Here is a 69,564-nt window from a genome sequence, read left to right on the forward strand (position 1 = left end):
TGATCCAGACGGACTGGCCCAAATTCCCAGGGTTTTGGCACTGCCATTACCATCCTCATCACTCTGGGAAGGGGCAGGAAGGCTCACACATCCAGCATGGCCATGGCAGAGCATCCGCTGCTCTGCAGGCTGTGCCAGCCCCATCTCGAGGGGTCTGTGGGTCCCACTGGAGGGATTTCCATCCACTTGGATTCCACGCTGCCGATGCTGACGCGTTTGGAAAAGCGGCAAATAAAGCAGAAAGGTTTCTTCTCGCTCTGCAAGCTGCCAAATTGCAACAAGCCCTGTCTTCTTTTAGCTGCTGTCAGGCCTGGCCAGGGCTGCGGCGGCACAGTGAATCGCCAGCTCCCTGGCGGCGGCCCGGGGAGGTCTCTCCTGTGACACTTTGTTGGCAGGGGATAAATAATAAGACGCAGGACTCTGACAATGCAGTAGGGAAAGAGAAAGGTCCCTTGTGGAGGCTCCTTAGCTCTGTGCAAGGGAGCAAGGGCTTCTCCGTGGCCTCCAGCACTGCATGTGCAGCCCCTCTGGGCTCTCCTCCTGCTGCCAGTCTGGTGGGAAATGCCTGACCCCCTCAGAAACCGGCCCAAGGCCACGCTGTCACATGTGACACAGAGCCAAGGGTGGGCAAGGAGGGCAGCTTCGTTCCCAGCCTCAGTGCGAAGTGTGGGGAGGGAGGCGGCTGGAGAGAGCTGCAGGCACCGCTCGGTGCTGGATCCACTCTTCCCCCATCATGAGGGGCACTGCTGGAGCAGCCGGGGCGGGGAGGGGAAGGAGGGAGCAAGCCTCAGTCCAGCATTGCGTCCAGCTGGTCAGCCAGGTCGTCGAACATGTTGCTGATGTCTTCCAAGATGTTCTTGGCCGAGTGCACGGTTCCAGGGTGGCTGGGGAGGAGAGGGAGAGAGTCAAAGCACTGCTCAAAGGCTGCAGGTGCTCATGGGGAAGGTTTGGCCAGGCTGGATCTGACACAGCAGCAGGAGCTCAGCACAGAGCTGGGCTTGAGCATGTGTGACCTGTGTGGTGCAGGTATGACATCCCCATGCACAGTCTTTCTCCTGCCCTCCCTGGGACCTTTCCAACCCCACCTCGAGAGGCCCAGCCCCAGCATTTCCCTCACCTCTCTGCCTCCTCCACTGTGATCTTCTTCTCGGCCGCCTGCAGCGTGGCAGCCAGGCTGGAGTTGGTCTGCTCCAGCCGCTGCTGGGCCAGGGTGGCCCCCGGGGCAGCTGCCAAAGGCTTGGCTGATACCTTGCTGCCTGTTTCCATTGTCAGTGAGCCAGGACCGGGCAGGGCCCCGATCACATCTGGCACCGCCTCGGTGGCCGCCCAGGGGGCAACGGTGTGGCGGGAGGGCTGCAGGACCTGCTGGTAGATGGTCTTGGGTCCAGAGAAGACGAGCTTGGTGGATGCCACGGAGGTGTGCTTGGCAGGGACATCTGCAAAGGAAGGAGACTCATGGTAGGTGGTGGCACAGGTCCTCCCACACCAACATGGGAGGAAGCCCCACCACCACGTTGGAGACAGCTCCACAAGCCCCCATACCTGGAGTGGGTGTCCTCACCACAGCTGTGCCAACCAGCTCTGTGGGGCTGGGGGCTTTGGTGGGACTTGGGGCCTTCTTCATCCCTTTCTCCAGCGACAAGATGCTTTTCTCTATCTCAGCAATCCTGAACTCCACACTGTCATCATCAAAGGCATCCCCAGCCAGCGTGGGCTGTGGTGCTGGTGCTGAGGTGGGGGGGCTCGCGATGCTCACGGCTTGGGCCTGGGCATACTGGGGTGTGGGGGTGCTCCCCGCCTCGGCCTGCCCCGCCATGCTGAACGCCTTCAGCACCGCCTGCAGCGGCTCCCGCTCCCTGAAGCGCGGCCGGCGCTTCACCGTGTCCGACTCGGTGAGGTTGAACTCCAGCACGGGCGGCTCCTTGCTGACAGCGGGGGCTGCTGGCTCCTTCCCACCGGAGCCCTGGGGCTCTGCTGGCTGGGAACCAGGCTCCATGTCCGGCACGGCCGCGTCAGCCTTGGAGTGCCCGCTGGGCTTTGGCCGCTGTTTGATGGTTAAATTGCCTTCTTCTGCAAAGGGGATGCACTCACTGGAGCTGTTCTGGGACGATGAAGAGGAGACCCCCGGCTTGGCCTCCTCCTCAGTGTCTGAGCAGGCATCTTCCTGCTCACCCTGTGCAGCCACCTCTGTCATAGGAGCGCTGGGCTCACTCACTGTCCGTCTCCGTGGCTTGCCGCTCTCAAAGGGGTCCCTGCTGCCATTGGAAAGTGTGGCACCGCTGGTGTCACTGCCATCGTGGGACCCCTCACCCACATCTGCCCGGGGGAGACAGTCCTGAGTCAGGTGCAGCGGTTTTGGGGCCAGGAGGGGCTTGGAAGGACTCACACCCGGTGTTCCCTCCAGTGCAGCCGCCAGGCTCTTCACTGTCCTGCCACGGCCAGCATCGCTAGGGGTGGCACCTGCGTCAACCGCGTCCTGAGGGGCTGTGGGCTGGCGCTCGGGGCTGGGGGGCTGCTCCCCGTCTGCCTCGGCAGCGAGGGCGCTGGACACGGAGCTGAGGCGCTTGGGCGGCGGCGGGGGAGGCCCCTTGCGCTTGGCCCGGATGGCGAAGGACTGGCTGCGGGTCACCTTGGCGTCCGCCTGCAGACAGGCCCGCGGCATCTGGCTGCGGCCCGGCCGCCGCGTCAGCGTGGCGTAGGAGCCCAGGGTGCTGCTGGGGGCCCCCTCCTCCTCCTCATGCTCCCCGTCCGACAGCGCGTAGCGGTTCAGGCTGTGCGAGCGCTTCTTGTGCTTCAGGCTTTCGCCTCCGTTGTGATGCTCCCCAGCCGTGGGGGCTGTGCTGGGTGGCTCTGTGGGGCCACACTGGCTGTGCAGGTAGGAGAAGCCTTTTTGAGCTGACGTCTGCAGGCTGCTCTTCTGTGCAGGGGAAGGAGAGATGGAGGGGAGATGTGCTAGGGCCTTGGGCTGCTCTGCTCCCAGGACGGACGGGGCCGTCGGGGATTTCAGGGAGACGTGTGGGTACATGAAGACGTACGGGGCTGTTCCCTTGCTGGGAGTCTGGGGAGGAGTACAGGGAGTGACCGCTGGAGTCCCAGCTCCTTTCTGAGCCGCAGGCCGGGTGTACTGATCCGTTCCTTCGGGCAGGTTCCTCTCCTTGAGAGGGCTGCCCCCGCCGCCACCATTGGCAAAGCCGTTCAGCCCCTCGGGGGACACGAGCTTCCCGTAGGGCTCGGGGCTGGGCCGGCCCGGCAGGCTGGCCGGGCTCTCCTTGCTGCGGGGGGGTGCACAGGACTGCCCGCTGCTGCTGCTGCTCTCGCCGCTGCCCAGGCTCTCCTGCGAGGGGCTGGAGAGGCGCCGGGACAGCACGTTGTCCTGCGAGTGCCCCGAGCCCCGCGACCGCACCCCGATGCTCTCCTGGCTCCGTGACATTCCCTGGCTGCTCTTGATGCCGAGTGTGTCGTGGCAGCTGTTGGACATGGCCGTCTGGAGCTCATAGCTGAGCTCACTGTCCTGGAAGGTTGTCATTTTGAGCGCGTGTGGGGACTGGCACTCCCCGTTTTCCAGCGACTCAATGGTGACAATGTCCAGGGAACCGGGGACTTTGCGTCTTGCCAAAGTTGCTTCTGCTTGATTGAGGCTTTTGCGGAGGTCTCTGAGCTTCTTGACAGCCAACATGATCTTCTTCTGGTGGCCTGCAGGAAGGAAAGGGACATTGGGTCAGCTCCAACCCCCAAGGCCTGTTTCCAGGCCAGGAAGAGTAGTTATGTCACACATGGGGCAAAGGCCTTGGGGTTATCTAAACCCTGCCTATGGGAGGAGACAAACTACTGCTGGCATCTACCTAGCTGGGCCCAGCTCCAGCTGGCCAAGGAGAGTTCTTAGGGACAGCCAGGAACTGCCCTTTCCAGTGCTCAGGACATGCCTGCACCTCCCAGCCTGAGGCAGAACGGGGTGTGGGGACCTGGGTGGGAAACTTGGCTGCCCTGGGCCACTCCAGCATGGCAGGAGGGACTCACCCAGCTTGTTGATGCCAATCTCTTGCAGGTCTTCCCATGTCAGGTCTGTCACGATGGTGATGGAATCGTAGCCGTTGTTCACCAGCTTTTTGTGGTACTGGGGCAACCCAATGGCACTGAGCCAGTCCATCAGGTCAGCCTGGAAAGAGCACAGAGCCACTGCCATGAGCACTGAGGAATGGGCAGCACTTTCAGTATCCCCTCCCTGCCCAGGAGACTGTTTTTAGGGTGTCTCTGATTCCTTTAACACAGTCAAAGCTATTCACTTACAGACCCCATTCTGTCCTATCCTATCCCGGGGTCAGAGCGCTCTCAAGAAGGGGGTGACCAAAGCCTCAGTGCCAGGGACTCACCGGGATGTAGTTGGGCAGCCACTCAGCAATGCTGAGCTGCCCAATTTCTGTAGAGATCTTTTTCCTGTGGCCTGGTTTGGTCACACCGATGGCTGTCAGATCCTAAGGGGAGCAGAGTGGGGCCGTGGTCAGCAGTGGAGCTGGGGGCAGGGAGTACCCACAGCTGGCAGCTCTGGGTGGGGAAGGACCTGCCTCACCTCCGGGGTCATGCGGCTGATGGTGGGGACATCGTAGCCAGCGTTGATGAAGTTGAGGGTGTACGACTCCAGCTGGAACTCACGGAGCCAGTTGTAAATGGCTTCTGCATCCTGGGGAGAGGATGGGACACAGAACAGCCCATGACTGGTGGCTGCAGGGGCTGGAAAAACCTGACTGCTCCAGGCAAGATGACAGGATCTCCCTGGGAAAGACCCACTTGTGTCCTGAAGACCCAGTTCCCCATGTCTCTGGTGCAATAAGAGCTGGGCTGAGTGCCCCAAACATGGCCCTCTCACCCAGCACACCATTCCCCAGTTGTTCCAGTTACCTTCCCCTCGAGGAGCTGCTCAGGACGCAAGAACTGGTGGGAGAAGACCCTGTCTCCAGGGGGGCAGCTGCCTGGGGTCTGGAGGCCCTGTGGCCCTGGCAGAAATGAGAGAGGAGAACTGTCACAGGGGCACTTGAACAGTGAACAGCCCCTGGGGCTGTGGGGACAGCTGTCCCCAAGGCCCCATGGAGTTGTGACAGCCCTCACCTGCTGGGGAGGTCCCATTGTGTGGCTCTGATCCCAAAAGGTGTTGCTGGAGGTTGTCACCGGTGGAGGGCAGAGGCTGAGGGAGAGGAGGAGTGAGTGGAGGAAGGACCCAACTCTGGAGACCAGCTTTGTCACACCCTCAGGAGCAGAGTGGTGGTCCCCATGCCGGGCTGCTGGTCACAGCTTCACCCTGCAACAGGCTGGCTCCCAGCAAAAGATCTGGGCAGGATTTGGCTCAGGGCCTTTTGTTATTCTCTCAGGTGACACAGCACATGATGGAGATGCTGTGTGATGCCAACCACAGCCTCCAGCTCCACTCAAAAAGGCCAGCTGTGCTTTGGGGAACAACTAGGGTGTCCCCAGGAGCATCTCCCTGCTGAGTCCTGGCAGCCAGTAGATGTTTGGTGTAGGATACTCAACTCCAGCAGTCCCTCCTTTGCTAGGAGGGGGCATGGAAGGGGATGGGGCTCTATGTCCAGCCTGAGCCAGCACAGGGAAGCAGCACAGGGGAGCAGGGGCTGTGCCTACCCTGGCATTCTCGATGAGGATGCTGGTGCTCTGCCCATTGGTGCCCTCGGTGCTCTGGCCGCTGCCGGCGCTGCGGATGCTGCCGATGCTGCCCTCGCTGCCCACGCTGTTCCTGTCTCCTGCTGCTGGGGCAAGCAGGGAGCCCATCAGCACCTCCCCAGACACAGGGCACTGTGGTGCCCAGCAAGGAGCCAGTGCCAACACACTGATGCCACTGATCTCCCAAAGATCCTCCAGCCACAGACAATGCATCAGTTCCCTCCCACCTCCCAGCATGTACAACACAGACAGGGTGACCCGGGTGGCAAGAGACACACAGAGGGCTGAGACACAGGGAGAGAAGGGGCTGCTCTAAGGGCTCCCCAAAACTCCCTTTTCCTACACCTGCTCCCTCTCATCTGGCTGCTTCCCCATGGAGAGGTGGAAGGAGAGTCTCCCCCTGTGCCCCTGGCCAGGCAGGGCTGGGAGCAGGGGAAGGTCCCCAGCCCCTCTCCCTCCCCAGGTGCTCCCCTGACCTGAGCTGTCAGGGCCTGGGGCCGTCCGGCTCAGGGTGAGGTGACCAAAGGCCGCTGGGCCGCTCGGGGCTGCCGGGTGTGGACACTCATCAGGGAGGTGCTGCAGCCCCCCAGGGGGGGCTGGCAGGGCCCCGGGGGGACCCTGGCGCTGCTGCGCGGGTGCCACGCGGGGCACAACCATGCCTGCGTGCAAAGACAAAACACACGTGGTCAGAGCTCATGCAGGAGGCAGGGACAGGGGGAGAACTGAGCACAACCCCCAGAGGAGTGTTCCAACCATGGTGACAACCCCTGAGCCTTCCCTTCCCCCCTAGCTAGGCAGGGCTGCAGGGCCTGTCTGACAGGAGGTGCTGGGAAGGCTGGGAAGGTTTTGCACAGGGGACTGTCCCCAGCGTGCTCAGGATGGCCACTGACCTGTCCTCTTGCTGATGACCTCAGCAATGGAGGGGGGGAAGTACCCGACCCGGTCGGTGCCTTTCTGAGCGTCGTGGATGTGCCCCTTCCATCGGCCATCTGGGTGCTGCTCCAGGACCTGCCATGGGACAAGAGGGATGGGGCTGGTACCCCGGGCATGGTGGGGCAGGGGGATGGGGAGCAGAGAGCAGCCTCACCGTGATGACATCTCCTGCTCGGACGTTGAGAGCAGTTGGGTCATGGAGGTTCCAAAAATCCTTCAAAGCTCGGACCTTCAGGATTCCTGATGCCTCTGAAGGCAAGGGACAGAGGAAGAAAGGAGATGCCATAGCACAGGGAGGAAAGAGAGGAGTCCAGGGAGGGCAGAAGGAGAAAGCAAGAGCAAGAAGAGGAGAGAAAAAAACATTAATATTGCAGAAAGGCCTCAATCCCCAGACACTGCTCCACACGTAGGATAGGGGCACATATGAGAGGGGGACTGGGATGCTGGCGCTGATTTAGGCTGTTCAGGAGGAGCACTGGGAGCCCAGGCAGGTCCCAGAGGGAAGAAACCCCTCTCAGTGCCATCCCCACCTCACCTCTCAACAGCTGCTTGATGTCCTTGCTGGCGTGTGAGGTGGTGAACTGGTTGACAATGTCCAGTGCTGTCTGGTTGTAGGTGTTCCTGATGTTCACATCAACTCCACCCTGCCCAGGAGAGGACACGGTCAAGGCCAGCTCCCTGTCTGCCACCAGACTCAAGGGAGGCAAGGGACTGAGGGGAAAGGGTGCTGAGTGACGCCCCCAGCCCCATCCCCACCATGCTCACCTCCAGCAGGAGCCGCACCACCTCTGTTTTGCCGTAGAGCGCGGCCTCGTGCAGGGCTGTGCCTGTCTTTGTCTGCTTGTTGATCTCAATCCCAGCCTTCAGCAGCTGCCTGGTAGGAAGGAGGGAGAGGCATGAAAGAGAGGAGTCCAGGGAGGGCAGAAGCAGAAAGCAAGAGCAAGAAGAGGACAGGACATCGGGACCAGGCACTCAGCTGCTTTACGACAGGAAATGGACAACACCTTGCACTTGCTTTGGGGATGAGGGGCTGAAGCCTGCAGGAGGAAGGTGTGTTTGGGAGGAAGTGAGACTGAAGCCATGACGGGTTTTTCCAGAATAAAGCAGGGAATTACCTGATGATCTCCTTGTGCCCGTTCTTGGCTGCCAGATGTAGCGGAGTGGTGTAGTTGGGGTCAGTGGCATCCTTGGATTGTCCCTCCAGCAGGGCGACACACAGATGGCTGTTCAGCAGCAGCTGGGCCACCTGCATGAGACACTGGTAAGCAATGGGGTGCAGGTACCCCCACCTGCAGCCTCCCACTGAGGGCTCATCCCTGGGGCCAGCCCACCACTCCCCATCCTGCCACTCCTTCCATCCACAGCCCCAGGCTTGGCTGGAGCTGGACAGTGCTTGGCATGGCCACACTGTCGTGAGGGGCTGCAAAAGGTCACAACAGCCAGAAATAGTCTTCCCATAATCAGGCTTTTCAGACCAAGCCCTAAAAACCTCCAGTCTCTCCAGCCCAGAGCGACTCTCAGCATCTCAGGGCAACCCAGAGGCACAGAGCAGTTATTTTTACTGCCCTGTTTATAGCTGCAGACATTACAGATACTCCAAAAATGGAAATATCCCCCTGGTCCCCTCCGAGTGGGGCACAGAACAGTCTGGCTGGCTGTGCTCCATCCCAAACCAATGGTGCTGGCAGGGCCAGGGTCTCACAGAGCACCGTGTGGCCCTGTCCCCAGGAACTGTGCTGGGGACCTGGAGCAGGGCTGGATGCTCAGAGCTTGCTGGGATTAGCCAGCTCAGCCTATCCATGCTTAACTGTGAGCAAAGCTGGGGTGGGTGGGGGAAGGCTGTGGAGAACCAGGAGCAACAACTCCTGGCTTCACTCCCAGTCTAACACTGTCCTGCTGTGAGGTCAGGGGCAAAACCCACAGCTCCCAGGTTCAGGATCAGGCTGTGTCTGGCCACGGGAGGAGGCTGCTGCTGTCTGCCAGGCTCTGAGTCTCATGGTGGAGGGAGAGCAGCTGTGGCCAGACCCCGTGCTTTGCTCCCAGAGGAGCCAGTGGGCTCCACAGCAGCCCCTGGAGAAGCCCTTGGTGCAGGGCAGAGCCCACAGCACTCACCTTCAGCCTCCCGAACTCGCAGGCCAAGTCCAGCGGGGTTTTCTTCGCCTTGTTGATGAGGCACGGGTTGGACTGGTGCTGGAGCAGCATCTCCGACTGCAGGGGAGCAACGCGGTGCAGGGGCTCAGCATCCCCCTGCAGCCTCCCTCCCACCCGGCACGGCGGGGTCTGCCCCCACCCAGCACCCCAGAGAGGGCACATGGTGGCTCTGCGCTCTCACTCACCACCTCGTAGTGGCCGTACTGCGCCGAGAGGTGCAGCGGGATCTGCCCGTCCAGCGAGGCCATGTTGACGGAGGCGGCGGCGCGGAGCAGCAGCCGCACGGGCTCCAGGCGGCCCTGCCACGCCGCGTAGTGCAGGGGCCGCATCCCTGTGGGCAGCGCGGCTCAGCAGGGCTGGACACGGCCCCCGGCGGGCACAGGGGGCTGGGCCGGGGGCCGTGCCCGGGGTCACCCCTTACCGTTGCTGTCCTTGATGTCCACGGTGGCCTGCGCCTCCAGCAGCAGCGAGATGAGGTCCAGGCTGCCGCCCAGGGCTGCGTGGTGCAGCGCTGAGAACCTGAGGCACAAGGAAGGGCTCAGCCCGGCCCCCAGCCCCACTGTGCTGTCCTCACAGCACCCCCTGCACGGGGACGTGGGCTGGGATTGTCACTGGCTGTTCATGGTGACATCCTCCCAGATTCGCCACTCCCAGTGCCTCAGATTCCCCATGGCAAAACATTGATGAATCCCTCCAAGCTGCCTGTGCCCCAGGGCTCAGTGAGGGATGCAGGCACACTGTGTACCTTGGGAAACCCCAGTGAGAGGAGTCCCTCACTCCAGGCCCTCTGTTGGGGGAAACAGGCAGGATGCAGAGAGATGCACCTCCCCTCTCCACGGGGCAGCCAGGCAGCCACAACGCTGCCCACAGCACCCGGCAAACAAATCGGCCTTGTGGCCACTCCTGCCCCCTCTGCCAGCTGCCCCCTCCCCATGCCAGCAGGGCTGCCAGGAGCCCATGGCAGAGCGTGGGAGGCCGCCGGTAATGAAAGAGCCCAGTGTCTTGGGGCTGTGAAAGGGGCCTGTCTGCCTGGCACTCCCCCGAGCCGTCACGTGAAGGGCCAAGGCCAAGAGAGGGGTCCCTGTGCCACCGGTGATTAGCCCGTGAGCCACTCCAAGGGACACGGGGGGCTCCTGACAGCACCAGCCTGGGGCTCCAATGGGCTCTGCAGTGCCCAAACCCAGTGCCAGGGACTCAGCTCATCCAGCATGGCTCTCCTCATGATCTGCATCCCCAGATCCCTGTGCAAGTCTCAGCATTGCAGGAGGGACACTAACCCCAGAAGAGAGGGCTGCTCCTTTCTCCAGTGCACACACCATGTCCTGAGCCACAGCAAAACCTCTGCCTCAAAGTGTGGATGTGGGGGGGGTACAAAATCCCCCTGACCCATCTCTGTGGGGTCTCACTCGCCCTGGGGTGGCTGCACAAACCCACACTTGCCTACCCCATCCTCTCCAAGCCCTGAGCAAGGTGATGCCAAGGACACCACCAGCACCTTGGCTCTCCCAGAACACACACTGCCCTCCCCATGCTCACGTCTCACCTCCCCATCATCCCCTTCCTGTGCCCCAGCGAAACCCAACACCCTGCCCGTGTCCCTCGGGCAGGGAACAGAACCTTTACCCCAGCTCCCACCATCAGCCTCCTGGAGTTGCCCAAGCACAAACCCTGTGCCCTATCAGAATCAGATCATTGCTTCTATTATTAAATTCTTTTTCTATTAAGCTCCATCTGCACAGTATTATTTTAAGACGAAGCCATCCTGCATGTTCCCAACCCCCCACTGGCCTGTTAGGACTCATCATGGACACCTCTTCCTACAGAGCCCTCCAAAAGAAAACATGTAGAAATTAGGTACAACAACAGCCCATAAAAACAATGCTAATGACTGACAGGTCAGAGTTAATTCAATAAGAATAATATGCTTATTTATTTTATGAGCCTTTGTGGTTTCTTTAACTCTCAGTACCCAGTTTATTAAGTACTTGGATTTTGGAAGTGATGAGCTACACAAATATGCTGTGGTCACTGGGCAACCTCATATTTTCTTTCTCCAACTCCCCCCAAAACAATGGGATTTTGCTTTTGGGATATTAAACAGAGGCATGAGCACGTGCAGGCACTGAGGCTGGCTGGGTGCTCCTCTGGGCTTTAACCAGGGGGACACAGGCACATGCTGCCATCCCTATCCAACCCCATCCCCACAGAGGGGCACGTAGAAGGGATTTATGAAGGGTTTTCAGGAGGGACTGAGCACTGCCCTCAGCTGAGATCCAGGCAGGCACTGGCTCTGCCTGTGTAGGGCTTCCCTGGTTCTGGGATGTTGATGTGTTCCCCAGCTCCCCTGGAAAGCTGTGATACCCTGAGCTGCAGGACTGGCTGGACAGCAGGGAGAGGAGCCCCCCGGGCTGGCAGCAGCACCCAGCACCCTCCAGGGGAGCACTCACCCGTCCGCATCCTGGTAGTTCACGTTCAGGCGCTTGGCAGATCCCAGGAGCTCTGCAGAGACAAGAGGTGAAGGTCAGGGCAGGAGGCAGAGCCTGCAGGCCCCCCCATGAACCCCATCTCACAGCACACCCACCTCCCAGCGCACAGAACAGCGCCTGGCCCATCCCGGGGGTCTCTGCTCTACTCTCCTCTGCCTCCACTTTCACCTCCACGGACCCTCAGTGGGCTGACCCAGCTCCAGCTTGGCACTTTCCTCCCTCCATCTCTCCTGCCCTATCCACGTGTGCCCCCGGGATGGGTCAGACCCCGCAGCTCCTGCCACCCTGGCTTGGCAGGACAGCGAGCGCTTCCCTCCCCTTTATAGGCACGGACACACCAAAACTGCTGAGTGGGGCCATTTTACCCCCACTCGCTCCCTGTGCCCGCCGCTGCCACTGAGGCCTGGCCCACAGACCACATGGCTGGCATTTTTATGGCCAGGGCAGAGGCCGGAGCTTTCAGCTGTGAATGCAAGGATTGTGCTACCTTGGACATCCCCATTCCCCTGGCCAGCCCTCCCTCCCCTTCAGAGACCCAAGGATTGTGCCACCTTGGCTATCCCTACCCCTCTGCCCATATCTCCTGCTCCTTCAGGGACCACTGGGCAGCAGAGGATGCTCAGTCCACCCTCAGCACAGCCTCACACGCACCCCCAGTGCACCCCCAGCTCCCTGCCCCTTCCCACAATTAATTCCAATGGATTCCTTCCTCCCACACAGAGAGGACATTTTATTCTTCACCGAGGGGCTGAGAGCGGATTAACATCTCTGGAATTCACCCGTTAAGTCAAAAGGGAAAGAAAGGGGAAGGTATGTGGGGGGCCAAGAAATACCACCACTCCTCCTCTGCCTTTCCAGGCAGCCCCAGCGCTGAGCCAGGGAGGATTAAATGCTTTGAATGATTTCTGTGCTTTTTCCCACAGAAAATCAAAGTCTGAGTGCCAGGCTCTGAGCCTGGGGTGAAACAGCTGCTCAAACCCCACTCGGCTGTGGGGGGGTCCTGGGGAAGGAGCCCCTTCCTCGCAGCCAGGTAGATCTCTGAGGCTGAAGATCCTTCTCCTTTTCCTTCCTCTCCTTCTCCTCAATTCTCTTCTCCTTCTCTCCCAAGGTCTCTGCCCACCTTGCATGGCAGATCCCTTAAGCCATACTGGGCTGTGTGATCCCTCTGCTGGAAAAGAAGAGCTGAAGGGGGGCTGGCTCATTTATCATGCAAATGGATAATTAAAGGAAAACAAGGACTGGGGTGTTCATTACTGCAATTTACAGTGTTTTGTAAACAGCCTAATTAACACAAAATGAGCTTGGAGTGGCTGCTGGTGAAGGACTCATGACTCCTCACCACAGCTGAGGGGATCAGGACAGGATCACCCTAATTACCTCTTCCAGGGACTGTTTGTCTTTGAGCCTCAGCCACCAACCCAACAGACCTTCCCAAAGGAACTGGCTCCCAAAGCCATCACTCAGCAGAGCTCCCACTTCCCCCTCCCAGCCCCAAGAGCTCAGGATCTGGGGTCTTCATCAAGGACAAGTCGCTTCCCTTGACCTCAGCAGCCAGGAAAAAAAACCATTTCACTTGTAAACTGGCCACTTCTGATCTGAGTCCTAGAGAACCGTAACCACTGGGATTGCTCCCACCATCTGCAGCTGAAAACTGCCCCTGGAAAAGGGTCGGGAAGGGGAGGAGAAAGAAGAGGGGGAAGAGGGGTCCTTACTCAGGGCAGGAGGGGCAGACTCTCAATGCAAGGCTGGGAAAAGAGACAGGCTGAATGGAGATGCCCAATGAGCACCAACACCTCCAAAAGAGGCAGAAACATCCCACAGCCCCTGGGGGCTGGTCCTGGAGTTGAGCAATGCCCACTGTTTGAAGAAGGGGAGTTCACCCAAATATCCTATCCCTAACCCCACCTTCAAGGGGACTGAGCTGGCCAGTCCACCAAGCAGGGCTGGGATGTCCCAGGACACGGTGGGTGTCCCAGACAGCTGGCCGCATCCACATCTCCCTGAGCAACATTCCTCAAATTCGTTCCCTGCTCCAGCAGCCCAGCCAGGCCAGGACACAGAGCAGGAGCACATGGACACGGTGTGGGTGGCTGAGAAAGCTGCAGGTCACCAATAGCACAGCCAGGAGCAGCATTCCCTTTGGGGGTCTTCCTAAATGCTTGGGTCCACCTTGGGCAGAGAGGGAAAGCATCCCTGGTTTGCAGGTGGGTAAATCACTGCTTGGAGAGCTGGAGGGTTTGCAGCAAGGCTGGTAGGTGAAGTGTGGGTGGGAAAGTGTCTTGACACCCCAGCATAAAGGCATGGGAAAGGAGAAAAAGAGGGATGGAGGGGAAGCAGACCACAGCCAAGCAGCTGGGACCCCTCCACCAGTGCCATCCTGCTGCACAGCCTCAAACTCCAGGGACCTGGTGACAGGAAGGCAGCTGATGGGACATTTCCCTGCATTCCCCCTCCTCATTCCATCCATGTGCTCCTTTTGACCAGTTCCCCAGGTATTCCCCATTTCTTCAGCCCCTTCTCTCCTCGTTGGTGCCCAGGCTACCCATCCTTTTCCACACAGATGTTCTAGAGCTCAGCAGAGGCTGGGCCAAGCTGTTCCCAATCCCGCAGCCCTCCCAGTCTGGCCTGGTCAGCTTTGGCAGGGGGCTGCAGAGCTGGGCTGGGAAAGGGCTGCAGGGTTAATGCAGTTACAGCATTGGGATGGCGTGGCCAGATCCTTCCCAGCCACATCATCACTGGGGCAGGGGCACTCTCAGGCCTGATCCGCAACCCCCATTCCCCACCAGAGCACACTCATAACCCGGGAGAATGAGCCCAGAACACGGATCCAGCGCTGAAATACAAGGCACCCTGAAGGGGTTATTTATTTCCAGGGAAAAAACCCAGCTTGGTGCACCCCAAGGGTTAACTCCAGCCGCGGCTTCCCCCTGCCCGGCCCTGCTCCCCAGCACGACCCCGTGAGGGGTCCCCGCCCGCTCTGCCCCGGCCCGCCGCGTCCCCGGCGCCTGCCCGGGCAGGAGGAGGCTCCGCAGCGCAGGGCCGGGCCTGAGCGAGGCCTCGAGGGAGCTGAAGAGCTTCTGTGCGGCGTCTGGCTGCCAAGCGGCAGCGGGAAGCACCTCCGGAACGCTCCGGCAAATTGCTTACAAATGTCGGGCCGGCCGCCGGCCGTGGCGAAGGCAGCGCGGCCGCCCAGCACCAAACGGGGCCGGGGCCCTCAGCCCTGGCACGGCCTGGCTCCGGCCCCTGGCCTCTGGGTCCCCACTGAGGCGCAGCCCTGCATGGCGCATTCCGAGCAGCCTCCTTCGCCTGTGCCTCGGTTTCCCCGCGGGCTGCCCTCTCATGGCGGGCATGCCAGGCTGGGCTGGGCTCCTCGCGGGGTGCGGGGGGCACCCGGGGAGCGGCCGGCCGGGGCGGGCACCTCACCCGCCGCGCTGGCAGCCGGCCCGGCACAAAGCCGTATTTACCCCCCCGAGGCACTCGCCTGGCGCCGGCTGTGCCGGCTGCGTGGAGCCAGGCGTGCCCTCGGCCGGCCCAGCACCCCTGTGCCAGCGGACCGGGCACCCTGAGTCACCCGCTGCCCTCCAACGGAGAGCTCGGTCCTGCGGGGACAGCCGTGAGCTTCACCCCGAGCTCCTGGAGACCGACACAATCCCTCCAAAGCGCTCCTTGGGAAGCCGTGACACGTGCTTGCCTGGGTTTGGCTGGGGAAGGAAATGCCCAAATATCCTGTGGAGTCCTGCCCTTTGGATGCTCCTGCCCTGGCTCTCACACAGGAGAAGGCAGGTTTTTGTGCTGTGACCCCCTGCCGGATTTGTCCAGCCAGGGCAGCCAGAGCAGAGCTCCACTACTGGAGCTTTGTTGCTGTCCAGGACAACACACAAATCCGTAACTGGAGATCCACCTTCTTGCCACACAAACAACCCTTTCTGCTGGTCCTGTGTCACAGACTCTCATCCCATCCCCTTGTCCTGGGAAATCACATCCCCACACTGCTGGCTGCAAATACCCCTGTGTCATGAGCCTCCCTGTGCTGCAGGTCTGAGCATCCCAGTGTCATGAACATCCTGTGCTGCCAGCCACAGCATCAACCCTGAGTGTCCCTGTATCATGAGCATCCCTGAACATCCAGTCCTGAGCACCCCCACACTGCCTGCTACGAGTACCCTGCATGCAGGAAAGCCCTGCAAGGGCACTGCAGGAACACCATTCTGCTTCCCTGGGCAGCGGGAGAGGGACAGTGTGCATTGAACACACCAAACACATGCACGTACCCTCTTGGGAAAATGAAATCCACCTGGGGACTGTCACCGGTAAGCCAATAAAGCAGCTGGAGGAGCTAATCAGCTGCTATCCCGCAGAGCAGCAGCCGTCTCCGATGGTGGTGGCAGCCTCTGGAGCTGGAGGCGGAGGTGGCAGGAGGTGACAGCTTCACCCAACCTGCCCTGTGATGGCCCGGGGTGGCCCTGCCTTGGCACATGATGGGTTCATGCCAGGGCTCAGGACAGACTCACCATCTTGGCCAAAATCAAGACCCAAAGAGGTGATGTCCATCCCTCTTCCGCAGGAATCACCCTTCCCTGTCACCTCTCCGTCCACAGGCACGTCTGCTGTGGCCACCCACAGCCGGCTCCTCCCGGTGCAGCCTCCCGGCAGACCGGCTGCTTCAGCCGCAGTTTCCCAATACGTTCAGAAGATTCACCCACCTTGATAGGGAAGGAGTTTAGCCACAGAGATGTTAAGAAACTCAACCAAAGCTGCCCAGTCAGCTCAGAACAGAGGCTGGGCCAGAGCCAAGGGCTCCTGACCCCAGCTCTCTACTACAGCCACCAGCTGCGCCCCAAACACAGCCCAGCGCTGTGCCCGGCTCCGCAGACAGGGGCTCCCCTAATTCCCCTGTGGTGATGGTCGGTGAATTTGGCTGCCAAGGTGCTGCTGCCTGGGAAACCTGGCTGAGCACCCATCCCTGTGCCCAAATGCCATGGCTGTCCCAATGCCACAGGTGTCCAAAGGCCAGGGGTGCCTTCCTGCCCATAAAGAGCCTGTGCCAGGTTTGAGGCTCTGCAGCATCACTGAGGATGGGCTCCCCACCAACGCTGACAAACAGGCCCCTTGCCAAGCCAGGCACTATGGGGTTGGTGTGACTGGGGCAAAGCCACTGGGTTTACTGGCAGGGATGGGGAGGCTGCAATCAAGGAGGTGGAATCCCATCAGCAGAGGGCAAATGGCATTGACATGAGAGCAGCTGGGAGCCCCTTACTGTCCCTACACCAACATCTGGTAACTCCTCAAGAGTACTTGGCATTTTCACCCCTTGAGAAACCTACCAAACCCTGGAGCAGACCAGGGCCCTGCCTGCCCTGACACTGCACAGGCTGCAGGATGGCTGTCACACCAAGCCCTGCTCCTGGTTTCAGCAGCCTGGAATAATCCCAGCAAATGCAATAACCTTCCAGGAGCTGAGCTCTGGGCAGCTTCTCACAGCATCCTGAGACTGGATACAGCACCCCTGTGCTATGAGTATCCCTGCACCTAATGCTCATTTCTAACCTCAACAAAAGTCACCATTTAGCCCTGTCTGGAGCCCCAAATCTTAGGGCTTACAGCCACACAGAGCACAAGCTGTTCCTGTCACCAACTTGTCTCTGCTGATGGCATGTTCGAGTCTCCTCTGGCAGCTTGGCCTCCTTCCTCATCTCCTTCTTTAAGCAATACTGTCCTGCAGCATGTTCAGATATGATGGTGGATGATGGTGAAGGTGGGTGATGGCAGAGGGGTTCAAGAGGTCCAGGGATCTGCCTTCCATCCTAGGCTGGGCTGGAGGCCCACCACAAACAAAGAGGGATAGGGCAACAGGACCATGGAGTCAACTGGGAGCTTTTTTCCTTCTTTAGAGAAGTCTGGGAATATTTTTTCCAGGGTAAATCAAACTTCTAAGGTTTTTTAAGAGGCTGGCAACAGATGAGACATTGGGCAGCATCCTCACACAGCACAGACATTGATCACTCACCCTCAGCCCAGCTACTCCAGGACCCCCATCCAAACCCCCAATTCCCCCCAGCTGCTTCCCCTCACAAGCAAAGCAGGAAAAAACAGGCAGTTTGTTCAAAGTGAAGGCTCCCAGAACAATGAAAGGAAAAGCAGAATCGGAAACCCTGTCTCCATCCACACAGCTGGGAAGAAGGTGCAGCTCTCAGCTCTCGACCCCAAGGTTTGATGGCCACAGGGGACAGAGGGGACAAATGCCAAGCAGGGAAAAGAGCATCACAGGAAAACTTTGGGGCTGGATTCGCCCCTTGCAAAAGCCAAATACATGCTCCTGCTCTGACTTTCAGAAGGATTTCAGATGGGATGAGATGGATGGTGCTTGCTCCCCTTCTCCACAATAATTTGTGGGTTTGTAGTGGCTGCCTATCCCAAAGTGATGCAGCTCAGCCCAGCTCTCCTGGCTGGGAGAAGTGGTAACACCCCTTCCCCACAGAGCTGAAATTGCATCCCCCAGCCCCATCCAGGATGGAAACAGCTGGGAAAGGCTTCGGGTGGGAGAAGCCAGGCGGCTCCTTCAGAGATACAGGGGCTCCTTTCCCAGCTGGCCGGGGAAACGCGTTACCGGGAGGTGAAGTCACCGTCCCTGCTGGGACCTGGCTATTCCGCTCTCCAGGATATGAACTCAGAGGAGCTGTATTTGCCCAGGGAAGAGGTGGAGCCTTTTCCATTTCCCCCATCCTTCCGAAAGGACAGGACGCCTCCTGAGCGGGAAGAGATGGGCCGATAGCGCTGGGGGACCAGGCCAAGTGCCAGCACTGCCTGAACCTGCAGCGGGCACGCCTGGGCTATGGGACATGGGACCAGCAGAGCATCAGCTCATTAACAATGCACCTTAGCTCATGTCTAGCCGGTTCCCTGTAAGCCAAGGAAGGGCTGTCCCAGATACCCTGGCAAAGGGGCTGCACCTGCAGACACTCTCAGTGTTGTCATTCATGCCATGCCCAGTAAATGGTGCATTAGCATAATCTGTGGTGGATGTGCTGCAGATTGACAAGGGCAAAAATAACACAAAAAGGACTTAAGAGAGATTAGGAGAACAAACCCAGGCAGATTCAACCTGGGAAAAATGCAGATTGCAGCATCTGGGGAGAAATAATCCAACCGGCAGCAGGTCAATGGGAGGAAGAAAGAGGGGAAGCAGGATGTGGGGGGACGGTGAGAGGAGCAGTGTGAGCGTGGGCACAGAGGAACCTGCTGGTCAGGAAAGCAACCTCGGCAGCCCTGCGTGGGGGGATGCTGCTTCCCAGGGTACCCCACTGTGTATTCTCTTGCTTTCTGGGGTACCACCGCCCAGCACATACCCAGGGCTGTGAACATGAGAGAGGCTCACAGGCAACGTGAGAGGTGAGCGACAGGAGGCAGCAGTGAAGGGCTGGCCTTGCATGGGAAGATTAGGGCAGGTCAGTAAGTCTGGATTAGCTGAGCAACAGTTAATTAGGGAGGGCGAGCAGGGACGCAGCAACCCAGCAACCCACCTACACCTGGAGGGGTTTGACGCTCCAGAGCAGCACGTACCTATTTATTTTATGGTTCTAACAATGAGCCCCAGATAAAAATTAGAGCAGCCAACAGTGGCCAGCAAAACCCTGTGGGCTCAAGGGAGCGAAACAAAGATCCAGCCCCTACACTGCTTGGAGGTTGCAGCAACCCTGCAGCTTCCAGGGGAAGCAGGGCAAGGCTGAGGCTGGAGGACTGGGCTGCCACAGCCCTATGGCACCACGTCGCCATCAGCACCAGCCCCGTGCCCGCACATGGCAGCTTGGCACCCAGGAGCTGCTCCAGCCGGTGGAGCCAGTACTCAAAGCACACAGCGATGCGGAGGCTGGAAATCCTGTGACATCCTCCTCCTTTGGCCCCGGGGAAGCTGCCGTGCACCTGGAGCAGGCGCTGCCAGGGCGGACGGAGCGGCTGTCCCCACCCTGGCTGCGCTAATCTGGGCAAGGCACACACAGGATGGGAGGGGAGGCAGCGGGAGGTGAAGCTGTTCGCTCGAGGTCACCCCGAAGGTCGATGGTTCAAGTGCCGCCACTCCTTCCCAAGGCTGCCACACGGCTGGGAACTGAATTTTACTCCAAACTCCCCCCTCTCGCCGGCAGCCCGTGGGCAATCAGCTGTCGGCAGCCCGGGACTAACCTCAGACGGCTGCTGGCGGCCAGTTTGGAGTCACACGGTTAAAAATACCTTGCGGATGCCTTTCCTCAACTCTGACCCCGCGAGCCGGTGCTGCCGCCAGCCCAGCTCAGGGACGTGCCGGCAGGGTCCCCTGGGACAGTCACAGCCTGGGCTGTGGCAGCTGCTGCCTGGGGACTGGGTTTTCCTAAGAACCAAGGATTTCCACTTCTGGGGGGTTGCTGACTATATTCTCTATGGCCAAACTGAAATAAGGGGGTCAGCTTCCTAAAGCTTCCTTCCAGCAAGTGATGCCTGCACTGTCCAGCTCCCTCTGAACTGCAGCCTGGATTTCAGTAGCTTCAGCAAAACGTCTCCTTCTCTCGGGGACAGAGCCAAAACGTGGCCTCTGGTTCCTGCCAGTCTCAAGGGATGCTGGATGGGTGACTGCTCCTGCAGATTCCATGGTGCTGCAGCCGTTTGTGGCATCTGCATTGGGAAAAAGTGTAAGGATCTCACTCAGCAGTGGCCACTCAGCTCCCAAGCCATGATGGACGGGAGGGATCCTTCTCCAAATCCCTTATGGAGAGGGCACACAGGGCACCTTGCTGTTCCCATTCCCTGTGCAAAGGTCACCTACCAAAACTCGTGAGAACTGACTGGCTGCTCCATGCTGCTGGCAAGTGGGAATGCGAGAGGGATGGGTCCATCACTAGCGGGCACAGGCCAAGCTCTCTCCAGCCTGAGAGAGACGGTCCCATTGCCACTCTCCTTTCCCTCCCAAGATGGGGAAAAGTGTTGCCCTTTCAATAGCATCCCGTGGCATGGTCCATGCCCAGAGTGAGAGCTCTTTCCCAGATGGATCAGACCCTGCAACTGCCTGCCTGCATTTCTGGCTGGACCATTCCAAAGTGGGAGAAGCCATCACCAAAATCTTGCCCACTGCCTTAGCTGGATTGGGATATTTTCATACAGCTGTGGCAGTGAAGGATTTGCCTGGGATCCTGGTCTACAACAGGGTTCCCATATGCAGTGGACAGGAGAGGGACATGACAGCTACATGACCAGGATGTCCTGCACCACCCTGCATGTCCCCACATGGAAGCAGCAATCACTTAGCAGGTAGGGACAGTCTGTGTCCTGGGGAGAGGCATCACCCTGTTCTGGAAGCAGGAACCTGCCCCAGCACCCACACCCACCTTCCCATCCCTTGGGGGCCCTTGGTGACTGCTGAGCTATTCTGGGCACTGCGTTCCTGACCCCCTCCCCTCATCCCAGCTGCTCCAGGGCCGGCAGGGAGGGCAGCAGGTTCCTCCCATTGCCAGCCCGGACGCCAGAGCCGGGCAGCAGCTGCTTGGGGACCAGCTGGGGACAAAGGCAACACAGAGCAGCCCCATCCCCCCATATACCTTGGAAGGGACAAGGGCTGAGTTAGTTACAGCAAGGTCAAAGGCATCACAATACAACTCCAGTAGAAAAGAAGGAGCTGGATCTGAGGCATCATAGAAAAGAAGGAGCTGGATCTGAAGACCTCCAGTCTGAGCTCTGGTCAGCAGCTCCCATAAAGGGATCAGGAAGGGGTTTGGGGGCAGTACATCAACACCTCCCACCCCGCAAAGAACAGGCCCACCTCAGCACCAGAGGTAAACAGAGGCAGAGGCAACATCCCTGGCTCCTTGTCAGACCAATGCTGTGCCCAGCTTCCCGCAGGGACCCCTCTGCCAGGTCAGCCCCCTCCACCCCAGCCCTGCCTGGGCGCTCCCCACACCCCATCCCGGCGGAGCGGTGGTGGGACACAAGCCAAGGCCTGCCTGCTCCCTGGACCCCTGCCGGGAACTCGATCTGTTTACGCCTTCCCAGCACGGCGGGTGCGTGTCGGGAACGGCCCCGGCAAGCCCGACTTGGCGGCGCAGGCAGGACGTGGGAGCAAGCCCTGAAACCCCACCTGCTGCCCCGCAGCATCCCGGGGCGGGCGTGGGGAGAAAGTGCAGGAGCACAGGGAAATATGGGACCCTCCTGCCTCCATCTGCTCCTTTCTGTAGAAAAGGCACCACTTCTTGCTCTGTGCTACCCCTCCTGTGGCATCCAATGCCCCCTACCCTGGCCATGAGACCATGGTGTGTTGCTCCATCCCCAGGCTTGGCAGGGAACAGTTTTCTGAGCAGTGGCAATCCTTCTGGGAAAGCACTGGGAGAGCCAACTAGCCCTGGAAGGCTCTGGAAGGCTCGTCCCTTCCTGGAAAACAAGGTACTCTTTTGGCAAACATAGCCAGCAACATGTGTGGGTGCAGGGGGCTGATGGCCACATGCTGGTTCCTGTTCCAGGGTCTGGGTTGTACCCAGCTGGGGCTGAGAAGAGGCACCCACCTGCACTGCTCCTGGGAGGAGATGTTCATCCAGGACTGCTCACCTGGTGTGAATTCAGTCTCACAAAGCCACAGGCATTCGGAGCAGGCTGCACTGGGACAGAGTCATGACTTCAGGGACATGGAGCTGGACACCTGCTCATCCACACCAGGTTTGGGTTGAAAGGAACAGAGAAGCAGCTCCAGGATATCCATGTGCTGCTAAATATAACCAGTGGGACAGATGCTCCAAGACAGGGAGTTGCCTGCACCTTAACACTGTTGAGCAGGAAACTGAGGGCTCTCCCATTGCTTAAGTAGCTCTTGAGGTTTGGAGACACAGAGCAGGGTCAGAGGCAGCACCTCATTCTGTGCAGGAGCCTCCTTCCCTCTAAGGAGTGTCTCCCTTCTTTTTAAGCCAGCAGGATTAGCAGGTACTGGTTCAGGGAAGCCAGGAGGGCTCATGAAGCCCTTCCCATCTGTGTCAGCCCCACAAAACCAAACACAAGAGCTGCTTCACACCAATCAGAGCAGCCTGGGTTGCAGCCCAAAGCAATCCCTGGACCATGGCTGTGCTGGACCCCACACTGCTGGCCAGACTGGCCATGTCTCCATGTTCCCTGTGTAGGCAATGATTAGCCACCAGGGAGGACTCTGGCCCCCTTTGGAGGCCACTGAGGCCAGTGGTTCTCACGTGGCCTTGCCATGGTAGGGACACATCCCAGGTCCCTGAGAGGCTGCACAGGCTGTGACTTGGGTGTCCTGCCCGGGGAGACAGGACACCCATGCCAGGGGAAGATCGGTGGGGCTCCCAGTCCCCAGTCTCCATACTGGTATTTGCATCCAGTTCACCTCCAGCTGGAAGCCTCCTTCAGGCTTATCCACGCCTGTCCTGGCAAAGAAACAAGGCAATGCTCCACAAGGGGCTGCTGGAGGGGGAGACTGAGGCAGGCAGCACTGGGATAGATGTTCTATGGGTGCAAGAGGCACCTGCAGAGTGGGTGGCAGAGCCTGAGCCAACCTCGCTGCTGGGGACACCTCAGTGCCAGGCACCAGATGCCCTTGCCGTGCTCGCCAATTCCTTTCCAAGCAGACAGGGCCTTACACAACCAGCCGTGCCCAGCGTTACGAAATCCCAGGAGCTTTCACCCCTCCCAGCACAGCCGCCCACCTCAGGTGGCCGAGGCAGACCCAGCTGCTGGGATGGCCCCAGGGAGGACGGGGCAGGGGTCTGGGCATGGCACCAGCGCCGGGGGCCTCGTGCTCCCTGCACAGCCTTGGCCGGGCCCGCAGGGAGCGGCGCTGGCAGCGCTTGGCGGAAGCACCGCCGGACGTGTTGCACCAGGCCTGGGATGCCCCACGCAGGCTCTCCCTGCTCCCTTATCTCACCATCACAGCCCTGCTCCCTTGCAGCTCCGGCCTTGCTCCCTGGACTTGCAAACGGCTCGGGGTGGCTGTGCACCTACCCTGGGCAGCATCCCGCAGGAGCGAGGGATGGGCCACAGTATCCAGCCCTTCCTTCCCTGGGAGGGTAGAGATCATACCAACAGAGCCATTTCCAAGCAGTTTGGGCATCTCCAGACAGGTCTGTGACTCACCATGACACCTCGGCAAGGCTTGGGTGATATTACAGCCCCAAGGTTCAAACAGATCCCTCCCTCTCCATCCCAGGCACGATTTTTTAGGGAAGGCAGGATGGGATTTAGGGGGAGCCAGAATGCTCGCAGCTCCTCCCCACCCTCTCACTTGCTAGAGCAGCCAGGAAAAAAAAAGGTGGTTTATTGTTATTTAGTTTCTTGCCCCTTTCATACTCCTTTGCCGGAGTTTTTGCCAGCGGCAGGCCCCGGGTCTGGCGGGGATCCAGGACAGCCGAGGCGCTTTTAAAAACAAAGCAGGGCGCGTGCATGCACACATACACGCACGGCATCCAACCCCGCTTTTAACTCTTGCCGGAGCAATGCTGGTGGAAGCATCCATTTCCAGCAGGAAACCATCTTACACACGGTCCATCGCCACTGGGATCCAACAATGCACCTTCCACCTTCCCAGAAAAACCTCTTTGTGGCACTGGGATCCTGACAGAGAGGTGGCAGAAGTGATGCTGGTCGTTTTTGTGGTACACCAGCTCCCTCCTGAAGCCAGCCAAGCCAGAGGATGGAATGCCAGTGCTGGCAGTGTCCTTGCCACGTCCCCTTCTCTGCAGCCCTGGGGAGCACTGTCCTGGTTACCGTGCCCGTGTGCTGCTGGCAGCCGGGCACACGGTGTCCCAGGGCGGGGGCTGCCCTCCCTGTCTGCCTTCGAGCTGCCGTCATCTGAATTATCATGTGTTTCTGGGTCAGACAGCCAAAACGGCCTCTGCAGCCCTTGGGGAGGGGCAGCTGAGCCCCCTGATCTGGGCTGAGTCACCAGGAAATGCCCAAGGGATGGAAATTCCCCTCCTGTCCCATACCTCAGCCTCCTGCCTGTGACACTGGGGATGGCTGCCAGCCTGGCTCCATCCATGACCTCTGCATTTCCAGGAGATCCCAGATTCCCCGGCATATCCCAGCAATGTCTGGCCATCTCCAAAGGATGGCAGCATGGCCTGGAGCAGGCTCAGAAGTCTCCACATTCATCCCCTTCCCCAGAAGGGTTAGCTTGGTTTTCCCCCACTCTTTTATAAAGACAAGAAAAAGTCAGCTGCAGTGGCCCAGGCTGACAGCAGGGACCACAGGCTGCCCTGCCAAAGGGCGTCCAAAGGCTGGGGACAGAAATACAGACCTGGGACAGGGGGAGATGTGGAGCTGTGAACACAGGGAAATGGGGTGCAGAGGGTCAGGGGCTGGGCCAGCTGATGTCCAGCACAGGCTCCTCCATCTCCCTGTGTGATGCTGTTTGCTTGTGCCTTATCTCCTGCACTGGCACAGCGACTCTTTCCCTGGCTCCGGGCGCTCCAGTGGCAGCCGGGCCCCTTTCCAAACACAACACCCGTTGGGGCCCAGCTTTGAAAACCAACTATCCCTTCACTCCTTCTGCTGCCTGTGCGGGGCTTTTCCTTCCCAGCTAGAGAGGTGGGAATGCCAGGATGGGAAAACCCACCCAGCAAACATCAGGCTACCAGAGGAAATGCCCCTTTCCAGGGAGGTCAGGAGCCACAGGAGGAGGAAGAAAGGATGGACCCCACCTTGCCATGGAGCTGCAGCCCCACCACCATCCAGCCTCGTGGCTGCCGCACTCTCCAGAGCCTTTGAAGGCTCTTTTCTCCCGCTCCCACCACCCACCCACCGCAGGCTGGGTCAGGAGCAGGTCTGGGCACGATGTGGGGTGGTGGGGTCCCCAGCACGAGGCCACGGCCAGCCCGGCTGCTCGGGCACGGTGCCTCGCCCCGCTGCTGGCTCAGTCCTGGAGGAAGAGGGAGTTTTGCCCGTTTCGGCAGAGTTTCTCAGCGTCTCTCCGCAGGCGTGCCCACAGCCTCTCCAAGCAGAGCGCGGCTGTGGAGCCGGTCCAGCCCGTCAGACCTACAGCGTGCGGGGAGAGGAGGGGAGGACACAGCCAAGGACGCTTTGGGAACTCGTCCTCGAAACTTGGGCTCCAGGGGATGTGGCCAGAGCCACACTTGTGCTCGGTGGCAGAGCTGGGTCCAGCCGCCCGCACTGCCCAGGGCAGGAGTGGAGCAGGAAAGGTGCCCAGGCACCCCTGCACCACTGCCACCAGGGAAAGCCATCGGGTGTAACAGAGCCTGACACGATAAGGATCCTGACACGATAAGCTTTGCTCTCCAGCCAGACCAGGAACAGCACCTGGAGTACCCAAGGGTTTGGGACAAGCCTCGCTCGGTAGCAGCAGCGAAGAGGAGGACAGTCCTCCTCTGTAAGGGGGGATGCTGCCTGGCACAAAGGCACATCCAACATTATTACAAAATAACTAACAGATTGCAAAAAAGGAGCAACTTCTCCCCCAAACAACTACAGACCTGCTGGCGTTGGGAGAAGCAGAAATCCCAGCAGGTCATAAAAGGAGAGCGGATGTTTCTGCAGAGGACAGGGACACAGAGCGCCGGTGGCAACGGCTAACAAATCACAGGAGAGATATTAAACCTCACGCTTTGAGGCTTAAGCTGATACAGCTACTAGGGATTAGGAGGAAATTCAAGGGGGAGAGAAGGAGCGATTTATCCCACATCTGCCTGCTACAGTCTCACAGCACGTGGAGCAACATCGCCCTTCTCCTGCCAAACTGGATGGTGGCAGCAGCATCTGAGGGCTGGCACAGCTCTTGAGAAAACCTTAACATGCTTTGTGCTGTTGGGGTGCAGTGGTGAGAGGCTCCAACACAGGCGTGGAGATAAAGCCAAGACCAGCTTGCATTTAACGACTAGTTAGGTCATGACCCAAACACAGCCATGTCCCATGAGCCCACCCTAGTCCTTAATATCTAAGGTCTGGAAAGCACCAACATAGCTGGTGAAATGGGGCAAGTGGCTGACCGAACCTCCTCAAGGCAGCAGCTGAACCCCAGCAGGGGCTTTGCTCCCTGTCCTTGAGAGTTTCACACCAGTTTGCTCAGCTGCTGCCCTTTCTTTGTACTTTGCATACGTTTAAACAAAAACCTTCACCACTCCCTTGAGGAAGGCAAACAGTGAGTCCAGCTCCCATCGCCTTTCACAGCTCCTCCAGCCCGCACTATCACAGGGGCTCCCCCTCTCCCAGCATCACCCCGGCATCCCCCATGCCCTGTGCCTGGATCCTGCATTCAGGGATGGGGACACCCAAACTCTGCCGGACACTGTCCAGCTCCAGAAGCCGTTGTCCCAGAGGGGCAGAGGGGCTGAGGGGCCTGGCCAGAGGGGCTCTGCCTGTCACCTCCCCCGGGAGCCCCAGCCCCTCGCTGCTGGCCCTGGTGCATTGTTGGCGAGGGCAGCCGCCCAGGGACGTGATTGATCGCGGGGGAGAGAGGCCAAAGCCGTGATGGGTCGTTTAACAATTTCAATTAAACTCTGCAACGCTCCCGAGGCAGAGGGGAGGGGAGAGGGAGAAGGAAAATAAAAAGCGGGATGTTTCCATTGCCAGGGAGCCTCAGCAAAGCGCGGCTGGCCCGGCAGGAGCAGCCTGGCTCTCCCAGACCAGAACCCCCTCCCTGGCTGCAGGAGTGACCACGGCGTCGCGCCGTCCCCTTCCCGCAGGCAGGACAGCTGCCCTCGCCTGCCCTTTCCCTCCTGGCTCCTGCCCCCAAAAATCCCGTCCCTGCCCGCCCCGGCACCTCGGAACGAGAGGTGCTGTGACCCAATTGTGCGGGGAGAGGCTGCGCACGGAGAATATTAAACGTGTCCCTGAAGTTCCCGCTGCCGGGACTGGCGCTTGGATTTTGCTTACGTGCGGTGACTTTTTTAGGCACAGGAAGCCCCAGAGGGCTGATCACAGCGATCGAGCTCCCAATCCACTGAGACAGCAGAAGGACTCTTAGAGGGATTTAAAAAAATATATAATAAAAAAAAATAAAAATCAGCATCTCAGCCTGTCATATGGAAAAGGCACTTTAATGAGCAGCAAAGGCAGCAAATGCTTGGCTCACATGGCATCGGTGAGAAGAGGGAAAGGGAACCATAAGGAACGGGGAGCAGCGGTGCCCTCCATGCCAGGGATGAGCCTCCAGCACCAGGCAAGCCCCACACCAGGTCAAGCCCCACAGAGGGCTTGCAGCAGCGGCCTTGGGGGGGTAAGGGGGTTTTGGCCCCTCCTTATAAAGGAATAAAATGAAAACAAGCCGAGGGAGCTGCTGATGCCGCTGCAGCGGGGGAGTTAAACACACATGTTCACGTGGGTGCCCCATGGCTGCAGGGAGGGGAAGACTCCAGAGAGAAAACAGACAGGATTGAACTGTGAGAGAGTTACTGGAGGGTACAGGAGAAAACAAGTGTGACTTCAGCCCTCTGGGTGTGCAGGAGGAGGAGAGCCATGAGCACCCCAGCCTGCACACACTGCCTGGCCATGGGACACCAGATATGGGCACGGAGCTGCGTCAGCCAGCAGGACACTCATGTCCCAGCATTATTTATTGCCTTGGGGGTGTCCTTCAAGCCATCCACATGGACAGACTGTTCAGCTCTTGTTCAGCTCAGGGACCCTGTACAGGCACAGTCCCTGAGCAGTAGAGGCAATGGCACCCAGTACCTTCACCCAGGGAAGGGGCATCAGATGCCCCTGTTCTGGGGAGGAGGTGGCTCCCAGCCCTTCTGAAAGCCCAGCAGTTGAGATTTGCAAAGTTCTGGCCCAGTCAAAGCTTTCCAGTAGATGACCCAGGGGAGTTGATCCCCTCCTCACGTTTATAATCCTCAGCCTAACTCGGGTTTCTTTGTGCCAGTCTCTCTGCTCTGAGCTGCTCCTAAGAAGCCTCCTCCTGCCCGAGTTTCCTCTCTCCCTCCTCCGGACAGCTTATTTCCCTTCAGCTTTCCCACGCACCCCCATGAGACCCCCCAAGATGAGCAGCAGCCTTGGCAGAGGCATCCACACTCCCCCAGCCCGGGCAGCCAGGGTGCACCTTCCCCCCGCAAGACATGGCATCGAGAGCCTTTTTATTTACTTTTCCCAGTTTCCGTCTCTTGGTCTGTCAGGAGAAATGACCAGGAGCTCAGCTCTATACACAGGCTCCGTGGCAGTGGCCAGGATCTCATCCACCTTTCCACCCTCCCCATCTCCTCCAGATGCTGTGCAGCATCTGCAGGACCCCGGTGCCCTTGGGGACCCTCCCGAGCCCTCTGCTCACTCCAAGCTCTGCTTGCTGCTGACCTTTCTGAGAGCACAGGCAAGAAAACAGCCCTGCTGAAGGGTTAAACATTACCAGACTGAAATTCAAGGCTTGACGATTGGTTCCAGTCGACTGGCTGGGATGATAATTTTTCACAAGATAAATACGGCTGGGAGCGAGCAGCAACCGCTAAAGACCCTTTGTAGCAGCGTCCCCCCAAAGCGGGTCACTTCCCCCCGCCATGGCTGCTTCCCTGCACCCATCCCTGCTCAGTGGCCCACACTGCAGGGCCCCGGGCCCAAGGGGAACCCCAGCTGAGCTGTAGGATTGCTTACAGCCCAGTCATTCATCCGCACGGGCTGTGCTTGCGCTCCCGCCTCCGGCCGCAGCATAACTCGTGTGCCGGGGGCCAGAGCCAGCACTGAGACTCACACCCCGGGACTGGCAGGAGTGCCCAGCCAGGGGGAGGGAGCCCAGGGCTCTCTGCCCAGGTACTCACTGCTCTTGGACGCCTTGATCTTGGCCACCAGCTTCTGCACTCCAGGTACGTCCCCGTTCTTCACGGCCTGGATCAGCTCCTGCTCGCGCCCCATCGCAGGCAGGTGGGAGCAGCGGCAACGTAGAAACCCTCAGATCCCAGAGGTTTATAAAGCCATGGGAATAAGCCCCTAATTCCTCAAAACACACTTTGATGAGAGATGAAATCCAGGAGGAAAGACACTTTACAATCCCACAGGGCATAAAAACCAGAAAGAAGAAGTCTTTCTGTTAAGGGCAGAAGCCCCTTTCTGCATCAGGAGCAGCAGGACCCAGATGAGGTTTGGTTGGAGAACATGCAATCAGTTAAAACAAAAATTGCTTCAGTGCTCGGGGACAGGCTCCCAGCAGCACAAGAGCTCTGTGAGACAACACCAGGCAGCTCGGGGCAGGGTGTCCAGCGCTGGCAGCATTGGGATGCCCTCAGCCTCTCACAGCACTCCTGGAGCCAGAGGTGGTGTGCTTTGCTCCCTTCAGCAGGCTCTGCTGCGTTGACGAGTCCCTAATTCATCCCAAAGGGATTACGGGCTCGTTGCCATCTGGAAGTTATAGATCCTCCCTCTCTGGTGCTCATTAGCCCCTTCGTTTCGGCACTCCTCTCGGTGACGGCACTGCAGGCACGCTGGGGAGCCCCGGCACGGCAGCCCGGGACCTGCGGAGGGAAGAGCAGAGTCAGCCCCCAAAGGCCATTTACCTCCCGGCTCCGTCGCGACAGCTTTTGTATCCGTGCTGAAGAACGAATACTTTGACTATATTTAGTCCTGGAGGGACTTGGCTCATCCTTATGTTAAACGGAGAGGGAAGAACCTGTGGAGGAAACCTCCCTGTGGAGGGAGCTGCCCCCGGAGCGGGACAGGGCACAGCTCCTTCCCGGCCCTCCCGGGGCCAGACACACACCACGGCCTCCCCGAAGGCAGCACACGGGGCTCGGGGCACACATCTCCCCCTCTCCTTTCCCGGTGGCAGCACACAGGAATGGAGCTGGGAAGGTTTAGCCAAATCTCTCTGCAGCCCATGGGAGTGGGTCAGCCTGCCTCGCACTCTTCTCCTGCGCAAAGATAAACCCTCACCCTCCAAACTTCCCGGGACATGCCCTGGGACCCAAGACACTTCTTCACCAGTTCAGGAGCTCTCTCTGGCCCCAGTGAGGAGCTGGGTGTAATTCAGCAAGACAGCTGTGCTCAGAACAGGATCAAAGCCATATCCTGGCCAGCCAGGGTACCCTGGAGAGGGCATAGGGTCCTGCAGCAGCAGTTCACATGTCCCAGCCTGTGCTCCCACAGTGCACCCGGGCTGCCCGAACTGTGTGGCAAGAAAATCCTAGTTCAGGGCCGTGCATCTGGCAGGCTGCTCCGACACCGGGGAGGAGCGTGCGTGCAGGAGAGCAGGGAGCACACACCGTGCCAGCTGCGAGGCCATCGCCAGATCACCCCACAGCTTCCCCTCTGCCCATCCAGAAGGGATCAGAACCAGCTGATGGCTCGGTGGAGTCTCCCTTCCTAGAGCGCTCGCCCTCCACAGTTTATGTAACAGCGAGTGTTGCTTCCTCCAAGCAATCGAGGTCACTGTTCAGAGCATGGAAATCACAGGCGAGACAAGGCAACAGTGACAGGTCCTGTTGGGGTGGGGGCAAAACCAGAAGGAGAATCCCATGGCACAGCATTGCCCAGCTGGGAGCTGCGGCTCCGCATAAACACGGACCCCTCACGGCTTCCCCGTGTTCCTGCACTCCCCAGGGTGCAGCAGCACAGGGCAGACGAAAAGATCATCCTCCCGTACTGCCTTGGCTTCTGGAACAAGGGGCTGTGTGATTCCCACACCAGGCTGGGGGTTCTCCCCCCACCCACACTCATTCAGCTGATGAATCCCTCGGCACCGAAGCTGGTTCCCCTCGGGGTCAGCTGCCACCTCCCCTCCTCCTGGGGCACCTGCACAACCTTATCTACCTTACAGCAAAGTTTCAGCCACTTGACTCACACTAACCTCTCGCTGCAAACAAATCCCCTCCCGAAGCCTCCTGTGTCGTCGCACCGTCTTCAGAACTATTTCGTTTAACCCTGTGCACTGCATCCAACTCTGTGCTGCTCCTCAAGAGCGCTCACAAGAAGCGAACGTGAGGCGGGGAGACACTTTGTATTTGAAAAGTCTGCCCGCTCTCTTGGAAAACGGCCCCGGTGCTGCTGCCTGGGCTCCCGGCACACGCGGGGCTCAGCGGGGAGCCCGGAGGGACCGAGAGCTCCGAATGCGGACCTGCACCGCCTCAGCCTCCCCAGAGAGGAGCAGCGAAGGTAAAATTCGAGAAACGCTCAAAGCTGGAAAAGCAACAGCAAAACATCCCTCCCACACGAGCAGAGCTGAGCCTGCAGCCCAGGAATCCACCTGGAGAACCGAAGTATCCCAAACATTCCCGCAGCCAACGGCAGCGCCGGGGGGGAAAAAGGAGGGAGAAGAGGGGGAAAAAACCCCAAACAAACCCAAACCAGTTACGTAAGTGGCGGAGGAAAGATGCAAAGGAGCTGCACGCACCCGGCCGGGTCCCGAGGGGCGGTGGGGGCAGCGCGGTTCCCCCGGGAGGCTCCGGGCCCCCCTCGGTGCCCGCCCGGCCGCGCCTCCGCCTCCCCCGCCCCGAGACCCCCGCGCGGGGCGGCTCCTTCCCCCGGGAGCTCGGGGGGGGTTTCTGCCCCCACCGAGGCCAGTTGTTCCGCGGCTCCTGGGGCGAGCTGCTCCGCCGGCCTCACTCACCTGGCGGCGCTCCCAGCCCGCCGCACCGGGGCGAACCGAACCGCGCCGGAGCGAACCGACGGCACCGCCGCGGAGCCGCCCGCGCCGTGCGGAGCCGCTCCGGAGCGCGGGGCACCGAGAAGCGCCGAGCCCGGCCCGGCCCGGCCGCAACTTCCCGAGCCGCGCGGGGCGGGAGCGGGGCCGGTACCGGAGCGCAGCCGCGGGTCCCGGCTCGCAGGCGGCGCGGCACTCGGCAAAGTCCCGCTCGGGCCGGCCCCGTCCCGGCAGGAAATCCCTCCCCGGCCCGGCCTGATTGGAAAAGCCCGGCGGGTTGTGCGGCGGGGCCGGGCCGGGGCGGCTGTCACTCACCGTGATGCGGCGTCGAGCGGGGCAGGGGCCGCGCCGCCCATCCCGCCGCACCGGCACCGCTCCGCCCCCGCTCGGGGCTGCCCCGCGCTCCCGGGCACCGGCTCGCTTTGAACGGGGTCCGGCTGGACGCGCAGCGCGGGCCGGGACCGGCGATGGGGAGCGGCACCGGCGTGGAACGCGACCGACCCTGTGCTCCGGGACCGCCGGGGTTCGGGACCGAGCTGGTGGGAGATTCCCCATTCCCGATGCAGGACCGAGCCAGTGGTTCGAGACGGGCTCCCTTGGGAATCCTCCATCCTCCTCAGTCCCGCTCCGAGCCGGTGTTCTGGGCTGGCATCGTACGGGACCGACGCAGTGCTTGATCCGGGATTGGTCCGGTGCTACAGGACGGGCCTGGGAGAGAGGTCCCCCATCGTGGATCCAGGAGCCACACGGTGCTCTGGGAACCAGCGCTCCCCCCTTTCAGCCCCTGCCCTCCCCCTCAGCCCTTTGCCCGGCCCCTTTGGCAGGGGGGCTGCATAATGCCACTGACGGCACCCATGGGGACAAAATCCACCGATCCCCAGCTGTCCAAGCCCCAAATTAATCCTACTCTCACAAAGCACTAAAACCACCAAAAATCACCCATTTCTGCCAATCTTCAGCAGAAGCAGCAGAGGCAAGTGCTCCCTCGAGCACAGTTATTTTAAAACAAGAGATTGCCTAATAAAGCTGGACAGTTTTTGTTGCATGATACCGCTGGATTATCATCAACTAATCAGATTAAAAACACACGGAGGCTTTGGTTTTATTCACTAAATGGCCAGCCCACGGCTCCCTGGGGGAGTTGCAATGATCCCACACCTCTTCAACCCAGGCCCCCGAGACGTTTCACCAACTGATGGTTTCATGAGCAACCCCAATGAGGGGGATCCTTGGCAAGGAGGGGGGACTGACGTCTCCTGACACACCCTGTCTTTTCAGCTCGGGAATAAAGAGATTATTATGCACATCTAATTATAAATGTCAACATTTTATGGCTGCTATGCTGAAGCACGAAGCCCTAAGTAGCCCTGCTAGAAAAGGCTGTGAAGTGAAAGGTCTTGTTATTCCTCCTCTGAGTTTTTCCAGAGCTTGTAAAGCGCAGTGACATTTATAATAATCCCCTGAATTTATATGGCACCTTTAGTCCTTCTAAGGATCTTAATTAAGCTTTGCAGCTCCCTGAGCAGAGTAAACGCACTTTGCAAAAGAGGAGCCCAGGTCCTGTTTGGTACAAAATGTGTGTCCCATTTCAGGCAGGGGAAGGACTTTTTCACCCCAACGAGCTTCAGCACACGCTGTTACACCACAGTGAGGGCACAGCACCCTGACATCCCCAGCCAAAGGCTGTGCTGCTGCAGCTGGGTAATTCAAACTTTAATCTCAGGCGTCGCACAAGCCTTTTCAATGGAGGGTGTCATTGGAGGGGTTTGCTAGAAATCAACAATTTCTAGTGCAGCCTTCAAACATTTGACCACATATTGGCAGTCCTGGCACTGCACCAGTGCCTTCCCTCCATGGCCCTGCCTGCAGGGAGTGCAGCTGGGAGGAGCAGGCAGCAGCCCCATTTCCCCCATGAATCCCAGTTTTCCAGCCACCCTTGAAGGTGGAACAGCTGGTTGGTGACACCAGCACAAAGAGCTGCCGGTGCCTTCAGCCGTGCCCACCTTGCAGAGCTGACAGACCCCCCATGGCATTTATTCCCCTGTGCCTGCGGGTGTGACAGCATCGACTGAGTTCTGACCGCAGAGAAAGTCCCTTAACAATTCACCCCCTTCCATGCACCGGTTCAAGATGTTTTAGAGTCTAGGGGGTTTCCAGGTGCAGGCGCGGTTGTGTGGGCAGCTCTGCCCGCAGCCTCTGCAGAAAGGTGCCCAAGGCAGCGCTGACTTGTGTTCCCCACTTGGTGTGAGGGGCTGGGGGCTCCAGCCGGGCCGGGCTGCTCAGCCCTGCGGGGCCCCGGCTCCTCTTGCAGCTCCTCAGGTCGATGTTGCCATCTAGAGGTCCCTGCTACGGCGATCGCCTCCTTGTAAGGTACTGGGAAGGAGGTTGTTGGGGTTTTTTCAAATTCAATGCAACAATTCAAAGCAGTTTTATTAGGCTAGCCCATGTCTTGGGTGGCTGCAGCTCATCCTGGCTTGTCTCACAGCCCCTGCAGCTGTGCAAACCCTTCCTCTCTATTCTGGCATTATTTTGAGATGGGGTAAAACACTCAAAGCTGTGCATTTGCTGCCTGCCGTGGAAGCAGCCACGCTGGCAGAAGCAATACACACAGTGGTGTCCACAGCAGCTTCATGGCCAGCGCTGGCTCCAGGTGAGGCTGTGATAAACACGGCTCCAAATTTTGGAGTGCAAGACTCCCAGTCCCAAATGTCACCCATGAAAACCAAACTTGGAAGTTCATGCATGGCCATTTCACCCTCTCTGCATGGGCAGGAGATCTGCAAAGGCCCATACCAGACGTCCAAAACATTTAAAGTATGTTATGAACCAGCTGGATGGAAATACACTTCTCCCCTTTCAGCAGTGGCTCAGGCTTCTCCTTCTCTTTTCCTTTTTAAAAAACCAGTGCTGGTTTTTTAAAGTGTGCCCACCTTGAGCCCAGGCCTTGCTGCAATCCCAGGGCTGCATCTCAGACAAGGAAGCAAGGGCAGTTTGGTGCCCATGGCAAGGGTCGATTCCCTGGATGGGTGTGCAGACACCACTGTCCCAACACCCCCAGTTCAGGGTCAGCACAGGGCTGGTGTCTGGCATCTGCACAAGGGCAGCACCACCATGGCCACAGAGGCTGTGTGGGACCACAGGATCTGTCCTGCAGGGAGCAGGGTGCAGGCTGAGGATGAAGCAGGGCGAGGAAGGGCCCCTCCTGCACCAAATCAGGCCATGCCAGAAAGGAGGTTATTGCCCAGATTTAAAGCCACCCACAGGAGCCCTTCCTGCAGCTCCTGACATTTATTCACACATCACCTGGCTCCCTGAGCACTGAGGGGTGATGGGTGCCCCACTGCTGGGCTTTGCTCGTGTCCTTAAGCAGCCCAGCAAGTCTCAGTCTCATTCCTGATCTCAGAAGTCACATCCTGTCCCCATGGAGCCTTTCCTGCACAGGGATCCATCTCCTCCCACATTTCATCCAGGCCAGGCATTTCTCACCCTGCTCAGCGCTCCAGCTCACAGGCACCAGTGTGAAGGGCAAAGTGAGAGCAGGACAGAGGATCTGCACACAAAGGTGCTTACGTGGGTATTTACTCCACTGCCTCTTACACACCCTCCTGGCAAGAGCTGCTGCTGGAAGCAGTCCAAGGAGATGAATTAGGGAGCTTGATCAAGAGAGAGATGCACTGCCCACAAGGAGGAGGAAGAGCATCACAGCTCCCTCCCAGGGACCAGGCTCTGGCAGGCAGAGCTTTGGGCTGGTTGGGCCCCAGACACCTCCTGCCACGCCAGCCAGGAGGGCTTCAATCCAGGCCAGGGATACGTCCCAGACCCAAGCCAGAACTTGGACACAGGTCCATGAACCCATGCCCTGTGAAAGTGAACATCAGCCTTAGTATGAAATGCAGCAGTGACTGCCCTTAGCAGAGCTGGTGGGACCTGCTGGTGGCAAAGAGCTACAGAAACCCACCCAAAGTCAGGTCTCAGACAGGTAGCAGGGCCTGGTGGGTTAGGAAGCTCTGCTCTGGTAGTATCTTTTGCAACAAATAGTTTCCCCCCACAAAAGTAATCAGCTCACCAACACCTTGCTGGCAGTCCAGCTCTGAGCTCCCTTGAAAAGCAGCTCCTCAGCCCTGGCTGGAAGACGTGCAAGCCAGGAGTTACAGCCTGCACCAGCCCCTGCCCTGGCACAGCAAACCCAAATCCTGCCCCTGAATCCCTGTGGGAACTTGGGCAGGTGCTGGCATGGGGCTCCTTCCCTCGTGCCAGCTCCTGGCTCCTGCTGGACTCACCCCTCCAGGTACACGTGAGCTGCTGCTCGCTCTGTCCTCCTCGCCCTGCCTTCCTCTTCTTGTCCCCCTCCAGCCTCCATGTGCTGACAGTCACTTCTTTCTGCTCTTGTGCCTTTCTTTTCTCTCTGTCTCCCTTGCTTAGTCCCTTACTCAGGAAATTAAAGATAATCCTCCCTTTTTTTGCAGCCGGATTCCCTGTTTAACATTCGCTGCATGTGCTTGCACTGATTCAAAATGGGATTAGACTTTCTGTTGCTTTGATGTCATTTGGGCTTTGCACTTAAGGCAGAAGGGGGAAAGAAAATGTCTGTTAACAAACCTCTTGGATTCCACCCACCCACTTGCATCCATCCTGGAAATGAAGGTCAGGCACATTTACCTGCAGAAACTGAGCCCCTTCTAGGATTGATGTGGGGGAAATAAACCAGCTCACAACTGCAGCACCGCACTCACAGCCTGTGGACCTTATTCCCTGGAAACACCCAAATTTCGCTCTGGCTCCGTTATCATCCAGCTGCGTGGAGGCTGAATGGCTCCCATGAGGAGGGAGGTGTCATTAATCATCAGGAAACCACAACTCGTTGGCTGTCAGTGGATACTGCAGCCTCCAGCTGCCGTGCAGCAGGAGCGCGGGCCACCGGCATCGCTCCAAGGGATCGGGGCCGGGAATGCCCGCAGGAATGCCCCAAGCTGCCCCATAGCTGCTGCTGCAGGGTGGCTGTGCTGCAAATCCACATCCTGGGCCGTGACGTTTGTGCAGAGGCACAGTCCATAACTTTCCAGGGCATTTCCCTCTGCTTCCTCAGGCCTGAACTTCTCCCCCTTTGGAAGATAAGGGTTTGGGGTTGTTCTTACTGCTGGTCCTTCCAACGCCAGTACGAAGCAGATGAAGAACGTTTTTCTCATGTTGCCTGAAAACATTTTGCTTTGCTTCCAAGACACCACTCCTCAAATTCGTGATGTCCAAAGTGGCACAGTTCACACACAGCTGGAACAAAATCTCACACCAGAAAAGAGCCTTTCACAAGGGATTCTGCAGAGCCATGGCCAGGGCTGGGACGTGACAGTGGATCCTATTCCTGCTTATCCAGGAGAGTCCACGGTCTCCTGAGACTCACAGGTGGCTTCTGCTGCCTGATGCTCCTTTTCCATTCCCACCAGAGCTTCCCTTCACAGGCAGCTATGTCTCCTCTGGGTAACAGGCAGATCTGGGGGCTGTATAACTGGAGATGTTCCAATGTCCCTGAAACCATCCCAGGACCTTCTGCACATTGTTTAGAAGAGCAGCTCCATGGATGAGCACAATCCAGCCATGACCAGAACACACTCACAGCCCTGAGCCCCTAGGGAGGAGGGCTCAGCCAGCACCAGCAGAGCAGAAGTGGGGACACACCTGGGCAATGCTGGGGCTCTGGCAGCTGTGATCCCTGTCACCCACACCACATTGCTGTGCTGCAGCCCTGTCTGGCACTGCCACCACGCTGGGCTTCCTTCAGGACTGCCCAGGGACTCAGGACATGCCTCTGCCAACAGCACAGTGTCTAATCCATTTTGCCTGGTGCACACTCACAGACTTGATTAATGTCTGCAATGAGCTCCATCCATCATCAGGGAGCAAAGGAGATTAAGTGTGCAGCACGCCTGCCTCGCGTTGATCCCATTCTCCAGGCCTCCTGATTAATGCCGAGGCCGCCTTATCTGCCAGGCCAGGAAACACGAGGATCCGGTTTGCCGGGGGATGGAGGGAAGCTGTGGGAGCTCGGGGGCAGACAGGGCAGTGCCAGCACAGCCACAGCTCACTCTGCCATCGGGGCCATGCTGCTCCCCACGCTGCCAGCCCTGCTCTCCATCCCTATTGATCCCTCCATCCCCACTGCTCCTCTCCTCCTCCTCCTGGCCCTTCCCAGCCATGCTGACAGGAAGGAGAGCAGCAATTGGAGCGCTGATGCATCCATGCAGGAATGCATGGAAACCAAAGTCTGGGGCTCCATTTTCCCTCGATGGGTCAGCAGGGAAGGTGTCATTCCCCATCCATAGAGGGAATTCAGATTTGGAGGCCTGGAATAACCCAGGCAAATCCCGTGCTGGGGTGGGGGTGAGGCTGCAGCTGACCAGGGCTGTGAGAGGCTCGGTGTGTGTTTAGTGGATGCAGGGAATTAGCGGTGCCATCTGGATGGGCTCCAGCTCCTGCCCCTGGCTCGCTGCTGATGCTTCATTAACAGCTCCCTCCTTTCAGCTCCTCGGCTTCTGCTGTGATCAGCTGGGCTGGAGTTTTGTTGTCTTGGGTTTTTTCCAAGTGGAAATTATTTCTCATTTCTTTTAACAATCAGGACGGAGAGAAAGAGACAGGAGAGGAAGGAATTTCTAGGAGATGAAAGGGCAGGATTAAGGACATGGCTTTCACTTTGTTATCCCTCTAGTGTGGCTAAGAAATTCCTTTCAGAAGAAGACTTTAATTAACTATGATTTCTGATGGGAATAAATCCTAGACCTAGAGATAGGTCTGGCTTCATGGGTCTGCTGACAACCTCAGCTGCAACCTCAGCAGCCCAGATCTGTAAACACACACATGGTGTTACACAAAACTTAGCACATTTAAAATTGCTTTGCAAAGGCACTGACTGCCACCCCAGTCTGGAAAATAAGGATCAGAGGAAAACACCCCAGGCATTAGCAGGCCACTGTGCACGGAGCCAGTGGAAAGATGATCTGAGTGCGCTGAACCATGGGGCTACGGTGGCTCAAGATGTGGGAAGGGGCCTTTGCACAGAGTAATAACCCAGGGCAGGAGGCAGTAGAAATATCTCTGTTGCCTTCCAGACCAACAGCCCTTCTCACACAACAGGAAAAATCAGGGGGAGAGGAGAGAAAGACACCCAGTGGCAAACTGGGACATTTAGAAAGCATCGCAGTGATGTATTTGCATCTTCCACTGCCGCAAAACCTCCAGGAACTGAGTCAATCAAAAATAACATTTGGGCCTGATTTTATCCAGATGAACTCTCTCCAACCAGCAAAAGGCCAGCTTCTGCTTTGTTTAACCCTTCTCCTGGAACCTGCTCTGATTCTGAAAGAATGCACCATTGGAGAAAGCATCTTTTCTGTGAGCCTGGATGTGGTACCAGGCCTGTCACCCCCAGCATCACCCTGGTCACCTCCCTGTGCCTTTACTCTGTCCTGACTCATTCAGTGTTCCTGCAGCTCAACTTTCTGTGCAGATCTGGACATGAAAGATGAAGAATCCATGCAGGTTTCCAGAGGAAGCCTCACCTCCAGTTTACACAACAACTCCTGCCAGGGAAACATCTCAGCAGGTCCCTCTGAGAACCACATTTACCTTTTTCTGAGCCATGTTAAACAGGGAGCTCACACTGAGCCCACATCCTGCTCCTCTCCCATCTTTCCAGCTAATGAACTCCCAGCTGATAACAAATGCTGGCTGCTGCTGGAGCATCTGCCTCTGCCCGTGTTTAACAGCCCAAGAGGCAAAGAGCTTTACTGATTATTGTTTTCATAAGTGAGCATCATTTTACTTTTTCATTATCATTTTAAAAGGTTCTCACCTCTTCCACTGCCCTGAGCCACGGTCTCCAAGCCCAGCAGATGCCACTGTGCCCTGCAGTGGCACAGGGAACATATGGTTGTTTTCCCTGGGGGGAAGTGGAGAGGAAAGGAACATCTGGCTGCTCCAGCAAGCCAGCTGCTGAGGTGAGCAGAGCTTTTCCTGCAGGGGCCTGCAGGTTTGTGTCAGGACGGTTTCCCATCCCATGCTACCACTGCTAACAGCCCCCTTGACACAAGGCTTCCGTCTCACTTGGGATTTAATGCCTTATTAATTTTACAGATTTTGTGCTTGCTCACATCTTCTGCAAACTAAAAATTTCCTGTGACATGCTGTATCAAATGTTTTACTGGACTTCAGGTAGATTTAAAAAACCAACTATTACTGCTTTCTTCCCCCCCTGCCCCTTCTCAGGACTAGGCAGCAGGATTGCAGTCTCTGGTTATAAAACACCACTTTTTTATTAGCTCTGTCACAAATCCTTACACTTGGATTTGCAATTTCATGTGACAGCTCTTTCCAGACTTTGAATGGAGTTTATCTCGTTTCCCTGACTTGAACCTCTCAGGATTTTCCCTTTTGCTTCATCTTGGATCTGTAATTTCCATTTCCATTTCCATTTCCAAGCTTAACAACATCCTAATTCTCATTGAAAAGAAGGATGGCACAGCACTCATTTTGGGTTGGGCAGACACCAATTCTTGATCATCAACCCTCCACATCAAGCCTCCTGTTCTGTCTCCTCTTGAGCTCCATGAACAGTTATCCACAAGCCACAGACCCAAGCCAAAACTTTCTTCCCCTCAGTTCAGACTCAGGAGGAATTCAGGTTCCAGCTGCCTTCTCCTTGTGCTAATGCCTGCTCTTGTAAAAGGGAATCAGTGACTAACAACAAATACCTACCCTGAGGCAGGATTTGTCTCCCTGAGGGCTCCTGGCTGTTCCTGTCCAACGTCAAGATGTGCTGGCAGCTTCTTATCTCTGACAAGGATACTGTGGATCTGCCCATTTCACCAAGCCCACATCCACATCCCTGACCTCAGCACATGGGCTGACCCTGCCCTGGAGCCCCACAGCCTCTCACAGGGCAAGTCCTGCTTAGCCCCTTGTTATTTTTGGCTGTGCCTTTGTCTCTGGGATCCTCTAACCTTTAGCAATGAAAACAAAACCACAGAAGGTGCTGCCCTGGCCTTTGGCTCGCTGAGAGCAGTGGGATGGGCAAAGGCTGAGGGCTTAAACCTCAAATTAGCAGTGTGGGACTGGAATGAGCCAGGCAGCTTGGACCTGTCATTTTAAGGGCAGGAACCAGGAGGGAGAGAGGAGGTCATCATCTGGTTTCAGATAAATGCTCACTTTGTGTTAACTAATTAGAAATCCAGCACAGATAACAGAAGAGCTTAGGTGACCATTTAGCTGAAGAATTCCTGTAAAGCCACATGTGGCTATTTAGCAGCTGAGAAAGAGAATTCACCTGCTGCTTTCATTAGAGATGCTCATGTCTAAGAGAAAGCAGAGCCTGGGAGTTGGGAAATCAGGAGTTTGCTCATGGCTCAGGCTCCTTGTTCATTAATAGCAGCTCAGGGCAGAGCTGAATCACACTGTAGCACCGACCTGAATCAAGTAAGGCACCAAGGCAACATCAGCTTCTTTCCAAACCTGCCAGACCATACATACAGCTGTGCACATCTGGATCAATGACAGCAGCACCTGAGTCACCACCAAGCTGCCTTCACAAACTTACTCCTCCAAACATTTGAGTTTTCTGTGTTTAGTTTTTTAATCAGATCATTTCATTCAGTACACATCCCTCTGTGAAGATAAAAAAGTTGTGCTGAGATAGACATTGCAGGAGGAGGGATAAGATGCTGCCTAAACCAGGGCTGTTGTAGAGAGAATTACTGTCAATTTTTGACCTCAAGCTCAGCATGTGGCTTTAGGGAAATTGTTTAAGTTTGCTATCACTTCTCATCTGCAGGGAAGGAAGATGTTATGTGGCAAAGACCCACTTTCATCAAACGAGATAAAATGAAGCAGCAGTTGGAAACTGTTTTATCAATGTTGCCTGGAAAGAAGGGAGACTGATGTGCAGCTATCAGACAAAGACAGCACTCAGTCAGCGTGGAGGGTTGATGCACCATGTCTAACACATCCTGAGTGAGATCATCCCTATCCCTAAGGCCACTACAAGGACAAAACTTCACCTACTAGGCTACTTGGTCAATATAATCACAGTCAAAGAGCTAAGCAATAAAAACGCAGAGGCCCATTCTGTAAGTCTGGAGTCATGAGTAAGGAGAGCAGTGAGTTAGAGGGGAGGGTTTGCAACCTGGCTCTTAGGAAAGGCTTCTCTCTCCAGAGTGCAAATCAGAGCAGCAGCCAGGTGCTAAATAAATATTTAGCAAATGAGAAGGTCTCCGTTTAATGAGAAATTATTTGGTGAAACCAGCTGGGGAGATGGTTTCAGTAGCACGGTAACAGAAGCTCTCTGCCCCATGGGATGCTGCGGTTCCACTCGTGTTGCGTAAGTCAGGATCTCCAGCTGGGACAGGCACAGGAAATATAACTCATTACTGAAATGCAAGAGCCTTCCAGGGTTCAACCGCTGTTAGACCAGCCAGATTCATTCCCTGGTTGCAGAATTTGCCCAGCAGCAGCTTTGGATGATTACTATCTTTCTTCATAACAGCAATGTTGCAGACAGGATGGTCTAAAGTGTAGTGGTGATGCCAAGTTTGTAGGAAGAAGGAATTTTTTCTTTCTTTTATGTTCAAGGGCTGAGCTCCATTTCCTCACTTTTATCTACATCATTAGGCTGTCGAGATGGCAGTTCCCTGTCTAACTGTTAATTACTATATCTCTCTCTTAAGAGGTGTTTTCAAGGGGTTAGTGCCTCAATCTTCCTTGTAATTACCTGCAGTGGTTAGCACAACTCATCGGCTGTATCCCAAGGTCCCCTGAGAGCTCATCCCCGCTGCAGTTTCCAGCAGATGAACACTCACAGAACCAGTCCTTCAGAGAGCTGCTGTCTCCAAGTGTTGAGGCAGATAATGAGCCGATTACTGAGCTGCTCCTGCTGCCCACGGCGAGCTCTGCGCACAGACAGGCTGCGCATCACCTCTTGCTGCAGTTCCAATTCCTCCCATCTCTCTACCCCTCCAAACTCGGCAAAACTCTGCACTACCAGTCCCTCCCCAGGGCAAGAACGTCCAGATTATTGACAGAGCAAAAAAAAGGGAAAAACAAACCTTGGCAAAGCCTGAATGTAAAAGTCCAGTAATGAAACAGTGACAGAGAAATGGTGGTGAGGCAGATCTCAGACGCTGAGCATGGCTTTGTCATGTCAGAGACAGAGCTGCCGTGGGGTTTTATGCCTCTACAGCTGAGAAGAAGGAGTTACAGCTTCCTCATGTGTGAGGCTTTTCTAAGTGAACAGCAATAGCTGAGATTGCAAAGTAAAGCTAAATGTGTGCTTTGGAACAACTGCTATATTTAAATGTCAGATTCTTTCTTTGAAAGCTATAGGATACCACATTCCTCTCCAGGGAAAGTGAGTAGGAGCCTGTCTATGCAGGGAAAATATTTGCAATAGCAACTGCCTACCAGTTTCCTATGCAAATACTCCTAATCCATACTTCAAGCCTGCATAAAACTAAATTATCTGAAGGCACTCTGCAGAGGACAGCCCTCTGTTCACAACACTCCAACATCCACACACAAACCAGTGCTTGCTTTGCAGCAGTAACCCCATACAGATGAATACTTACGTTCATCCAAGATGTGAAGGAAACAGTTTTTAAAGAAAGTATTAACTGAGAAACACCACTTTTCAACAAGTTGTACATGTTCAAAACTTAGATACCACAGATACCTGCCATGGAAAAAAACTCACAGGCAAATCACTGACTGAGGCAACTCCAGAGACTCAACAAAAGCCTTACAGCAGAGCAGACAAATTGGCCTCATCCTGCCTCAGATTTCTAAGAGTTTCAATGCCAGGGCAAAATGTGCACCAGGTTTCTGTCTGCTGCTGGTCCACTAGAGGACAACCTAATAATGATGAACTAGAGGACTACCTAATAGAGGACTGGAGGACAACCTAATAATGATGAACTCCTTTGGGTTACACAAAAATGGCCCATACTGAAACTGCTGCTGCCAAATCTGGCTGGGATTGCTGCTCTGTGTGTGCTGGGCCTACCTTTTGCAGGTACAGATTGATTCCTACGGAATTATGAAGCTGCAAAAGATTTCTCCTGCAGTTGATTCTAGCCTTTGCAACTACTGAAAGAAAGAGACAGAAACAAGGGAGATTTCCAGGCAGACATATGTCATTGTTATAAAGCAAACCATATCCACTGCACTGTGCTCTGCCACAGAGAAAACCCTGCCTGTTGCTGCTCACAGGCAGAAGGATTTCTCACAGGCTTCTGACATGATACCATGGGGTTTTTTCAGTCCAGGAAGTGCTCTGAGGTACAGAACGATCTGTTTGCCTTGGTAACATGTGATTTATCAAACCGTAATGGAGGAATCCATCTCATGTATAAACAGTGGCCAGGAGCACAAGGCAATCATCAGCTCAAAGCCACAGAAAAGCACAGGCTACAGCTCTGGCAAGGCAAAGAAAAGGAATAAAACAGCTTCTCAAAACCCAAGGAAGTCCTTTCCTAGTATTTTTAAGGCAAATAGAAGACAAATAAAATGTGAGCTAGCAACAGAGCTAATTTCTGGAGCTAGGAAGCAAATGAGCTGTGGCAAGAAGCAGAACAGCAGAAAACAGCAGAGAATTAATTACAAGTGAAGTGTCTCAGGTTAGAATTGTAGTTAGAGGCATCAGAGGGTGAAAGCAACAGTTTTCAGTGAGTAATTTGCTTCCTTAACATCCTTCAGCCGCACTGGGGCTGTGCCTATGGCTCGGGGACGAAAAGTGCATGTGTCTGTAAAGAGAAAAATACACACTGAAGGCAGATCGGAACTACTTAAAAAAAAAAAAAAAAATTGGTACTCCTGCTGGGGCCGGCGAGCGCAGGCTGGCTGTGAGCGGAGGGCGCAGATCGGTGCCCTCGGGTGCGATGTGCGGGGGCACTGCCCGGCCCCGGTGCCGGCCCCGCGTTCCCTCCCACCGGCAGCGGCGAGGGACGCTCGCCCCCGGCGTGTGCCCGAGTCAGCTGCTCCTGATGTCAGAGCCGGCTCCGAGCGCAGCCCGGCTCAGCCGCCGCTCGCCGGCTCTGGCAGGGACGGAGGCAGGGAGGGAGGAAGGGCTCCCTCCTCCTCCTCCTCCTCCTCCCACGGGGCGAAGCGCGGCCCGTCCCAGCGCGGGGAACTTGCCCAACTTTCCCCGTCCCGGCTCCCGGCGCTCCGGCCATGGCCCCCGGCAACTCCTCCCGCAACTTCTCGGCGCCGGAGGCTCAGAACGGCTCCGGTGAGCGGGGCTGGGCGGGGCTCGGGGGGGCTGCGGGTAACGGGGCTGGGGGTGATGGGGCTGGGACAGGGACCCCCACCCTGCCCGGGCCGGGCCGCCTTCAGCACCCGCGGCCGGACAGCGCCGGGAGGCGGAGGGACGGGACGGGACGGGACGGGACGGGACGGGACGCGCTGGGTCCCCGGGGCTGCGGGACCCCCGGCACCGCTCAAACACCGCCCGGCCCCGCGCCAGCCGCCACCTGTTGGCTGCCAGGCAGCAAAGTCCAGCAGGTCCTGGCTGCTGGAAGGGAGGAACCAGCCCGGCTAGACGGGGAGGGAAGCACAGGAAAGATGAGATAGCGCTGGAGAGGGATGCAGAGATCCTTAGCAGCATCCCGTTTGCTCCATTCCGACCCTGTTTTCAAATCAATAGTTTAGGGTCGGGCAATACAGTTCTCAATGGCTTAGGTAGGTGAAACTCTTCAACAGAAGGTGGTTTATATATGGTCTCACTCTTTTTGCACCAGCACAGTCCTTTAGAAACCAAAAGTGTGCCTTAGGTACTTCCTTATGAAATGCAGTGAAGATGAAGTCTATTACTCCATATCAGAGTATGGCTTAGTACGACAACCACCTTAGAGAAAGAAAATTAGCCCAGTCCTCATTCAGTTCACATAGTGCAGCCCCTTTGGGAATTTAAGAAAAACTATCAGGGCAGCCACAGACCTACAAACAAGGAGAAATCAATGCCTGAAGTAGCTGGTTAAATACAAAATATATTCACTTGGATATGCACAAAAGCAGCACTGAAAATTCAGATTCAATGATGTCTCAAGATGAAAGAGACTTTAGAAAAGACAGAACTTTTGAGTCTTTGATAGCTGTGCTCTTCTGACTCCAGTCCATAAAACACACATGAACTACAGCTCCAAATTAGTGCAGCTGATCATTCATGCAAGTCCTGCTTGTACAGACAGCATCAGCAGGACAGGTGCTACAGCACTGCACAGCCCACCCTCACACAGAGCCTTTGGGCCTGCACACATCCTGCTCTGAGGATGGCTGAGCTCATTCCAAATGTTACGGAATCACCATGAGCACTGCATCGATTACACAGCAGGAAAGGGACATTTTGTCCCAATTTCCAGCTAACCATGTGGCATTTATGTTTCACTCAAACAATCCTTTCCCACCACACTCATAAGGTTTGTGGTTAAAAGAAAGGAGATCAGAATTCATAACAGTTCCACGCAGGGCAGCAGGACCAGAATCATCATCTTCCAGTTTCTAGTCCTCCATCTTCCAGCATTAAGGAGGCTTGAGATATCTTTGGATGCTCAAGAGTGTCAGATTTCAAGAGGCTGCTGATGGCTGTAGGTTATCTGCTAAAAATCACATAACAGGGGATATTTTCTTGCATTAACGGGTCACCAGGAGGAACAGGGAGCACTTAAACCCCCAGAAATGGTCTGGACAAGGCTTTTTTGTCTTGTCAGCCAAGCCTGGCTTCCACCTTCAGGCCCCCTGCTAGCTCTTCTGTGCCTCCCTGGCTGCTTTCCAACACCTGCAGAGAGGCTTCCCGATAAAATGGTGCAGGAACTGCTTTATTGGGTTCTGGCATTGCCCTTGGACTTGTTCGTGCCTAAGCTGCTCCTTCCTAGTGCCAAAAGGACTGAGCCAGCGGCAGCTCATCGTGGCCACTTCTAAGAGCACTGAAATATGGCACACACATTTCCAGCCACAGGCCAGCAGTGTAGCCCCAGTTATCTCGCTAATTCCGTCAAACTTCTCTTCACGCCAAAGGAAATGTGGAGGAGTTTGTCCTCAAGAATTCCAGAGGTCAAAGTCGGCAAATACCACTTCAGCAAACAGACACTGCTCTGGCAAAGCCTACACCTGCAAGTATCTCTTATTCCACTTAATTTAATTGTCAAGATTTCCCTAGGTTCTGTTGGAGGAGCTTCCCCACTTCTGCTGCTAAGGAGATGGAACAGTTCAGCGCCTGAAAGCATTTCCAATTAGCAGCACATTGAATCATCTGCAATTCAATGAAAGGCAGCCTGGGCTGAGGGGCTGTCACGAACAGTCCTTGTAACAGCCACATAAATAACTCACACAAAACCATTTCCTAGAAAAAAAACCCCACCGGGTCCCATAGGAGAGGAGTAATGAGTTGAAATGAGATTTGCCTCAGCTAAGAAGGGCTGTCTTAGACTTCAGCACACATGGGAACCCTGCAGAACAGAGAGCACCACCATCAGTGCCTTCAACACCACCTCCTGTGCCCAAGAGCTTGTGGCTTCAAAATGTGATTTTACACCCAGGTGAGGGACAAGGCCAATGTGAATTTGATTATGTTTGGGGGTCCCACCCCAAAGAGGAACGGTCAAGCATTGGTGTGGATAAGCTAAGTGTTATCAGGCAAGAATTTTGCCTTGGAAATCCAATCATATCCACAACTCAAAGACAGTAGCTTTAAGCTGTTTTTCTCCTAGGACAATCTCCGTTGAAAGTCCCCTCTGAAACATACTCCCAATCCTTGTCTGACCACACACTTGGATTTCTTAGCAGGAAAAAAACTAGAGAAAGTGAGAGAGGCAGGGAAGGAAGAGGGAAAGGAGAATGCTCTCTGGCCTAACCTTGGTAAGAGAACGGGGACACAGCCAGAGTACAGTCCCAGCTCTCACAATACAGAGAAGCATGAGGTCTCTGCCTGCATGGCCAATGAACTCTGTGTCTCACACCATACAACAGATAAACTACCCAACAGATGAACTGAAGCTTGCTGACAGCAGCTTGAGTATTGACTTTATCCAGATTTTGGCACCCACAGAAAGGCTTTACTTCTCCAGTGTGGAAAGCACAAGCTGCGTCACCCACTACCCTCAAAAACAGCTAAAAAAACTTCACTGCATGGAATAGACGTTACTCTCAACTCTGTCAGGTGCTGGGGAATGCAGAGGCATGCCAGCCAGAGGTTAGCCCCTCAAAAAAGGGCTGGGGAGTTGCAGAGCAGGACAGAAGGACAGAAGCACATCAGGAGAGCTGAGGAAAGATGCCTGCACATAGCCAGGTTTGGGCATGCTGCACGTACTGAGAGGCAGAGAAGGAAGTGCCAAATCCGCAGCTTAGCCTCTCCAAGTGCTGGAAAGGGTATTAAAAATCATTCCATGTCTTTGATGGGGATGGGTCCCTCTGCAGGACAGGGCAAGCACACCAAATTGTAAAGAGGTTGTCTCTGGGTTGCACTCACTGCTTTGGTTTGTTTTGGCAGTAGCAGAGAAGCCAGCACCACACACCAATGTGATCATGCCCAGTCTCTTCAGCATCATCTGCTTCCTGGGCATCATGGGGAACCTCATTGTGATCTTCACTATTGTCAAGAAGAAGAAGCTGAGATGCAAGCAGACCGTGCCTGATATTTTCATCTTCAACCTCTCCATCGTGGACCTCCTCTTTCTCTTGGGCATGCCCTTCCTCATCCACCAGCTCTTAGGCAACGGCTCGTGGTACTTTGGCGCTCCCCTGTGCACCATCATCACGGCCCTGGACACCAACAGCCAGATCACCAGCACCAACATCCTCACAGTGATGACACTGGACCGTTACCTGGCCACCGTGTACCCCCTCAAGTCCACCTACGTCCGGACGCCGTGTGTGGCCGCTCTCGTCATCTGCCTGGTGTGGCTGCTGTCCTTCCTGACCATCATCCCCGTGTGGATGTACGCAGGCCTCATGCCCCTGGAGGACGGCACCGTGCGCTGCGCTCTCCTTCTCCCCAACCCAGAGACCGACGTCTACTGGTTCACCCTCTACCAGTTCATGCTGGCCTTTGCTGTGCCCTTGGTCATCATCTGCGTGGTCTATTTCAAGATCCTCCAGCACATGGCCACCACCGTGGTGCCGCTGCCCCAGAGGAGCCTCCGGGTGCGTACCAAGAAGGTCACCAGAATGGCAGTCGCCATCTGCTCCGCCTTTTTCATTTGCTGGGCTCCCTTCTACATCCTGCAGCTCGTTCACCTGGGCATCGACACCCCATCCACGGCCTTCTTTTACGCCTACAACTTTGCCATTAGCTTGGGCTACGCCAACAGCTGCCTCAACCCCTTCCTGTACATCGCCCTCAGCGAGACCTTCAAGCGCCAGTTCTTGGTGGCCATTCGCCCCGCCAAAGAGCCCTGCCGCAACAGCAGCTCTGCCAACAACAACAGCATGACAGAGGCCAGCGTGTGCCTGAAGCTGGCGCCAGAATCCACCCAGCAGACTCAGTTCCAGGAGGACTTTTCCCCACGCTCGCTGCCGGTGACTGTGGCTGTTCACTAGGGCAGCAGAAAGCCTCTGGATCTGTGATTTGATGGAGGAGCAGCGGCTTCAGGCAGGTCTTGGAGATGCCTATGGACTACAAACTTCCACCTCCAAAATGCAGGTTTCTGCATTTCCCCATTACTCTGTTTCTGCACTGCTCCCAGCCCATGAGATGCTGTGTGCTGCCGCTTTTCACCCTGCACAGGAGGACTCTGCCACCGCTGGGCCCCCAAAGAGGATGAGTGGAAAAGAGAGGAAGGACAGAAAGAGGATTTCCGGGGGAATATTCACCCTACAAGAGTAAAACCTCTATCAACACTGCCCAATAATTCCTCACCTCTTGGCCCAAGAGTTCTAAGCGGCGTGTCAACATAGAGCTTCTTCATTCAAACCTTGAACCTTTGAACCACAATGTCATATATTTATATTTTTAATAAGTAATCTGGAGACTTTGCTGGCTGTGCTGATACCCTAGAAGCACACAGCAGAGAAATCCTGGGGACAGAAGTCTCACCCAGCCCTGTTGCTTGGCTTTTCAGTCCAGCCCCATCTGCCTCCAGTGGGCTGCATTGTTTGGCAACCAAAACATTTCAAGAACGGGCTCATTTTGATGCTAATCCTAAATATTTCAAGCAAAATAAGACACATAATAATCACACTGCTTCAAGGGACTGCAAAGAATTCTCCAAACTGTTGCTGCTAACACCAGCTTTGTGGTTTTTCATGCCAATGAGCAGATTTTCACAGTGCTAGTTCTTCATGCTGCTCTTGTGCCTCACAGTCTGTATGGCCATTGGGGAACCACTGGCAGAGGGTTTTAAGCAGGACTAAAAATCACAATCTGTGGAGCGAGAAGCTGTGAAAAAGCAGCTCAGGGGAAGCAGAGTTGCTTATGCAGCTTCCTCAAAAATAACAAATGCTTTACACAAAGTTAAAAGAGGGAAAATTAAATGTCTGTGTGTTGTATATGCAGCTTTAACAGTCGGAGGTTAGGAAGTAACTCTGCTCATTATAAAGTAGAGAAAAGACAGCAGAGATCAGCTCAAAGCAGGGATTACACCGACAGCCTGTGCTGGGCTCCACAGGGACCACGCAGGCATTGTTCAGCACTTTGTCAGACATGGAGGGACTGGTTACTGTAGATGGATTTAATTTAAAGAATTAAAAAGATCAAACAGTCCAAAGGAATTTGTTATACCACACTTAGGGTTTCACACCACCAGCCACCCACGATATGCTGAGAACAGAATTTCACCCTTACTCAGCTCCAAAGCAAAACTGTGACCTGCACAGGATGTCCTAAGCCACACACACACACTCACAGGTGCCCCTAATGCACCCACATCACACTTGTAAGTGCATTCAAGAACAGCCAATATTTCAGCCTACACCCTGCAGAGAGCACACTGCCATTCACTCACCTCTGGTGATCAAAGCAGCCAGGTGTGCAACACCAGCACCTCTGACACCATCACATGCAGCACCTTGCTTTCTGAGTCATTGTACAAACCTCAGGACAGGGTCTCTCTGTATTTCCTTCCAGGCTCTGTCAAAAGCAGCACATCCAGATCGCGGCTGAGATTATCTTGTGGATGTTTCTCCTGCGTTTCCCCCAGCCAACAAAGCCAGACACCTGCAGAACTTCCAAGCTTTATGGCTCAAAAGTCTTTGCTCCGTTTTAACTGCCAGGAATGTTCACCTGCTGTTTTCCATGGAGCTGCTTTGCTCTTTGGTCAGTCCTCTCCCTGAAGGGCTCATGGAGCGAAGGTCGAGGAGGATGTGTGCTGTGCCAGCCAGACTTGCCCTCGGGACAAGGGAAGCTATTGTGTTACCTTTCTCCCATGAGGCAGGGAAGGCAGGAGCTGGCACACTTTTCTGGGAAAGGAGGTGGTAATGACTGGGTGGGTGTTTCTTCCTCCAGTGCCAGCCATAAGGAAAGTATGAGGAGTGAAAACAGCCCGAGTTATCAGGGCTCTCTCAGAGAGCAGTACATTGAAGATTTTATCTCACTTACACAGTAAAGGTGTTTATGGTTGAACGAGTCTGCTCCCATCTGAAGTGAGTTCACCTGACCAGTGTGGCCAAGCCATGTGCTAAAAACCACAGGGGCCAGAGGGCTAACCACGAAGGGAGGCCACCCCAGCACCGACTGGGGCAGCACTCAGGAGGGGTTTTGTGGGGCAGACCTTTCCCAGATCTCATCACACTGAAATCAACACACCAGTCCAACACTGACCACAACACAGGCACCTTCCCAGCTTGAAGTCCTGTGGAACTCATCTGTGGTAGGTGGAAAGCCTTTCTGGAGAGACTGGTCCCAACACCATGGAGAAAGCTTCCAATTAGCCAGTGTCCCACTACCCTTCAAAGGCTCTTGGTTTCCATTCCCTCATGTTTCTCCTGCCTGTGCTGAAGGGGTTTCCTAGTCCCAATGTTTAAATACTGACTGTGGGGTCCTTCCCTTTCTGTGTACATCCATAAAAGTGTGACAAATACTCCCTGAGAAGACAAGGATGTGGACACCTGTGTATGTATGGAGAGCCTGGGAAGAAAGGCACAGACAGGAAGCAAAGTAGCAATGAACACAGCCAGCATATAACTTCTGTCAGCTTCCCAAAATTACCCCAAAGCACAGGACAAGATGAACAAAAGCCTGTCCTTAGGAGCAAACCTACTGATCAATGTCTTTAGAGGTGTCTCTCTACCTAGATAATAAGGCAAGGCCTTCCAGGAGCTAAACAGTCTCTGTGCACCTTGGTGTGACCTCCTCCAAACATCCTATCCCTTTTCCAACTTTTTCAGGGCTGGCTTTATTCAGCCAGAGAGTCCATTGACATTCTGGTTTGTGTTCAGCTTTACCTCTTTGTCCCTTTGCTCTTTGTATTTATTATGTGATCTCCTGTCTCAGTGCCTTGGTTGCCAAGGGCAGAGCCTGAATAAAGGGAATTGCAAAGCAGGGAAGGGCCCAGCTCCTCGTGAAGGGATGGGGAGCCCGGAGTGCTGCGAGGGCTGCCCGAGAGGCGCCGTGAGAAGGGCACAGAGATAAGGCAGCTCATTTCCCAGCACTCCTGCTTCCCAAACACAGCCACTTTCTATCTTGAGAGAAATCAAAGGGAAATCCAGCTGAAAAAACAGGGGGAAAACACCCTCAAAACCAAAGGGTGATAGAAAAAAACTATTCAATCTGTTTTTTTCAGATCAACAGCCTACTATGCTTGAGGAGACAAATTTCCTCTGCTCATTTTGCCAGCACTTATCCCATGTGTTTGTGAGCTGCCTTGTCAGACAGCAGGGCGACAGATGGGTTCACTCTCCAGCCCCTCCTCTTCCCCTCATTGTCCTCAGAGGTGCAAGTGAAGCCACATGTCACAGCTCTGCTCTTGATAAACTCCCACAAAAGGGCAGATGGTCCAGTTACTTTTACTCCTACTTTCCCTCCTAGTGACAAAGCCACCCTTGGATGGTCGTGGCAGGATTCAGTCCCCAGCTCAACCCTCTCAGTTACCTCTGTTCCACTCTCCACCTCCCTGTCTCCCTCAGGCAGCAAAATAAACTCCCCCAGTCACAGCTCTGCCAAGCCACCCCTGGAGCTGAGCTCCCTGGAGCTGCTGACATCCTTCCCTGGACATCCCTCTCCACATGAAGTCTCTGCACAGCTAAACCTGCCCAGGAGAAAATTTCAGCCGTGATGGAGCATGTGCTGGAGGCTCAGGGTGGGGAGGAGGGAAAGGTGGGGTGACTCACTGGCCCCTGGGACACAGCCAGAGCCTGACTAATCCTGTTTCCTCAGCCCTCCTGGGCTGCTAATTGAGCGCATTTCATTCAGCAGACTCACTGGTGGGAGAGGAGCCACGTGGCAGGTACGGATACGTTCCCAGCACTGAACTCACTTCTCCTAAATCCTCCTGCCAGATGCAGGGACCACACAGCAATGCCCTGCCCTGCTCACCCCCTGCTAGCAAAGCAGCACAGCCAAACCCCCACAGCCTTTCCACCAGCTCCATCCCTGCTGTGGGGCTGGGCAGGGGCAGCAAAAAGGAAACACAAACACAGGGGAGAAGTAAAGGGGGGAGGATGTCTCATCTACAGCCCCCATCTCCCTGTGAAGGGCTCCTCCAGTTTCCAGAATCTGTATTTAGCAGGGAACTCATTGTACCACTGTGGAAAAAAACTTTGCTAAGAGATGTGGACCACAATTGCAGAAGGGCATGGGAGAGGATACCAGCCCTGAGAGCCTTTGTCCCTATCCACATCTCCTTTGGGAAACAGCTCCCATGATCATATAGGACACAATAATTGTTCCTCTCACATCTTCCTACCAGTAGAGCTGACTTGGCTATGGAAAACACCTCTCCTGCTGTCCCAGTCTGGCTCAGGGAGAGCAGCACTGGTTCCTCCCAAAGGGTAGAGCTGGGCCTCAACAACAGCAGAGTCACCCTTGAGAAGTGGCTCCAGCACGGCATTGCACAGAGCAGTGCTTCCAGAGGCACTTCAGGAGTGCTGAGGACAAACACCCCAGAGAGGCCATCAGGGCGTCACCTCAGTGCCTCTCACCATCCCTGAACACTGCTGGGGTCAGGTCCAGCCTTTGCAGGGAGCCCTCCCTCCTCTGCCCCTCCAAAGCCAAGTCTCTGCATCAGCCTCCCCTCCCCACACACAGCAGAGCAGCACAAGCACCACTGAGGGCTCCAGGCCTCGTCCTGCAGGTCCACACAGGCTCAGCCCTTTGGAAATGAGAGCCAGGCTCTGCCCATCACACCAGGGGTGAATTGACACCACAGCACTGAGGGGGTTTCAGCACACCAGGGAGCAGATCCTACCCCAGGCACCAATTGCTCATTGCCCAGCACTGCATTGCAATAGGATCTGCAGGGTCTGCATCCACAGAAATGCATTTGGGGCAAGGATTTTTCCAGTTTTAGTTAAACCAAAACTGGAGCGTGTCCCTGTTTAAGCTTTAAACCTTATTTCTTCCACCTGAAACTGAGTCAGCCCTTCCCTCCAACCTGTGCTCTTGTGTCCCCTGCAGGTTTCCACTCACAGAGTAGGCAGCCTGAGAGTCAGTGACATCATTTAAATTATTCTGGTGTTTAGTTACTACTCAGTTGTCTTTGCTAAGTCTGGAGGAGCTCTTACAATTATCTTCCTACACATGCTGCTGTGAGCACAGCAGCTCAGAAACACCAGGCTGCCATTCCCTGCCCCGCCAGACACTTCAGGGCAGAGAGCAGAGCTCTCCTTAGGCAGCCACAGCCTCATCCAGGAGCAGGAGCATCTCACACCCACATCCTACTCCAGGCTCCAACCCTCTACCCGCTCCTCCCATGGGGCTTGGACACAGAAAGCCCAATTCTATCATTTGCATGCACATTTTGGCACAGAAGACTCAATAGGGTTAAGCAGTGGGATGGAAACAGTGGGTAAAGTTATCCCTGATGAGAGCTTCTAAAAGTTCTTATTGACTTACTCCTTTAGGAACTTTGCTCTTGGAGGTGCATCTTCTCCAGCAGCCAGGTCCCTCCCATCATGAAATTGCAAGAGATTGTGAAAGGAGCAGACTGTTCACATCAGGGCTCCCTGTCCTCCTTCCTCTCGTGAATTAAGAACTAAATTTCAACTTGCACAAAACATTTTGGGCAGTTAACTCCCCCCACTTTTGTTTTCCTTAAAGGTCAACACATTACAACCACCTAGACTCCAGCTAGGATTTCAGCTCAGACCTTCAAGTGCTCTGGACTTGTGCATTTGTTATGTTATCAACACAGAAACTATTTGAGAAGAAAAAGAAAAGAGTAAAATGTCACCTCTGAGAGTGAGAACAAGTCCTTTGCTTTCATTCAGATCCAGATATTTTTCCTCAGCCAACTGCTGCCACTGAAGAAAGCACATGAACATTTGCTCCCAGGCTGTGCCAGCCACAGCCCCCAGTCAGTTCTGGGGGGCTCAGGTCTAAGAACAAACCCTGGCAGCTCAATGAGAAAGGGCTCATTTGCTGTAATTAATATTCAGCCTTTCTGCAGCATGGGAAACATCGATTGTTCCGTGAGAAATAAATCATGTGTCTTTCTTGGGAGGATTTTAATGAAACCTCCCCCCCTCTTTTCCTGACACTCTCAGGCTCAGGGTAAAAGGAAAAAAAGAAAAACAACATTCCAGCACCTCACCATCAACCATGTAGTGGCCCAATCAGGCTAATTAAGATGTCTCCTGTGTGCTGGGGGAGGCTTTACCCAGCAAATCCAGCCCCACTGTTCATTATATTGCCACAGCACAGCTAATTACTCCTGGCTTTAGTGGGGAGAGGAGCAGACCAGCTTTGTGTGCAGCTGGGAAAAGGGCTGTGCTGGATGCAGTCAGGTTCTGCCTTTCCCTCTGGCCCTACCAGCTCTCCTGGGGCTCTGCAGGATGGAAGGGGAGGCTGAGCTGGGTTAGTTATCTCTCAGAAGAACAGCATAAAGACCTAAACATGCTGGGGACACATTTATTTTATCTCTAAGCTCGCCCTCACACCTTCAACAGCATTTAACCAGGGAACCTGCCTTGAACATGCTCTGGGACCAAACCACCCCTCCCAAGGGCTTGGGTACCTGTGCCAAAAGGGGATGGCACCCTGCACAAGTCATCCAGGAGGGAATGGCAGCACTGCCCAGCTCCCAGGGGCACAAGGAAATGGGGCACAGGCAGCCTCAGACCCCTTGGCCACGGGGAAATCCAGAACCTCCTCTCACTCACCGCTGCTTCCTCTGAAATTAATGACATGGGATTAGAGAAAAGCCAAGCCAAACAAGGTCTGTCAGGCCAAAAGCTTCTTCTGGCTGCCTAAGACTCAGGGCTCTGATTTCACCACCAAAATGAGCTGCTAAGAAGGAAAGCTGACATGTTGCTGTCCTCTAGTTCCTGAGTCTAAAAACTTCAGATGTTTTACAAGTATTTATGACCCAAACCTCAGATGAAGGCTGGAGACAGGAGAATAATGAGGATCATTTTTTATCCTTGGAAAGTGTGGGCTGTTGTCTCAGATAAAATCTATAGTACTGCTGAGAAAAGCAATTGCTTATCTTGACTGTCCCTTAGTAGAGAAAAGGAAAACAGGAGAGAGCAGTGGGTGCCTCCAGGAAAGACAAAGCCACCAGTGACAGACCAAAGCTGCTGAGGAGCTGCAGCACCAGGGACCAGGCAGAGCAGCTGAGCCTTGATGTGTTAAACACAGCACAACCTCCATTCCTCTAATCCCCCCAAATCACCTCATGGTCCCAATTCTTTAAAATATGCTGATTTAAAAGCTGCAAAGAGCTCAGATACATCCCATAGGCTGGGGGAGATGGCCCAGCAGTGAGTGTTGCTTCAGATGAGTACAAGACAGGGTGACACACAGCTATGTACAGAATTGCTCACAGAAAAGAGATCCCAGGAGCCAGTGAGGAGCTGGGGTACCTAGATCTGCCAGATCTGTGTTTTCCAGGAGTGTTTAATCCCTTCTTTAAAGAGGAATGGGATAACTTCTGAGGATAGTAAATTCTAAGCAAATTCCACAGTTCCTTTAGTCTGCTCCTTCCCTGCCTTAATGATGAGTAGAAAAGGGCTGTATTACTGAAACTGAGTTTGACTTGGAAATGCTGCGCAGGAAGAATCTGAGATAGCACTGACAGCAGTGAGGGACAAGAGCTGGCACCTGGCTGGGTCATCTGGAGAAAGTTGGACATTTTCATCAAATAACAGGGAGTGAGATGTCTTTAAAGATCCATGGCCAAGGGTAATGATACAGGCAGTGGGAAGGAAAACAGATGCAGGGAAGATCTAAGGACTTGGCAAAGAGAAGAGGCAGCACTGTTTGTGCCACTTGGGACTGGAAATAGTCAAGAGAAGTGACCAGCACTCCTTGGAGGATTGTTCTAAGCTCCAGAAGGGGCAATGGGGACTGGACATTCAGAGAGCAAGACAATTTCAGCAGTGAAGGGTAACCAAAAGGAAACAATCTTCTTGTTCTTTGTGAAAGAAAGAATTTGTTGGGTTTCTTCTTTTTAAATATACCACCTCCAGAAGTCAACTCCTGCTACTTTCTCTTAGGGAATAAAATTAAAAAACCCTCCCAGTCAATTCCAAGCCCTTCAAGCACACTCTGAGAATAGAATTATTGAGCTGTTTAAAACCAGAAGCAAGTTTTACCAAAATCTATTGCACTCTGATTGCCTTGTTAGTGGCTCTGTCAGGACAGTTGATTTTGGCTGTTTGTAATTCCTCAGTCCAACTGGCATGGGGGTTTCAGCACCTGTCCAGGCTCCCCCCCCCCAGGCATTCCCTGGCCATGCTGCTGCCAAAACACCCCACACAGCAAAGCAAACCCAAGAAAGCACAGAATGTCAGCAAGGGGATGCTGGCAACACAACCACCTAGCACAGGAATGGAACATCCTTCCTGAGCCTGTAAGAGTTTCTGGTCTGCACATTTTCGTTTCCTCCCTGACAGACAAAGACACTTTAACTGGTCAGAGTGAAGCTGGTGCTTAGAGCATTTCTGCTGAGATGCTGCAGAAATTGGGTGCTTGAACTGAATGAACACCTCATTCTCTGTCCTGGTTTTAGGAATGGTCCCTGCCCTCATACACATCCACCTAAAAGCAGTTGCCAGCCTTTTTTGGGCTGAACTGAAAGGGACATCTACATCTCCTGAGCATCCACTGAGGGCTGGCACACACCTGGCTGTGACTCCAGCTTCCCATAACAAACTGGTTTGTTTCTATGACATCTTCCAGGGTCAAGCAGGGACATTGTTTCAGCAAAGTTTCCTTTTCTTCTGAGGATTTATTATTGATGTTTCTATGGTTCCCATCTTCAGCTCAGGCCTCAAAAGTAAGCAGCACTGCAGTGTGCAAATTGAGGGAATTTTCCAATTGGAAACCCATAGCAAAAGGCGCTCTCTGTATAAAACACTTTGCTTTTATTTATTATATTTGTGTGGAGGGACAGGTTCTCATTGTGCTACACAGTCCTCAAATTATCAGCGCTTAAAACACACCAGTCAATAAACCTTTTCTTAATTTAAAAGCAGAATGAATTTCTGCTGAACAAATGACTTGTACATCTTTTTGTTTCCTTTGCAACATTAGTTAAAAAAAAAAATCAACTCCCACATTTGATATCCTGTGAAGTCAGAAACAGATTTCATCCTGCTCTGGTGTACAGTAACAGATCCAGAACGGATCTGAGTAAATCAATACCTTTTGAATGGATTTGCCTGCAGCTGTGCTCACACCTTTATTTACTTCCTCCACAATTCTGGGTTTATTTACTTTGCTTGGATAAGCTGAAGCCTGGGCTTATTCTTCTAGGTGTGTATGTAAGAACTGTCCCTGCTGTTCATGCACGGTTGGGTCAATATAAGAGAAGGATTAAACATGATGTTTTATTATGAGCACAACTGTGCACACACAGGCCCATCACACGCTGGCATGGAGTATTTAACAAACCTGAAATGCATGTGAAACTGCTCTAAATGAGTGATTATTCAGATAGTCACAGAGAGGGTGTCCACACAGGGGAGGCAGATCTGAATAGCTACAGCACAATTACAACCCTACCATTACTCTGGATAATTTCCTAGCAGACACGCCAGACTCCCCCAGCACACAACACAGCCTCAGAGCCAGAGATCCATAAGCCAATTTACATGGAAAATTAGGAGGTGTCAGAAGAGGCAGAACTAGACAGGTCTCAAGGATATTAATTCCTGCTGCCTTAGCCTTGAGCTTTCAACATATCATTAATTTGAGATCGTTGATGTTGCGCTGTCGTCGGTGCTGTGAAAAGAGGGAATACTTCACACATGCTGTGCTTGTGCTGGGTGAAGAAAAAACCAGCTCCAGAACCAGCCTGCATGTGCAGGACAAAGCACTTCCAGCCCAGGAACAGGGGTCAACCTCAGCTCCCAGAGCTCACCCCTGCCCACGGCACCCCAGCACCACAGAGCCCAGTGCAGCAGAAAGGGATGACAAACGACACCAAGATACTTCCACTGAAAGAGCTGTTCATGTAAAGCTTAGCCAGCACCTCCCTTCCTCTTTTTACTTCCACTCAGGCTCCCTGAGCAAGGCTGTAAGCACCCAGGGCTGGGATAACTTTGCTCTGGAGCACTCCTCCCTCCCTCCCTCCCAGCACTGTCAATCAGTTTGATGCAGAGTGGTGTAAAGCACACCCAGCACCACCCTAGTCTAGTTCACTGTCTTCAAATTTATGATACATCTGCAAGCAATTTGCTCTGGGACAATGAATCCCAATTAATTTGCAGCTGGGTGCAGTTACAGCAATAACAAAGTGGGTAAGGGATGCAAACTAGTAGTGCCTGCACAGAGCATATTAACCATCCTTTCAGGCAGAGCAGCAACGAGCCCATGGCTGCACCAGTGAGTCATTACAGGAGAGAATAGAGCTCCCTTTGGATGCTGTTATCAATTTTTATCTCTTCCCAGGAGCTGGGGTTTCACACAAAGCCGGGGCAGCAAGCGGCCGTTTCTGTTGGGTTCAGCAAACACAGCTGTGAGGTGCTGGGGTTTGGTGACACCGCTGGGGTTTGGTGACACTGCTTCCCACGCCTGCAGCCCACAGCTGAAGCGTTCCCCAGCCTGGATCCCCTCCAGTGCCACCCTCTGTGCATCCACACAGGCTCTTCCTCCCTGGCTGGGGGGCAGCTCAGCTCCACAAGAAGGGCTGAGCAAGCTCACCCCAGTGCCCCCACCCTGCCCAAGAAGCAGCCCCTGCACATTTGCTGGTTTAATACAGACACCTGGGGTTTGTTTTTTCACCCTTCTCCTCTTCCTAACAGCAAAGGCTGGCAGCCCAGAGGATCATTATATTTTATGGGTGTGTCAAACACAATTCCCATCCTGGATCCCCTGTCCTGGCCTTTTGGGCATGATTACAGTATCAATACATGACTTGTTCCAGTTAATGCTTGCAGTGCTGCAGACCCCAAGGATTCACAAACGTCATCCTTGACACCAGCTATAACCCAATAACACAGGCAGCATCCTTCCTCCTCCACAGCTCTCCCCAGTGCAGGAGCTCAGCCTTTAGGGGCTACAAGGATAAAAACATCAGCAGGTTCCCAGCTCTCCAAATCCCTGGAGGGTGCCTGTGGGGTCTCTTCCACCCACCCACCACCCTACAACCACCAGTCATTTTGGGCTCTATTCCTTGACTCTTGGTGCTGGTGTGATGGGATTTTAACCCTCTGGCAATTCAGCTCTGCCATAACAGGTTCAGCATTGGTGGGGCATGTGCTGGGCATGACAAATCTCTCCCCTGGATCTCATATCATTTCCTCCACCTCGAGAGGGAAGCTGCCCCCGAAGAACAAGGCAGCAGCAGCTAAAAATCAAACCAGACAGCTAGAGCAGGACTAGGACCACATGGCCAGGCACGCTGCTGCTGGAGGCAGTGCTGCTCCAGTGCCTTCACACTGAATTCACACCCACCTTGTTAATAAGACCTTTTGAGACAGGCCATGAAATTGCATTAAATTAAATACCAAGACAGACTACCACAGCAGAGGCTCTTCCTCCCGGGAGTCTGAATGCATTTTAACTCAAAATTAAGAGGACAGGTGAGGGGAAATGTTGTATTTTCCCATTAGCATTTTTCCACTTCTCAGAAGAAACAGCAAGCAACAGCTCCAGAAATTAATTTCTCTTGTGAGTTAAAGGTGGGGGGGGGGGGAGGAGAAGCAGCCTGGCAGTGCTGCTGCAGACCAGTGGAGGAGGGAGATGGCCTCAGCAGCTATTTCCACCTTCCAGCTGAAATAAAGACCCTGCCCAGCTGTAGCTCCTCAGCCAATTTTAACCCTGCAAGGCAATGAGCTCTGATCTCTGTAGAAACCCCAAGCACCAGCCTGCCAAACCAGCTGTCCCTGCAACAAGGCACTTCATCCTCCCAAACCTCTACTTCAACCTGCAGCTTTTTCAAGAGACTTAAATGCACTTAAAGGCACAATTAAAGCTCAACCTTTCATGTTCTTTATCCTTAAAGAGCTGCAAAACTGGAAAGTCCTTCACAACTGAACAGGACCAGGTCATCCTGCATTAAAGATTGGGCAACAGAGCTGCATTTGTGTAGTGGTTAAAGCTAAATATTAATTAGCACATGCTGAACCCAACCCAGGCCAGTCACTTCCTTACAAAAAGATCCTAGTGACATTAATATAAAGCTAAACAGAAAAACGCAACAGAAAAACCCCAAGGTATCAGTTGATTCCCATCCCACTCCTATGTGATTTTATCTTCCCCACCCTGTGAAAAGATCCCAGTGACATTAATATAAAGCTGAGCAGAAAACTCCCAAGGAATTGGTTGATTCCATCCCATTCCCATAGGATTTTGTCTTCCCCACCCTATGAAAAGATCCCAGCACCATTAATACAAAGCTGGACAGAAAAATAGAGTGGAAAAACTTAAACCCAAGGAATCAGTTTATGCCCATCCTGTTCCTATAGGATTGTTTTGTTTTAACCATCCTGTGGCTGAGCAGCCACACAAGGAGGACACTGGATACTCCTCAGCAGCACCTGCTGACATCCCTGTGGAAGGACGCCCAAATGATTTAAAATTTAAAGTTCAACTCAGCCCTCTCCCCCTGCTCCAAGTGGGGGAAACACTTCCCCACAGCCTCATGGCTCAGGTGTGAGTCACCAGCCACCCACCCTTGCTCGTGGACAGTGTTGATGCACGAGGTCACTCTAGCAGCTGCTGGCCCCTGCAGCCCACAGCTCCTCCATCCACCCTCTGGCTCACAGGGACAGAGGTATTTTTAGTGCAGCTGGTGTTTCCTAAACAAGAAATGGCACTTTGCCCCGATGCACTGGCCATGGCTGCAGAGCAGGGGCTGTTGCCTCAAGCAGTGGTGAGTGATGCAGACTCCAGAGGGATGAATCAGGCAGAGCAGTGAGGCTTGGAGGAGCTTCAGCCTCCAGCTGGCAGAGCAATGCACAACTTGGGGGATGCCTTTTGCTGCTGGGGGCAGCCCAGCCCCATCTCTGGCAGCTCACAACAGCTCACTTCAGCCAAGCAGAGTGAGCTGGAGACCCTCACTTCTGCCCACAGGGAACTCAAGGGGCAAAACGCAAACCCAAGAAGCCCTGACTAAGGAAAAAGCCAGCAGTGCTCTTCCCAGCAGCTGTGCAGGCAGGCAGTGGCTTGTGACAGTGTTCACAGGGGTTTTCAGGATGAGGGAGGAGACGTAGATCGGACTCCATATTTCAGAAGGCTTGATGTATTATTTTATTATATATATATTACATTATAACTATACTAAAAAGAATAGAAGGAAGAGCTTCATCTCAGAAGGCTAGCTAAGCTAAGAATAGAATGGAAAGGAATGATAGCAAAGGCAGCTGGCTCAGACAGAGAGAGAGAGCCAGCTCTGCTGTGAGTGGTCACTAAATCCAAACATCCACAGGAGACCAATCACAGGTCCACCTGTTGCATTCCACAGCAGCAGATAACCATTGTTTACATTTTGTGGCTGAAGCTTCTCAGCAGGAAAAAAATCCTAAGGAAAGATTTTCACAAAAAGATGTCTGCGACAGTGGCTCTGTCACCATGGAGGGGTGACTCTCCAGCACATCAGTGCCAGCGAGGTGGGATAGGGCTCTGGAGGGCTTCCCTCTCTGGCACTGTGGTAGCCAAACTGTTCCCAGGCTAGCAGGGAAATGATCCAGCTTTCCAAGCACACTGCGGGACGAAGGCAGTGACAGACTGCCAGCACTGGGTAACAGGATCCCTTATCCTATTAGGCAAGCTACATCCCAGGGAAGTAACAGCACTATTTCACTTGGACAGCATGAGGGTAAAATGGGCTCATCCAAAGCAAAGGCTCCTGAGCTCACTTTGCAAGATTTAATTCACTACATTGCCCTCCAGAAACTGATACTAACTAAACCCTGTCAGTCACACAGTAAACAATTCCAGCTTTGTAGGTGGATCAAGAGCAGTTTTGTGAGCAGATGACATGTGAGATGGAGCATGTTTTAGTTATTTTTCCTAAGTACAAGATATCATTTGGCTTCCAGGCCAAAAGCATTTTTATTTCAAAAGGCAGATAAGCAGTTTCCAGAGTTCATTACTCTCACAATCTCTTCTTTCAGGAAACGTAGCCTATTCAAGATGGAAAAGAAATTCCTTGCATGAGACAGGGAGAAGCCATTCAAGGATCTGCTCACTTTAAACTGAGACACTTCAGAAGGTAGAAACAACTTCCAGAGCACCTCAACATCTCTGTAAACTGGGAAACTTACATTTTCAGGATACTTAATGGTCAAGCTATTTAGCTTGTTCACATCCAGCCTGGAAGGACTTATTCCATTCCACTTCTGCAACAGAATCATTCTGCTTTCTGTGAGGGGAAAAAAAAAAATGAGCTTCCACTCACACACAACAAAGCAAGTTCCCCAAACCTTGTCCCACCACACCAGGAGCCTGAGTCAGAGTCCCTTGCCCCCAGGGAGCCATGTCCCCACCACAGAGCAGGAGCTTTGGGCTCACAGTCATCCTTGCTCGGGTCACAGCAGCTCACCTGGCTCAGGAAAACCCTGTTGAGCCATGGACACACACTGGGACCCACCCAGCTGTGATGGGAAGCTGGGCAGGCTGAGCTCCAGTGTCTCTTTTGCTTGGAATGAAATCTGCTCTTCCAGCAAAGTTACAGGCAAAGCTTGTGATTTCCATAAGGAGAAGTGTAAGAGAAGGGATCAGACTGAATGAGGCAGCAGACAGAGAGATGCCACTGCCACCTTCTCCTCCCAGGAATCCAAGGAGCCTCTCCCATGCCTCTAGGAGGGGAGCAGCTTCTTGGGTTTGGATCCTGGTCCCTCCAGAGCTGACAGGGCTCCCACAGAGCCAGGAAAAGATTCATTGTCCTGGCAGGCAAATTTGCAATCACATGGACCCACAGCCCAGCAGCTCCCCTGAGCACAGGCTGGAACAAACATCACTGGCAGGAGCCACACAATACCTTCCCAACCTTCAGAAAAACCCAAACTAATCAGCAGATCTCTCTGCTTTAATCATGTGCACTGGAGGCCAGAGCAGCACAGAGGTGTCTCATTAAAACTGACCTATCTGCCCTGGAAAATACATCTCATCCCCTTCAGCACGGGAGGCACAGGGACTGAGTGATAAAAAGGAGGAGGGATGGGTTCCCTGCTTTGTGCCTGCCCAGCACTGAGGCTTCCACTCCATTACAGGAGACCTCAGCCTCATCTGCACACAGGCAAACCTCAAAGAGAACAAAGTATTTAAATGGACCAGCTTTTATTTCCAAAGAGAAGATGAATTCCTATTTGTTTTCAGGATTGCAATTTTCTCCCCACGCTGCAGAGGATGCGAACAAACGAGCAGGGAATGAAAGGGATTAATGAATGAATGGGTGGGAGCTCCCAGCTGCAGGGAGAAGGGGGGCACACTCACTCACACAGTGGGACTGCCAGGGGGAGAGAACCAGCATGGCCAGTGCCCAGCACCACAGACATCCATCCCTGGGACCCCCTGCTCAAATGTGGACAGATTAACAATCATCTCTGAAAGGATTAAGGGAAAATCAAGCAAAAGGAAAGGTAGGAAGGGTTGAAAGTTTAGATCAACCACACATGGCATAGGAAGGGCTGTTTTCACAGAAACACTGAACTTCCAGCTGCTGACACCACTCAGTTCCCAGCAGCTTTTGTCCTCTTTAAATGATGGACCCACCCACATGACAGTAGTTTCCTCCCCAAGTCTTAAAAGATTCAGAAAACCAAAAAGGCATTTGGTGTTTACTGAGGCATTTATACCAAGCATTGCTCATTTGAGACCTATTGACTCTCCCAGCTGGATCAGAGAGATGCAGCCCTGTGGAAACTGCAAAACAAGGAAAATGTAAATCTTCTTCTTCCCTTATTCTCAAGCTATTTTAAGTCAAGTCCAACATTAGGGGATTAGAGGCAAAGTTTAGGATTAGGATTAGTTTTCAGCCTGGTGCATGAGCAGCTCAGCTACACATGGCAAGCTGGTTTCTGGTGCTGATGGCTCCCAATAAATTGAATGAACTCACCCTTTGCTCTCAGTGCTCCAAGATTAATTTTTGCTTTGGCTTCCCAGTGCTTGGGGATGATGGGACCCAGGAAAGCCACATTAAAGCCACCATGGTTTGTTTTGGTGGGAGAAGTGACACAGCCTTCTAAATCCAAAGAGCTGGCATTTACCCATCATGCTGCTATAATAATGTATGGCTTAATTTAAAGGCAAGCTCAATTTGCAGATTAATTATTATAGCCTGTGACTGGTTGAGTTTGTAATAAATCACCTGGGTGAGAAATTGCACAGCAATTAACTGATTGTACACTGAGCATGTAAATGTTGGTAAAGAGGTGTCACCTAATGGAGACTGATGTTGGGGAATTGCAGGCTGCAGCCAGCAGAAGAAAGTCACAGTGCAAAGCAGGTCAGGGGAGTGGGTGGCAAACAAAACCAGAGGCCAAAACGCTTCAAAACATTCAAATCAGCCTTCAGGAACAACATGCAAAACCAACACAAGATTTTCAGGGAGCAGCAAATTATGGTGGAAGCTGCTGGGGTTTCTTGCAGGTAGAGCTGGGCCAGCAGATGTGGGAGATGGGGCAGTGGTCAGGACAGCCCCAGGTGAGGATCAGCATGGACAGAGCTCAAGGTGAGTGACCTTCAAACCACAGGGAGGCTGCAGCACAGGAAGCTCTCTGGCTGCCTCAAGCCTGCATTTCAGAAGCATCACTTCACACCCTGTCCTGACAAGAATTCCCTTCTGGCAGCTCTGCCCTTGCAGCCTCCTTGGGCTGCAGCAGATCTCCCTGACCTGCTGATCCCAGGCCTGGGGCAGGGTGAGGGCCCTGGGACACACAAGAAATGATTCCCCAGCTGTGTCCCACCCCTGGCCAGGGAACAGCTGGGTTCTCTCACGAGCCCTGACACCCAGTGCCCCTCTCACCCTCAGCAGGGAAGGTCTGAACCAGCCTCCTGCCACCACAGTGGCTCCTTTCTGACACAGGCAGAGCAGTAACAGGTGAGTTTCTGACCTCACTGCAATTCTCACAAACCCATGGAGAAACTCCCTTTTTTTTTTGGAAGCTTCACTGCCCAGCAGTGCCAGGCTTTGGTTCTGTTTGGGAACCTCCCTTCAGAGGAACCAGATTTTCAGCTTAATTATTCAAGTCCAAAGCTGTGGGGCACCCAAGGCTATAAATGGCTTTAGAATAGCAAGTCCAAGTGTGTTATCTTTCCAAAGACAGGACAAATGGGAAACAAGGGAAGTTTAGAAGTTATTTTTTCACTGTAGAAGGGCTCAAAAGACTTGGGGAGCAGTTTGCCACCCTCAGGGCCCACCTGTGTGTCCCCCTCCCCACGACACTCTTCCTCGGAGCCCAGGGACTCCTGTCAGCACAGCAGCAGCACTGCTGGGACAGCAGTCCAAGAGGCAGAGGGAGGGAAACCTTCTCACCTCCTTGGGCACGATCCCAAAATGGGCTGTGGGGAAAGGTGGCACCATCCTGCAGAGCTGGAGGAATCTGGGAGATAGCAGAGCACCTCAGCCCATCAATGTTAACAGCTCTCACAGACTCCCAGGTGGGATTCAATTTGCCAAAGGATCTGAGATTTATTACCATGATCAAAGCACTAGGAACAAATGCAAACACTCACAGCACCATGAACACTCATCCAGAGTTAAGACAAGTGGCCAAACCAGGCTGCAGGCTGCATCCAGGGCCAGGACCTTGATTAGAGCCAGCAGATGAGGATCTTTCCCTAATTCACAGCTCCCTCCTTCACTGCCAGCTGCCCACAGAGTTGCTCAGCAACACGAGGGCTGATGCTGCCAATTTATCCAGAGTGAGCCTTCGGGCTCCCAGGAGGAGATGCTCTTACCTGACACTGTGCTCCCTGTGCTCTCAGCCACGGAGAGCTGCCAGGGAAAACCAGGAGCCCCTGGCAGCCCAAGGTAAGGGGGGGATCCCCCACAGGGCTGCACCAAGAAAAAGCAGCACATTTGCCTGGCACAGGTGCCTGCAGCCCCCATTTACACACCCCATCCCAGCAAACAGGCTCTGGCAGCAAGCCTCCCCTGTCTGAAGCTGCAGTGGGGTTAGGTCCATCACTCTCCACTGTTTCCCAGTAAATTCTTGTCCTGAGGCAGACCCTGCAGGCAGAGGAAGCACAGAGCTCCAGCTGCCTTTGACAGCACACTCAGAGGCACATCAGGATCACCAGGATCCTTTTTCAGGGTGAAAACAGCCCAACATTAAAGTCCTGCAGCCATTGCAGCCCACAACTGCAGGGTTTCCATCACATTCTTTCCCTTTAACTCCCAAATGCAGCTTTTTGGCAGCAGCAGGTCCCTGATGCACTGGACACTCTTGGAAAAGGATTTGCTGTGTACATGGTCTCTCCACCAGAGAATCAGGATTTGTCCAAAACCCCATAGCAGCCCCTGGCAGCATCCAGTGGTCTTAACCCAAAGAACCCTATGCCAGCAAACCAGCAAGAGCCCCAAATGCAGCTCTGCCTACAAAAACCAAAAAGGAAATATGGGAAGCTCAAATTCATATTTATGATTCTCGATTATCTGCATTATCAGGAATTTAGCAATGCAGTTGAGGGGGCAGAGATAAGCTGTTCCTCCAGCCCCAGAAAGCCCCACAACCCACACCTGGAAGGACTGAAGGCAGAATGAAAAAAAGTTCATTCTTCACTGAGAAAGAAAACTTTCCTGAGGAATGAAAAGATGACAAAATCTGCTTTGCTGTGGCAGAGCTTCCAGGGAAATGGGGCCAATTACAAAACCTGCTTGGGATTTAGCAGGCAGCTGCTGGGAAATGTGTTGGTTTGTCTGGAGAAAGAGAAATCAGGTTGGAGAATTATAAGCAATGAAAGAGAGGAGCTTTCCATGCTCCATGCCCGAAGTTAATGTGAGTGTCTGCAGCACTTAATCCTTATCAACATCAGGTTGCACAGCTGGAGCTACAGGCCCTGGGGACCACAGAAACTGCCCAGGGTTCCAGCCAGCCTCTCCAGCCTGCTGTGGGGAGTTTCAGCCTCACCTCGCAACGCTGGAGCCTTTGGCTCTTCCCCCGTGACTCCGTGTGAGGTTTCTTGCTCTTTAACACCACCTGCAGTGGGTGGGTATGTTCTGATTCTCAGTTTTGCACAAGTTTTCACAAGTAGGATCAAGACAGTCACCCATGCTGTGCAGAGCAGCAGCTCAGCAGCACCAGAACCCTGCAACACTCAAAGCTGAGCACATGGTGAGGTCCAGACCTGCAATCCTGCTCCTGGGCCTCCAACACCTCTAGGAGACCTCTCCATTCTCCCCCAGGAATTATTGACCCTTTGGGCTGACACATCCAGTTTATTTACCTGCTTGCCTGGGAGCTGCTAGATGGTCTGTTCCCCACAAAAAACAATTGCATCTTTGGTGTCCCTAAGCAGCAGGGCCACCTCTGGAAGGGTCTGGGCCCTCATCAGTCTCCAGACAATTTTCCATGCACTGCAGAAGGGAGAGGTTTCATTAATTACAATGGGAGCCATTCCCCAAGCAAGGGAGCAGCTAACAAAGGAAATTACTCACTGGCCTCCCAACAGTTACAACTTAATTAAACCAGGATCCTTCCTCAAAGGCACCATCAGATTTCTGGAGCCTTGCTAGAGCTGAAAGAGGAACCAAGCAGCCTTCAGCCCCAGGGCTGCAATTGCAGGTGGAATTTCCAATGCCAGAGAAAGGCACTCCATTTTCCCGCAAATGGATCTCATCAAGAGCAATGCTTCCCTGGAGGTTTTCCATCCCAGAGTGGTGCCACAGCCCAGTGCTGCACCATCCCATTTCACCTCCATGCACAGGGCTCACATCTGGTGTCTCTCCAGCAGCAGGGCAAGCACAGGGGGAGCAGCATTGGAGGTGAAATGGGATGGTGCAGCACATCTTCCACACTCCTGTATCCTCCCTGGAATCCCTGGTGCCTCCTTGCAGCAGGAGAGCTGCTGGACACACAAAACTTTCATCTGCAGTCCATAAAGAAAAGACCAAGACTTATACTGCCAAGTGTTATAAGCCTGGTGCTCCATTTCTCTCTACACCACTAGGCAGATCCACCAGCAGCTTTTCCATCTGCAGATATATAATTTAAATGGAATTATGCCAGCAGCAGGGATCACGCTGTTCCTGTTCTATAGCCATGCTTTGGAAACGCATG

The 69,564-nt window shown here is 54.6% G+C and overlaps 2 protein-coding genes across 5 annotated transcripts; one reads left to right on the forward strand and one right to left on the reverse strand.

Annotated features, from left to right (window-relative positions):
• Positions 1-784: 784 nt before the first annotated feature.
• CASKIN2 (CASK interacting protein 2) lies at positions 785-29,589 on the reverse strand. Of its 3 annotated transcripts, none has more exons than XM_054278920.1 (20): positions 28,961-29,589; positions 11,202-11,253; positions 9,176-9,273; positions 8,940-9,085; positions 8,716-8,811; positions 7,719-7,849; positions 7,369-7,477; positions 7,139-7,247; positions 6,758-6,843; positions 6,561-6,678; positions 6,147-6,329; positions 5,632-5,753; positions 5,104-5,179; positions 4,897-4,991; positions 4,568-4,678; positions 4,371-4,472; positions 4,018-4,156; positions 1,543-3,693; positions 1,118-1,436; positions 785-884 (listed from the first exon to the last, which is right to left on the reverse strand). In XM_054278920.1, exons 1-20 carry the CDS (start codon positions 29,052-29,054, stop codon positions 788-790), a joined length of 4,434 nt encoding a protein of 1,477 aa, XP_054134895.1. In that variant the 5' UTR covers positions 29,055-29,589; the 3' UTR covers positions 785-787. The 3 variants fall into 3 exon arrangements, with proteins under 3 accessions (XP_054134895.1, XP_054134894.1, XP_054134896.1); XM_054278919.1 differs by having other exon boundaries at positions 6,758-6,852; XM_054278921.1 differs by lacking the exon at positions 6,147-6,329 and having other exon boundaries at positions 6,758-6,852.
• Positions 29,590-44,965: 15,376 nt separating this feature from the next.
• Positions 44,966-51,300, forward strand: LOC128938545 (melanin-concentrating hormone receptor 1-like). Of its 2 annotated transcripts, none has more exons than XM_054278846.1 (2): positions 44,966-45,037; positions 48,296-51,300. In XM_054278846.1, exons 1-2 carry the CDS (start codon positions 44,980-44,982, stop codon positions 49,339-49,341), a joined length of 1,104 nt encoding a protein of 367 aa, XP_054134821.1. In that variant the 5' UTR covers positions 44,966-44,979; the 3' UTR covers positions 49,342-51,300. The 2 variants fall into 2 exon arrangements, with proteins under 2 accessions (XP_054134821.1, XP_054134820.1); XM_054278845.1 differs by having other exon boundaries at positions 44,980-45,037; positions 48,293-51,300.
• The last annotated feature ends 18,264 nt before the right edge of the window (positions 51,301-69,564 follow it).

This window comes from Melozone crissalis, unplaced genomic scaffold (genome assembly GCF_028551555.1).
Source record: "Melozone crissalis strain CALT ecotype California unplaced genomic scaffold, PUWL_Pcris_2 ptg000026l_1, whole genome shotgun sequence".
Classification (NCBI taxonomy): Eukaryota; Metazoa; Chordata; class Aves; order Passeriformes; family Passerellidae; genus Melozone; species Melozone crissalis.

Bases quoted from the DNA above. Each gene is read 5' to 3' on its own strand.
- CASKIN2 (XM_054278919.1), bottom strand. From the start codon at position 29,054: ATGGGGCGCGAGCAGGAGCTGATCCAGGCCGTGAAGAACGGGGACGTA. The intron at 9,274-11,201 runs GTGAGTGCTCCC...CTTGTGCCTCAG, and splicing joins AACTACCAGGATGCGGACGG to GTTCTCAGCGCTGCACCACG. The intron at 885-1,117 runs GTGAGGGAAATG...TCTCCTCCCCAG, and splicing joins ACAGTGGAGGAGGCAGAGAG to CCACCCTGGAACCGTGCACT.
- LOC128938545 (XM_054278845.1), top strand. From the start codon at position 44,980: ATGGCCCCCGGCAACTCCTCCCGCAACTTCTCGGCGCCGGAGGCTCAG. The intron at 45,038-48,292 runs GTGAGCGGGGCT...TTGTTTTGGCAG, and splicing joins GGAGGCTCAGAACGGCTCCG to TAGCAGAGAAGCCAGCACCA.